The sequence below is a fragment of the Varanus komodoensis genome, unplaced genomic scaffold, assembly GCF_004798865.1.
Source record: "Varanus komodoensis strain SLA01 unplaced genomic scaffold, ASM479886v1 scaffold3, whole genome shotgun sequence".
In the NCBI taxonomy this organism is placed as follows: Eukaryota; Metazoa; Chordata; class Lepidosauria; order Squamata; family Varanidae; genus Varanus; species Varanus komodoensis.
In genome coordinates, this window is record NW_025335761.1 from 15,195,130 (window position 1) to 15,266,948 (window position 71,819).

Here is a 71,819-nt window from a genome sequence, read left to right on the forward strand (position 1 = left end):
TGTGGCAGTCTGCTGTCAAGCAGATACTGTGCTCAGCAACTTTGAGCCAAAGAAACAAAAGACTATTCGTCCGTCCGTCCGTCCGTCCGTCCACCTCCCTCCCTCCCTCCCTCCCTCCCTCTTTCTTTCTTTCTTTCTTTCTTTCTTTCTTTCTTTCTTTCTTTCTTTCTTTCTTTCTTAGCAGATGCTCTGTGCTTTGAGGTACTGTGGGCTGTGAGGCAGATACTTTGGTCAGCAATTCTGAGCCAACAAAACAAAAGAGTATTTGTTGTTCAACTAAAGTAATACTCTGCCTCCAAGTTAAAGTGTTACTGGACTTTACCTGTTCTTGCCATCTTGCAGTGCAAAGGGCAAAGGGCTGAGCAGGTTACCTGGCTTGTGTCCGATTACAATTAAAGGGGCATAATCAAGAAACATGACCTAGCCTTTCTTTTAGATCTTCATCCAAAGTCTGTCAACTCTGGCAGAATTCACTGGTGCTCTTTTAATTAAACGGAAAGCAAACCATAAATCCTTCATAACCAGTATTTTATCAAAGCTATTGAATTAGCAGTACACATATGAACTCCCCTGAAATAACAAATGACTGGCATATCATTTGTAAGCAGCCTGGCCACAAAAGGCTCACAGAAGGCTCACAGCTATAGGAGGAAAATCTGTGGAGAAATAAGATTAAGCTATACATTTTAAAACAGTTGAAATGAAATGTAAACCATTTCTGGAAACTAGAAGAACTGTAAACAAAAGTGTGTGTGTGTGTGTGTGTGTGAGAGAGAGAGAGAGAGAGAGAGAGAGAGCGAGAGAGAGAGAGAGAGAGAGAGACTGACTGACTCTTCCACCCATTCAACATCTAGTATTTTGTTGTTTTGTTTCTATTTTAATTTTGAGATAGCCTCCTAGGGATGAATCAGAAAGCTTAGTGTATGTCCTTTAGAACGCAAAAAATGTATACTGAGGAAATCTGACACAATAAGATAAGGTGTGAGGGTTATGTCCCTCACACCGCACAGGGCTGAGATTGGTAGCTGCGCTGCTTGCACAACCTGAAGAATACATGGCATTTATTCTAATCATGATAGAAATCCTGGGTTAAGTGTCACTAGTCGACAATGATCTCTCAAATCTATACTTTGCAATTTAGGAGAGTGAGATCTCTCATTTCCCATAGTAACTGCCTTTATTGTCCTGAGGGTGTCACACATACTGTCCTCTGCATGGCACTGAGGAATTCTTGCCATTCATCACTTTTATCCCAAATGCAAATGTTTGTTTCAAACATAGCATTATTTCCTTGCTGTTGTGATGGGGATGGTCTCATCTAAAGACTGGGAGAAACCCTGAGGGCTGATTGTTCCTTTGAAGCTCTTCCTTCCTTCTCATTGCAATCCTGTGTCAATGTCACATGTTTCTCAGCTGGGATGTACAGCTTGACAGTGTTGATGTGGATGCCTCCATGTATGGGGCCCAGGGCAATCCCCTCTGCCCCGTGACTTGAATGTGAATTATTCAGGTAGGCATCATGAATAAATATATGCTTCTGTGCAGCTGAGGTTATTTCTGTTGAGTTCAATGAGATTAACTCCTTTATGAGCTATGGTGCTAGCTATTTAAAATGTTCTCATAGATTGACTTGTAAGAGCAGCTTCACTGGCTTTGCCATCCCCATCTGCTGTTTGGGGCTGCCCAGGAAAAGGAAGCCGAAGTTTGCTGTTCTTCCCACCAGCAGGCACAGCTAACCAAGAAGACTGCTTGCTTTAGCCAGGTTGCTGAAACTCTTTCCTCTTTTTGCTGTGTCTACCTGTCATTTCAGGTGGAATTGTTTGCAGGATTCTCCCAGGTCTCCTTGGGAGGAGGCCCTGAAGAATGCCCGCCACCACAATTGCAGGGTGATTGCAGTGGCAGGCAGTGGGAGATAACCTGAGATGGAGCAGAATGTGGCTCAGAATGTGTTGAGCCCAGCAGCACGGAGCCTCTGGCAGCTGCTTGGGCACCCCAGGGCAGCTATCATCCCCGTTCCATTCCCCTCAGTGCTTCGGGGATGATGGCAGGAGGGCAGAGGAAGGAAGAAGCATGGGCTCTGGGACAAACAAGCCACACTAATTAAGTCTCAACAAAAAGTGGTTTGTGTTGGGCACAGCTCGCCAGTGTACGGCTGCTGATAAAAAGTGAACTCCCTGTTGAGCATACTTAGGGAAAGCACTGAAAAATTAAACTGCCAAAATTATATCACCCTTCTAAAAATGCATGGTGCAGCCTCACTTGGAATACTGTGTACAGTTTTGGTCACCACACCTTTTATGTTATTGAGCTGAAAAGGGGCAGAAAAGGGCAAGCTCAAAAGGACTAGAGAACTTCCATATGTGGGAAGGTTGTAATATCAGGAACTATTTCACTCAGAAAAAAAGTGAATTGGGGAAGACAAGGTGGATTATGCAAGGTATAGAGAAAGTGGATTGGGAGATATTGTTCCCCTTTCTCTTACTGCTAGAAACCAGAACCACAATAGGTAGAGCCGTGCTGAATCAGGCCAAGGCAGCACTCCATACACGCGGTGGCAGACCAGCTGCCCACTGAATTGCTCAAGCAAGACGGGTACAAGATCTCCTCCTGCCCAGCTCCTCAGCAACTGGAGAATGCAGACATGTCACTTCTAGTGAAGGAGCAGCACATAGCCTGCAGGGCTAGTAGTCACTGATAGCCTCCAACCTCATGCATTTGTCCAATCTCTTTTTAAAGCCATCCAGATTGGCAGCTGTCACCACTTCCTGGGGCAGAAAATTCCATAGTTTGGTTATACACTGTATGAAGAAGTACTTCCTTTTATCTGTCCTAAAACACCCACCAATCAGCTTCATGGGATGACCCTGGGTTCGAGTGTTATGGGACAGGGAGAAAAATGTCTCCCTCTCTATTTTCTCCCCACTTCTATCATGTCTCCCCTTACTCACCTTTTTCCTAAACTGAACAGTCCCAATTGCTGTAGCCATTCCTCATGGGATTGTTGCCCCAATCCCTTGACCAGTTCTACTGCCCTTCTCCGTACTTTTCCCAACTCAGTAGTGGCCTTTTTCAGGCAAGGCGACCAGAACAGAACAAAATGTTCTAAGTGTGGTGGGACCAAGGATTTGTATAAGGGGAATAAGATCTTGGCAGTTCTATTTTCTATTTTGTTCCTAATTATGCCTAACATGAAATTTGCCTTTTTACAACAGCTGTGAACTGGGTCTGCATTTTCATTGAGCTATTACTACCCCAAGATCCCTTTCTTGCTCAGTGACTTCTAGCTCAGATTCCATCAACACATACTTGAAGATGGGGTTTTTTGCCCCAACATTCATGACTTTACACTTGCTTATACTAAATTGCATTTGCCATTTGATGGCCATTCTCCCAGCTTGGAGCGATCTCTTTGGAGCTCCTCACAATCCCTTTTGGTTTTAACTATCCTAAATAGTTTAGTGTCATCAGCAAACTTGGCTACTTCACTGCTTACTCCTACATCCAGATTATTTATGAATAGGCTGAAAAGTATTGATTCCAATACAGAACTTTGCAGGTCTTCACTGCTGTCATCTCTCCATGGGGGGAAGTTGATGTTTATCTGTTCTTTAACCAGTTAGTGATCCACAAGAGGACCTCCCCTTCTCGTGCTTTTATTCCATAACTGCTTAGTTTGCACGTGAGCCTTTGGTGAGGGACTTTCTCAAAAGCCCTTTGGAAATCCAAGTAAACAATGTCACCTGTATTGCCCCTGTCAGGGTGCTTATTGACACTTTCAAAGAGCTCCAATAGGTTAGTGAGACAAAACTTCCCTTTGTGAAGTCATGCTAATTTTTTTTCAGCAGGGCCTGTCCCTCTATGCACTTACTGATTCTATCTGTAATAACACTTCCAACCAATTTACCCAGAGCAGATGTTAAGCTAACTGGCCTGTAATTCCCTGGATCCCCACTGGAAACGCTGGATTTCATGTTTGACTTCTTTGCAAGCTCTAGGACTAGGTGATTTGCTTTCAGTTTCTCAATAGGGTTGAGAACTTCATCTTTGGTCACTATTATCTGCCCTAATTCCTCCAGCTCCCTTCCAGAATACACAAGCTCAGGGATGCAGAGTATCTGCTGTGAAGACTATTGAAAAGAGTCAATTCATTCAGCTTCTCTGCAATCTCCTCATCCCCTCTTAATGATCCTTTTGTTCCATTATTGTCACATGTCCCGATTGCTGATAATTCATGGAGGAGAAGGCTATCAGTGGCTACTAGTTCTGCTGACCATATGCCACCTTCAGTGTGTCAGAGACGTTCTGCCTATATATATCAGTTGCTGGGGAACATGGGCAGGAGGGAGCTGTTGCACTCGAATCCTGCTTGTGGATGGGCAGCTAGTTGGCCTTATGTGAATGGAGTGATGGATTAGAGGGACTTTTGGTCTAATCTAGCAGGTCTTTTATGTTTTTCTGTAAATGAGTGGTATAAATATTTCAAATCAATATTGAACTTAAAGGCATTTTCACTTGTAGCAATTTTGAAAAGTTTCTTCCTAACCAATATAGCACTGCCTGAGGGGCTGTGTTCAGCAGTTCTTCCCAAGGTTTGCTCCCTTAGGGTCTCTTGAAAAGCAGATGCACAGCATTCCCCCACTGCACTTCCATCCATGGGGGAAGGCTGTTTTAGTCCCAGGAGGGAACCAGTGTGTCTCTCAGGAGAGCATGCTTGAGAGGTTGCTATGCAGCTTGGTGAGAAGCAGCCTTCCCTTCCTTATTGTGCTGGGCCTGAAAAGGCACTCTCAGGCGTAGTGCTTGGGTAAAGGTGTGATTAATGTAGTGATTCTACCACCAGGAGCATTGGAACATATAGTCCTCTCTTTTAAACCCATCCTCTTATAATGATGGTCATTATAATGATGGGCAGTTTGTTTCTAGAAGTATGAAAAATTATTCAGTATTGTAAGTGGGGGAAAGTGAGACTGAGAGATAGTGACTTTCCTAAAATCAGGCATGATTTCATGTTTGAGCAAAGTTCTGAACTTTGGTCTCTAAGTTCAATGCTAAATTTTTCAGCCGCTCATTCAATCTCCAAAGGGTGCTTCACTTTTTTATGCATTTTGGTCAATTCACAGGGATCTTATTGGTTATAAATCTAGAAGCTGCTGGTTCAGCTCTTACAACACGTCATTTTGTCAGGACACCCAGTGACCTGGTTAATCTCTGGCTTTTCAGTTCTGACTTCTGCTTGTAAATGATTTATCAACTGGCATGGATCCCTGTTTGCTTAAGGAGGCGTATAGTGACCTCAGGCATGCCCTGTGCACAAAGATGCAAACTCTGTCATTGATTCTAAGCTTTGGTGTAACACGCAAAAGACCACCTCATGGCAAGGGCTAGAAGTGCAAGTGGGCATACAGATCTGTGGGCATCATGCTGTGAAGCCAGTAACAGGGATGCTGTGAAGACAGCAGAGGGAGTTACTGTATGACACTGGTGCTTGGCAGAATTACATTCATCAGTGATAACATCTCAGATTAGTGTGTTGACTGATATTTTTGACGCATATCAAATGTGAGCAGAAATTTATGTCGATAATCAGTGCCAGCCCTCCCATAAGGTGGGGTGAATCTCCCCCTTCAAGCAATAGAATAGGAGTGCTGGTGAATTGTATGTGTGTACACACACACACCAGGAAGGCCACCCCTTGCCATGACTGCCAGTGCTCTGGAGAGCCCTGAAAAGGACCCCTCAGAGCAAAGCATTGTGGTGGAGTGGTGGAGGCACAGGCAGAGTGGGAGGAGCGGAAACAGAATGGCAGGGGAGCAGCAGGTGTCATCGCACTTCAGGTGGCAGGACACTTTCTGTCACTCTCAAGGGCAATCCTGCAAGATGGGGGGGGGGGGGGGGGTTGGATGAAAGAGGGTTAATGGGTCAGAACAACTGTGAGTGCTCCTTGATAGTGTGTGGCAAATTTGCCAGACATTTCTGTTACTGTGGAGATTATAAGTGATGCAGTAATTCGTTAGAGACTTAAATCTGAATGCACTCCGCTTCTGCCAACACAGACCACAGATAAGGATGAGGCGGTCTATGCGTGTGAGAAGAAGAGCGGACTGCAGTTTGACTGAGACAGAGAGAGAAAATGGCAGGAAGCTGACATTTTGTGGTCTTTATAAGCTGGCAGTATCAAGGATGCCTTTGGAGAACTAGTGTAGGATGATAGATTTTCCAGCCCCTTGCTGTACTTAGATTGTAAATATACTCAGATATTGCAAAATGCCATAAGCCTTCCATTACCTGTGGAGGAAAGTTATATCTCAATATGGAGTGTCCATTGCAATAATGACCCTCAAGGCCTTTTCTTTGGTTGCCTTGAGTGGACTAACTCACAGAGGTCACCACATGACTACAGTGAAGTTCTGTGAGCTCTAGGAAAGTTCTGGTAGGCTGGATACTGCCCAGAGCCCATTTAATAGTGGCCTCACTGCAGAGTAAGGTTATAAGAACATAGTGTATTGTTTTCATTTAAAGAGAGTCAGGCAAAATGTAGGTAATAGCTGTCTTACAGTAATAAGATCTGATATTTCTCTACTGTCATAAATATGCCTTTGTGATTACATTTGTGGCTAGAGCTAAAGTTTGCCTTGGACAGAACTGCAGATTCCAAGAAATTGCAGCAAATACTCTTTGTGTACTGATCTGAAATATTAGCAATCCGTTGTCCTGGGGACTGGATGAAACATGAAGTTCCTGTGATTCCTGCCCTGTGCGTTTATATAAGGTAGAATTTTATGCTTTATGGCAAGTACCACTGAATGTTGGTAGCAAAATTGGATGAAGTCCATGGTGATAAACAGTTTTCTGAAGAAAGAGCTTTTTGAAGATTTTATGAAGGCAGGTTTTTTTTTTAATTTCATTTTTATACTGCCCAATAGCCAAGGCTCTCTGGGCAGTTAACAGAAGTTAAAGACATACAAAAAGCCAGCACTTAACATGAGACAATAAAAGTACAGCAATTGTAACTGAATCAGCACAGATGTTTAACAGCAGAACAGTTACTAGCAAGAAAGAGAAGGCAATAGCACTGCAACAAGAAATAAAGCTGTGAGATAATTGAGTTCACTGAAACAGTTCCTTTGGAAATATTCCGTGCTAAGATCACTAGTTTCCAGTTACTGGAATTGCATAAAAGTATCCTCCATGGGCTGCAAAAAGTTATTTCAGCATCAATAAATAATCTACTTCAAGTTAAAGGTAGATAATCCATTTATTTCTTTAATGCTATCAATTATTGTTGTTTATTTAAATGTTACTTGTGTGTATTTAATAATAGGCAGAGTCAGATCAGCAGTTCAATTCTCAGGTGGGTCATGGTGGAAAAAGTGTTCATCAGCCAAACAATGCTTTGTCTCCAGATATTATTAACATGCTGCAATTCCTATTAGGTGGAATCAGACAGATTGTTAATATGTCCACTTTCCATTGGCAGAGGTTTTACCCCCAATTATCATAATTTCTATATCCATGTTCCAATTGGATTTCAGTCTGGCAAAGTCCTGGCTGCTGTCATGATCTTTAGGTGCCACTGTAATAGAAACAGACAAGTAACTTATGCAAGGGTCCTTATTATACACCTGTTGTGATTTTTTCTTTCTGGAATGATGGATCAAGCAAGTTATGATTAAGAATAAAGACTTTGCCTTTTCATCAAGGACACCCTTCATCCCATTGACAAAAGGCATTCATGCTTTCAATAGCATCTGCTGACTGTACATAGGAGGTACGAGCTTGTTGGCGGTGTGAAATTGTTTCTCAAACATTCTAATGCCACTCATCATCACTCATTGCATAGAATTCCCCACCTAATGCAGGGGCGGGGAACTGAATGACTCCTCACCTGGCCCTCCTCAGCTGGATGACGTCGGGAGTGTGGCCACTTCCTTGTTGCCACCTGGTTCCTGATGAGCTGCAGCCAGCACTTCAGCCGTGGGCTGGCTTTCCCCTCTAGGGAGAGTTTGTACACAGCAAAGCTGTTCCGGTGGCTACCTCAGCCAGAACCATTTTCCTGCTTCGCCCACACTGTGCCCTCACCAATGGGGATGGGCAGAGTACTCAGCATCCCACATCTCCTCCAGGTTGGGGGGATGAGTGAAGTGAATCCCCACTGCTGTTACCTCCAGTAAGTGATCCGACCACCGTTGTACCTGCCCAGCCACCTGAGGCAGCGCCGGAGGAGCGGAGTGAATGCGGCCTGTGCGGGCAGCCAGTGCCTTTGTGGGCCAGATTCTGCCTACAGACCAGAAGTTTCTCATTCATGTTCTGATGAAATACTGTAAATCTGACAGCACTCTAAAAGTGTGCTCCTCATTTATGCTGCTTGTTCCCAATTCTGACTTTATTTAACCTGCTCAGGAGTGCTAGATGGATCAGTTTGACCCTCTATCAGTATTTCTCTTTGATTCGCATTTGGTTTGCTTTGTTAGTATTTATAGGCCTACAGGGAGCAGTTTTGTATCACTTCCCCAGCAATTTTTTCTTACCAGTTTTGAGTGAAAAAAATACTGATATCATTGCTTCTAATGATAATATGTTTGTACGGAAATGTTATGTAATCAGAATATCATTAAGGACCATAGTCTGACAATTGTACAATTTCAATAGCTGATATATACTGAAGAAAATTCTCTCTTGTTCCACAAAGAGAAAAATGCATACAATCTCACCAATTTTATAACCAGACTTGCAATTTGAGAAGGTTTCAGTTGTTTATGTTGTTTCTTGGCAGACTTGGGTATCTAACCCTCATTGTTAGATGAAAATACTCAAATTTGTATACGCGCAGCAAAGATTTACAACCAGAGATTTGAAGAAATAAAAATAGCATTACTCCTTCCTGAGGAAAGGCAAGCCAGTTTTGTAAGTGCAATAAACAGCACACTCATGATGCTTTTACACTTGAGCCATTAAGAAGCTTCAGGTAGTTTATTGTTTTACTCTAATAAACAACTGTCATCATTGGTTATCATGGTCTTTTTAGCTAGGCTTCAGATGGAGCCAGTGCTTGAAAAAGGGAAAAGCCATTTTTAAAGAATCAGGATAGACACACAAGAATACAGCCAGGCAGTTTCAAATTCAGGGCATAGCTTGCAGAATCAAGACAACATGAGGTTAGAATTGTGTTTGAACAAATCAACTATGGCAGAAGGAGTGAAAAAGCTTCTGGGAAAGGCTCAGAGCTGATCTCTTGAGGAAGTCCCCCTGTGGTTTGAACATTAGAGAACTAAATACATAGAGAGCTTCTTCAACATCTAGTCTGAGGATGAACACGAGTATAAGGATGCAAAACTGAAGAAAGCAACAAGGTTCCAGTCACCCCAATGTCTTGCATGTGTAATTTGTTAAGAAACCTTAAGAATTTCAGGCAAACAAGAGCTTTATTACATGTTCAAATATAGGTATGTCTCTGAAAAGTCAAGGCTGCTACCAAGATCCCAAGATTGTTGCTGCTGCTTTGACAGCTGTTCGAAGGAGCTTTATTTGGAAATACCTGACTAGGTTTGTCCTGAATAAAGCATTTCAGGGGACAGCTCTCAGGTCTAGTGTGCAAAAAAGAGTGTGTGCCAGACCAAGAGGAAGATACCCAGGTGAGGTGGTCCCTCAAAGAAGCCTTCTGTACATGCCTGACCCCAACATCATGGGGCAAGGGACCGCAAATGGGATGACTGCAGCCCGTGCGTATTCTCCATTGGCTTTTCCTTGTGTCGGCATATGGGTAGAATTGGGGAACTGGCACAACTTCAGTTTTATCCAGTCTGCCCTTTGTGTGCGTCAGGCATATGGCTGCATCCATGTCCATTTATGGGCACACTCTCTGCTCTTCCCCATTCTGCACCAAGACGTTTTCTCTGAATTAGCTGTTTCAGTGCACTGCAGTTCGCATTTTTATTTGCATGTAGAGCCCCGTGGCATTTTTTTTAATGGGGCCTAACCTCTGCCAAGCACTAGAGCATTACACTGGGAGTTTTTTTGAGGGGCGGGAAGTGGAGAGACTTCAGGAGGAGTTAATTACTAACTTCCTTCCCCTCCCCTCCCCTTAATTCTGATTGTTGGGCCATCAATTTTTGCTGGTTTCATTGTGCAAACAAACGTTTCCTCAACAACAGGATCAGTTCATTCACTTTTCTCCCTTTTTGCTATTACATAATCAAGCATAGGATATATTAGTTTATTCCTTACAAAATATTTGAGGTTTTGTCAATGGGATGGTATAGAAAAGAACTGAAATAACAATAAAAACAGTTAATCAAAGTAATAAACAGAAGCAGCTCCCTGCAACCACTTAATTTATTCTTTTTTAATGCTTGAATTAAAAATTAGATAGTCATCTCTCAAACATCACAATGGTGTCAATTTTTCAGTTGTTCCTAAGGGCCAAATTACCCTTGTAGGGCCTCCCTTGAAATGCAGATAGCCTCAGAGGTGAATGTTCAGTCTGTTTCTAATCAACAAAATATCCCTCTATTGTGATTTGATGGGGTTAATTAACCTGTGGGTATGCTAGTGTATGCAACTGAGAATTGAATAGGTGAGCTGTGGGGATTAGCTTTTCCCAGTTGTGTCTCCCTCAGTGCTTGGTTCTGCATGAGAATGGACTAAAAGGTCAGAGGGGGAGCATGGGAGTTGTAGGCCAAAATATCTAGAAAGCCACAAGTTGTCCACCTACTGAAGTAGTGTGATTTCTGAAGAAACTTTGGTTGCCTCTAGAAAGTCTTAATCATAGGCCTGTGGCAAATGTCCCTCTTTTTGTTTAAACATGTGGTGGTGGGCCATATCCAGGCCATTTTGGATGAGACTGTTTTTCTGTGCCTATTTCAGTCAGAGTTCAACCTTGTTTAGCATCAGAGCTTAGAACTTGCTGGGTTGCCTTATGAGATGACCTCTGTCAGGGACTTTGTTGGGGGACTTAGTAGTTGGTGCAACTCCATGAGTGGTACTGTCCAGTTGTGTTGAATGAGTTTCAGCTGCTGGAGCCCAATAATAATGTAAACAACACAACACAACAATGTTGTGGTGCCCCTCCTACCTGGGTGGCTGGGTCCAGAACATGACACAGGGAAGCTGTTGCTCTGCCCCACAGCAGTTGTGCTATGTGTTCCTCGAAGCTCTATTTTATCACTCATGCTTTTCAACATCTACATAAAACTCTAGGAAAGTTATCCAGGGACATAAGCTGAAGTATCAGCAATACAGGTGACACCCAACTCCATCTCTCCATCACTGTTTTTCTTTAATACAGGCAGTGCATTTGATGGTCTTGACCAATATTTGGACATGATGAAGACCAATAGACTGAGGTTCAGTTCTGACAAGATGGAAATACTATTTGGAGATAGTTCATCTGTCTGGCATTCAGACTGTTCTACAGTGAGCTGCACTTTCTCAAGGGGTCAGAGACACAGGTGGCCTCTCTGGGGCAGAGAACCTTTTATCAGGCTGGCATACCAGTTAGGACCCTGCCTGCACCAAGATAGGCTTGTTACAGTTAGTCACAAGCTGTGACCCTCCGAAAATTCACTTAGTCCAAAACAGAGTGGCCAGATTATAAAATGGGACTGACTGACACAATTATGAGGATCGTGTTCTACCTTCTGCATTAGTTCCCAGTCCATTTCTGGGCCTGCCTCAAAGAGCTGGCTCCAACCTTTAAAACCTTAGAAGGCTTGGGGCCAGGTTAACTAGCGTCACCAGCCAAGGCCATGTTCCATTTGCCGCCACCAAAGGAAGCCAGCTATGTGACCACAAGAGAAAGGGCATTTTTTAGTGGTGGTTCCTCATCTGTGAATTGCCCTCCCCAGATAGCCTTGCCTAACATCTGCATTATGGTCTTTATGGTGCCAGAGGAAGATCTATTTATTCTCTCGTGCATTTTAAGAACAATTTTAGTGGTTTTAGACTTCAGCATTGTTTTGTTTGTTTTACATTTATTGTACTGTACTGTACTGCATTATTTTCCAGGTGGTTTTACTTTGGGTTTAGTATGGGCTGTTTCATGTTGATGCCCAGTGGCTGATTTTACTTAGTGGTATTATATCTTGTGCTATTTTATTATTGTTTATTGTATTTTTATATCTTTTAAAAATGTATTTCTGTGTTGTCCAGGGAACTTTGATTATTGGGTGATCTGAAAGTGTCTGGGTTGGGTGTGGGCAGAATTGCTTTGTGGCTGCATTTCTCATATTTGGCAGTTGTTTCTAGAAGGTGCTGGAAAAATTGTACTCAGTCCTGTGGAATTTTCACTCCAGGCTCCCACAAAGCTCCATCTTATCCCACATGTGTTTTAATGTTTACATGAAAATATTGGGTGAGGCAATTTGGGGTTTGGAGTCCATCGTCCCTTGTGTGATGATGTCACACAGCTCCATTTCTCCTGCTCTTCAGAGCCAGGTGTTTCTTTGGGGATGACAAATTGGTGCCTAGCTGCAGCAAAAATCTGGACAGATGAAAGGAAACAGTTTGTGAGGCTCAGTCCAGATATGATATTAATAGGTGGTTCTCTGTTACAGATGAGCAAGAATTGATGTGTTGTGGATGGGCTGTGCTCCTCCAAAGGACCAAGTAGGTAGCTGGGGGTTACATGCCCATAGTTCTTTGATTCATCACTGTCATCAGAAAAGGGATTTGAACCTCAGGTCTGGAGACCAAATCTCACCTCCTGGTGTTCCCCAGGTGGCCAAGGTCTCTTCCTCTAGCCTTGCCTTCTTTCACCAAACCATAGCTTGCTTGGTGGTTTCTTGGCATTTGTGAAGTTTTGTCTGTGCACTTTACAAGTTCTGTATATTGAAATGTGAGAAGCAGCAGCTCTTGCTGGAGTGGATTCTGATTGCATCACTCCATATTTTCAAGGAGTGGTGTGTTTGCTGATGAGTCTTTACAGTCAACTAACCATTGCAAGACCCTCCCCTAGGACACATCATTGCATTGTGCCTATCTGAGCACCATCAATACCACACTAAAATTCCATGTTGGCCCCAAATAGCCTGCACTACTTTGTCCCCATGGTTCTAATTTGATGCCACATACCCTTCCAACCCAATGTGGATATACACAAGGCCTTAGCTTTACTTGGTGGATTGTTAATATTTTTAAATTTAAGCAGAGACATGTGTCTGAGCATGCTACAAAACTATGTCTAGAACAGGATAGAAAGTAGATCTTTGCGTATTTTGATCTTCAGCTTCCAGCAATCTTGACCATTGGCCATGTTGGCAGGGCCTTCTGAGAGTTTATGTATTTGGTTTGTACTGCCTGTCTACCAAGAAAAATAGCACTCAAGATAGCATGCAGTCATAAGAAGCTCAAATCATCTGAAAACCTCCCTTCTGCCAACCCCTATCTCAGAAAATGCCAACACTCTTCAGCTTTCCCCTTCCCCCAAAATTTGACCAACTTGAATTGGCATAAAGAGTAGTTCTTCATGGATGTATCTGTAGCCAGTTTTTTAAATCCCACTCCAGTTCCCCACCCCGAAAGCATAAGGCTGAAAAAGCCTGTTCCTCATTAATTATGACTGCCTGTAGGTGAACTACTGAACTGTACAATTTGTGTTCTATTTTTAAAGGGTTTTTTTAAAGGTGGTTTTTATTTGGGGTGGGGGGGGTGCCACACTGGTTGATCTTTCAGTTGCAGCATGAGTCCCATCTAGTGGTTCTAATGTGCCTTTAGATTTCTGTACAGAATGGAGAGAGAGACGGAGTTTGTGTATGGGAACAGGTGGGTGTGAGTGATGGACAATATGGGGTGCAGAGTGTGTGTTGTGGGCATCAGGGCAGGAAGATGGGTGGCGAGTCTGTGAAGGTATGTGAGTAAACCATGCATAGGAAACAGGCTTTTGCAAGCATTTCTAAGGATTGTAGCTCTTTATTTGCCTCTTGCTCCGTTACAGCAAATATACCTTCGAAAAATGTGAGCACAGGTTGAGTTTATTTCTGTGACCTGAAGAAGGAGCCTAGAGTAGGAGAGAAACCCTGTTCATGGGAGGACATTTGTACTGTTTGGAAAATGAGGAGAAAGCCATTTTGCCCCTGTTGGAACAGCTTGAGGGAGACACAAAGGCTGCAGGCAGAATTGGGAAAGCCATTGCCCCCTCTTCCTTCAGTAAAGAGCCTTTGCTGGACTGCAGCCTCTGGGTTAGTGGTAGTTGGTCTTGGCAAGCACCCCTTATTCCCCTGCTCCCTGCACAACAAATCTGCCCTTATTTCCCCAATTCTACACTTTACTTTTACCTTTACTCCCAGGGCTTTTCCAGCCCCTCGGCCCCAGTTCTTCTGAAGCTTTAATTTATAAAGCACATTCATTTATTAATTTATTTAAAAGTTTTCTAGACTGTCCCCTACCAAAGTCTCAGGACAGTTTAACAATAGAACTGTGTAAAATAAAACACAGCGTCCTAAAAAATTGCACTAACAATATCAAATGGTGTGTTGGGCTGTGTTCTGAGTCCTACAGCTTCATTTTAAGGAGAGGAAAACAAAAACACCGTAAGGTTATCTTGAATATTGCTATGGGTGATAGTGGGTGGAAGGTAGTAGCCTTTCTTAAAATCAGAAACTGGGATCATCATCTGCAGGGTTCCAGATTTTGTGCCATGTGGTCTCACTGGATCCAACTCTTCTGTGTTCATGAAAGGATCTACTTACCATGGATCGTCTCAAGAGCCACTCTCTGTGGGAACAATTCACAAGGACTTCCTCTCCTTCCACAATTTGTTGCACTGTAAGATGTTGAAATCTAGATGCTGCAGCTCTGTTATACATAATCTGGGCCAAAAATCAGAATTGTTTGTCATGGAAAGATCAAGGGTGTCCCCTAGTGGTATGATGAGTTCAACTCGGTTCCTTTCAGTAGAAAAGCTGAAAATGGTTGCTGGTAAATCTATCACTCTGTTGTAGTGAACAGTTTTGACTTTAACCAGCACACTACAATAGCTGTGATACTGCTTGAAGAGAAGCAGAAGCTCTACACAGATTTACCTTCTCCCCCCACAGCCCCAAAAAAGCATTAGGACTCAACACTTACAGTTCTGTGAGATGAGGTTGAGGCAGATTTTACAACAGCATATTGGAAATAGGCCTCAACTCTGGAAAGTTATCCAAATAAAGAATTCATGTTGGCATGAAAACTCCAGCTTGTAGTTGCATGATTAGAATGCAAAATGGAACTACCCTGTTCTTCAACTATTAATTCTGTTCCACCTCACAGTCCAGGAGGTTCTAGAGATACGTTTGGGCAACAATTACGAAGCACTTCTCCAAAAGTTAATTAAGCCAGAGAATCCTGTGCAGCATAGATGTGCTTTCTGTCTGCTAATATATCAGCAGAGTTATCCCAACAGCTTTTATTGGGATTTCCTGTGGCAGTCAGTGGTAGAGCTGGTAAGTGTGAACATATCCTTCAGAAATCACAGTCAGTTGCCTGACTGGTTAATATGGTGTTCTGTGGACAGTAGCAATTGCTCTGTGCTGTATTTGCAAGGAGGAATTTTACTCATCCCACTGAGAATTTACCAAAACAAACAAACAAAAAAGGATGCATACCTTTTTGAGTGTCGCATTCCTCCAATTTCAGCATGAGAAAAGGTATGCATGGAAACATTACCTAAAGCTTTTGCACGGGGTTTGAAAAAGCCCAAAAGAGGGCTTCATCTAAATGGCCGCCATTATTAGACTGCTGCCAAATAGTGACAAATGACTATGGAAGGCTCAACTAGCCAAATTTGGCTTTTCTGCCACCATTTATCACTGAAAATTTTGCTACTGCTGAATTCGGCAGCACAGTGGTGGTAGCAGAAGTGCACACATGGACAGGCGATCCAGGAATAAAAAATTACTCTGACCCCCCCCCCCCCCCCCGATGTTGCCCATGCCTAAACTAGAGCTCTACCTCCCGACCAGATGCCTCCAGGAAATCCGCAAGTACATAAAGGGAATAATAGCCCCTTCTTAGGCGTTGGCACTTAAAAGCATATTGCCTCTGAACTAAGGGTACGAATGTAAGGATATAAAGAACCAAGCTGCATTTGAGTCCAGCATTCTACAAGCAGGCTGAGTGCAACAGCATCCCCCACCCCACCCAAGTTCCCCAATAAGCCGTGTGCACCAATGTCTAAATTGGTGGCCATCACTACATCCAGAGTATGACTTCTTTCAGAAATGAGTATTGCCTAAATGACAGGATGTGGTGAGCAAAGGGGAGCAAAAGCTGGCACAATGGGGATGACTCTAGTGGGTGGGTGCTCTAAATGTAAGTTGTTCAATGTGTTCTGGCTGGTGATAATTCTCCCTGAAGAAGCAGTTTAGTTAGCTTGGGGGTTCTCCTTGAGACATCTTTGCCACTTGAGGTTTGGATGGTCTGTGGCATAGAATAGCTTGTACCAGCTTCAGCTGGTGGCTCAGCTGTGCCTCTGTTTGCACAAGGGATAGCTTGGTTTCTGCAATCTGTGATTTGGTAATCTCTAAATTAGATTACTTCAATGCACTCTTAGTTGAGCTGCCTTGAAGACTGTTCAGAAGCTGCTGCTTGTGTAGGAATGCAACAAGAATAACTAGAGCCAGAACACCTGAACATATAACAATAGAAGCTTCCTTGCATTCAGTCTGTATGCTTCAAAGCACAATTCAAGGTGTTGCTTTTAACCCATAAAGTCCTATAAAACTTGAGATCATAGTACTTGATGAAATGCTTCCCTCAACTTCAATCTACCCATCCCCTGCAACCACATCTGGAGCCCTGAAAGAGAACCTTCTCTAATCTCTCTACTGAGTCCAGGCAGGCCCCAACATTATCATCTTTTTGGTGTCAGGTTAAACGTGACACCAAGCATTCAATGACATATGATGGGCTATGTCTGCTGTTTTATTTTGGTCTAGCTTTACTGAAATTATTTTAGATCTTTAAACTACTTTATATTTTGTATATTGGAATTTTAGACTGTATTTTTATATTTTATTGTACTTTGAGAAATTCTTGAGAACTACCCAGACAGCTTTGGCTATTGGCTGGCACAGAAATAAAATGGTTTTCCAAAAATTAGTATTAAAGATAATACTCTTCTGGATCAACTGTGGGGTTAGCAGTGATTCCACTTCTTTCTGCAGGATATGTTCCAAATAGCACTTGAAGGGACTGTATGGCAGTCTCCTGAAACTCTTGCTGTGAGGTGTCTCAATGTACTCTCTCATTTCCAGGGCCTATTTAATACCTGTTTGAGGCGTTTGTGATCATTAGGGGATTTGAGACAAGATACTATCAGTATGTTGATGACAGCTCTATTACTCCATTAATTTGAATTGTATTCCTACACTTCAGTGCAGAAGTCAATAAGATGAAGACATTGTGGCCAAGTTCTGGGACATTGTGACAAAATTCTTACAAGGTCTGGATATTTCCAGCACTGTTCCAACACTTGGAGTGCCCCTGGAACCACTGCTCTCACTAGAGGTTCCAGCTTAGATTAGTACATCACCTGTGCTTGTTCCTAGAAAAGGCTAAAATAGTCACTGTGATCTACACATTAGTAACCTTTAGATTGGATTACTATGATGTGGGGCTGCCCTTATAGCTAGTTCAAAAGATGAATTCAACCAAGTAAACTTATCCAGGAACATCATGGGCCTTGGGCTTGGAATATTCTCCAAATCTTTCACCATTTCTCAGTCTAAAGTGTTGGACTTACACAAAACCACTGGAGAAAAGTAACTCCCCTGTTTGTGATGTATTTGGACAATGACTAACAAAATAAGTTTTAATTATGTATCAATTTTATTGCAAATAAAAATTGTTCCTAATGAAGAAAAAACTGCAAACTTAGTTTTAATGAGCAACACAGAAAGACTGCTGAAGCTGCAGTAAGCAAGGGAGAAACATTTATTATATTTACTGTATCACATCAATACATTTAAACATTTTAGATTCAATTACAAGTATTTCAACCAGATTTCTTCATTTTAGGGTATGTGGAAGGCAGATAGCTTAGTGATCACAACACTAAGGATTAACCAAGTACTATCTACTAACAAAAACTAAATTAAGGAAATGCCCACTTCAGTATTAATAAATTTGCATCACATTAAGCTTTTACTCAAAATTCGAAAATAACCCTTCCCTACTGAATTTGAATCCACAGATCAAATTCCATCTACACCCCTTATTTAGTGTGTCACTTTGGTAGCCACACAGAATAATGTACTCATTACGATAGTAAAAACTTGAAAGTTCAGTAAAAGTGGTGTTTTTAATTTTTAAAGGGTGTCCGCTGTAAAATGAGGCCTTCTTAGAAAAGAGAATAAATATTGTCCTAATCTAAATTGAAGTCTTCCTTCTGACTGAGTCATTCATAACAGGTACTAAATTACAACAAATTTTGTACCCAGATGGAACTCAAAGATACGTGCTATACAGCAAGAGCTTATTGTCAACCAGCATACAGAATTTGTTTAACAAGATAACAAATTAAACCTCTTCCCTGTTTGTTATATTTTCATGTACTATTCATTTAGAATAAGCAAAACTATTAATTCACAATTGAGAGACTCTCCTGTGAAACACTAAAGAATGGCTGTGTATGGGGAATGCAATATGGAGCTTCTCAAAACTGTAGTAAAATAACTAGCTGAACTCAGCCATGTTGGTTTTCTCAATGCTACACAGCAGATAATCTATGTGCAAACAAGAAGTGCAGTAAAAGGACCCTGGAAAGTAGTACCAGAGTCCATGCCTTAAGTTCACCATATTCAGCAGCAAAGACAAAACTCCAACAAGAGTGCCTGTTTCGTCAGCAAGGCTCCAGTAAACAGTACATCTGGGTAATTATAATTTGCCAATTGAAAATTGTTTTATTGTTGGTTACAATTTACCTAACTCTATTAAGGGTGGAATGAGGGAAGTTTACATCCACTCTTCAGTGATCTATGCTCACCTGATGAATTTTCTTCCTCCCTCCTTACTTTCAATTTGTTCAAGCTTGTAGAAAATTTGACTTAGAAATGAAATATTTATACATGTCTCAAAATATCTTAACTGCGGCTTTCAGCAGAGCTTGACCTAGAACGAGACCTCTTCTTGGGTGGAGGGGGAGATGGAGAGGAATTATGTGTGCCAGGGTGGTGGTTTTTCTCAGAGCCTTTCCTTTCAGGTGTGCGACTTCGAGAGCTCCTCTTTTCAGGTGTACGGCTTCGAGAACGAGACCTGCTGCTTGACTTGGAAGATCTTGCAGATCTAGACTTGCTACGAGACCTCGAATAACTCCGTGAACGGGATCTGCTCCTAGTAAGTATTGAACAATTCAGCTAAACATCACAAAGCCCAATATATGACAATCCATATCTAGCATTCATATTTTGCTTGCATCCCATCTTGCATATTTCTACTGTGAAGGCTATCAAGATCCTATATTCTCTTGAAATAGGCAGTGTTAGTGTCTGAACTGATTATTTTAGCTTAGCTTTTTCTAGTACTTTCTAATATATCTATAGGAAATCTTGAAAACAAAGTTCTCTCTCTGGCTCCCTACCTCTGCTTTGCTGTACTTACTGCTTTGCAGTGTGCCAAACTTTGGAGCCAACACGAAATTGGAACAAACATATAGAATCATTAGTTTGCAATCTTAGGCTTCTCTTTTCTGGTCCATTTCAAAACATGAGCTACAGATTGATGTGGTGTGTATATACACAAGCGCATCCTGGTTTCCCTACTGACCCATCACTTTTCATAATTTAATCAGAGATTCTTGAAGTTTGCATGAGCTTTTGGTGAGAGCTGTATAACAGTATACAGAGCACAGACACTGGGAAGGGTTATTCAAAAGCCTGGCAGGATGGACGGAAATTGCCTTCACAACCATTTGTATCTTGGATTACAAATACTAACTGTAGCAAATGGTATTTCAAATCTGGGCCTTCTGTAACATATGCCTTATGCTGGCATTAGCTATTTAGCTACCTAGCCTGAGCTCCTGCAGTATATTATATCACACAGGAGTACAAACCTGTACTTTGAGCAAACTATTCTTTCTTCTGCTGCCTGCACAGTCTCTCTCTTCAGCTACTAATTAGATGGTCTCACTTTCTATTTGACCATCCTTTCATGAAGCAGTCAGCATGTGTCTATCTAAGTGAAGCATTCCTATACCATTTAAAATGCATGCTATAGTGATCTCTGAAACAGCAAAAGAGTTTGCAAACATTTTTAACAGCTGCAGTATACTAGCAGTACCAGCATGCTCTATAATATTAAGGTTTCCATCAGCATCAGGCAGAACATATGGGGTCATGTAAACTGTTTTCAACAGGATTCCATAAAGCACTGGCAACTGCCTCTTCCCTCTCTGGCAAGTGTTTTATGTACCTCTCCTACACATCTATCCAAAGGGTCCCATTTCATTTTTGCTGATGCTTCCTGCAAGAAGCTCAGCATGAGCAAAAGAAACCATTCATCCTTTCCTGCACAGGCAATTTAAATAAGAATGTAATGAAATGGAAGTAACAAAATGAGTTGCCAAAATTATCATGAAATAATAAATGTTTGACACTATTCCTTTCTAGAGTGTGTGGGCAGAATGCCTTTGTCAGCTGCTAATATGAAGCAGACCATGGTAGGGCAGGAACCAACAGCTGGTGATAATTATTGGCCAAATTAATTACAAAATCCAGGAAAGTCTAGATGTACTTAAGCATATGATATGCAGAAGCTTTTCACCACCCCCCTGCTCAACACTGGGCCACACCGCAGAAAGTCTCAGGGATGCTGCCGCCACTGAGTGATGAAGGACTGAGCCCTGCTCCTCCCCCTGCTGCAGCAGCTTCCGCCTTCACTTTCTACCTGTGCACTCACCACTGGGGGGGGGGGGTGAGGGATGGTGGGTGGGGTGGCACCAGAGTCCCTTATCTTGGGGCCTTGGGCCAGTGACTGAAGGAGGGCGGCCAAAGGGTATGAAGCCATTTGGAGCCATTCAGGGTTGGGTTGGGTTGGGCCAGGGATTATGGTAGTTTGGGATGGGGGGAAGGCTGGCCAGGGCAGTTGTTTTGTGTATTTATTGGTGGGACTCTTTTCTCTCTCTAAGTGGAGTCAGAGGCATTTTTTGCATTGGGGCTCCTGTTTAATACACAGCTTCCTATTTCCTAGTATTTTAACTTGGTATGGGAGTTCCTGGGGAGCGATGGGGTGCCCGGGAAGGTATGGCACTGGGGCTTTAACAGGTTGTTGCAGAAGAAGGGGGGCAGGTTAGTATCTGTCCCCTCTTCTGGTTCTTCCCCCAGGCAGTGACATCAACTGACCCTCAGGCTTGGTGCTGCTGCTGTTGAACGCCAGGTCAGTCCAAAACACATCGTCCTTCATCCATGATTTAATCGAGGATGAGGGGGCCGACCTGGTATATATTACAGAGACCTAGTCAGGGGAAGCAGGGGTCATGGCACTCACCCAGCCGTGCCCACCTGGCTATCTGATACAACCCCAACCTTGCCTTGAGGGAAGGGGAGGGGGCGTCACCCTAATTCACAGAGATACAATCTCCTTCACGGAGCTTCCTGTCCCTTTGAGGCCAGGTCTTCAGTGTATACACTTGATGTTGGGTGATCCAAGACAGATTGGGGATTTCGTTGGCATATTGTGCACCCTTCTACCCAAAAGACCCTGTCTGAACTGACAGAGATCATTTTGGACCTGGTGTTGAGGACCCCCCAGGATGTTGTGGGGGGGGGTGTCCTGGGGGACTTCAATCTCCATGCCGAGACTGTTCTGACCAGGGCAGCTCAAGACTTCATGGCCACCATGACAACCATGGGGCTGTCTCAACATGCCACTGGCCCAACACACAAACGAGGCCACAATTCGAACCTGGTCTTTTTGATGGGGCAGGAAGATGGTGATCTGGAAGTGAAGGATTTGATGTTAATCTCTTTGTCGTGGTCAGATCACTTTCTTGTGAGGTTTAAACTTGAGGCCAGCTTTCCCCTCTGAAAGGGTGCTGACCCTATTAAAATGGTACACCCCCCAAAGTCTTATGGATCCTGATGGATTCCGGAGGGCATTGGGGGAATTTCCAGTTGATAAGACTGGTGCTCCTGTTGGTACCCTGGTTGATCTGTGGAATGGAGAACTGACCCAGGCGACTGACATGATTGCTCCTAAGCATCCACTCCCACCAAGCAGATCCTGTGTGGTGCCTTGGTATACACCCAAGTTGTGGGCAGTGAAGCAGGCTGGAAGACGATTAAGAGCATAGGTGGAGGAAATATCATACTGAATCTGACCGAACACAACTGAGGGATCATTACTGAGCCTATACTGTGGCGGTGAGGGTGGTGAAGGAATTGTTCTCCACTTCCATTGCATCCTCACAGTGCTGTCCAGCTAAGCTTTTCCAGGTGGTGAGGGGCCTGTTACATTCTGGGCCAAAAAATTACCCGATCACACCATCGGTGGCTTGCTGTGACTTTGCCCAACACTTTAAGGATAAAATTGCTCAGATTCGTCATGAGCTGGACTCCACGGTTGATGTTGTACCTGAATGGGAGGTGTCCAGAGCACCATCTGGTCTATCTTTGTTGGATGAGTTTCAGTTGTTGCAGCCTGAGGATGTGGACAAGATGCTTGGACTTCTCCGCCCTACCACTTGTTTACTTGACCCTTGCCCTTCATGGCTACTCATCAAAGCCAAGGATGGGATATATACTTGGGTCCAGGAGGTAGTTGACGCCTCTCTGAGAAGATGGTTATCAGGCCCATCCTGAAGAGGGTGAACCTGGCCCCAGAGATAGCCACCAATTACAGACTGGTGGCTAACATCCTGTTCTTGGGCAAGGCGCTCAAGTGGATGGTGGTCAGTTTCCTCCAAGAGAGCTTGGAGTTGCCCAGCCATCTGGAGCCATTTCAGTCTAGTTTCAGGCCTGCTTATGGGATGGAAACTGCCTTGATCAGCCTGTATGATGTGACCTGTGCAGGGACAGGAGGAGTGCGTCCCTGTTGGTTCTCCTGCACCTCTTAACAGTTTTCAATACCATCGACCATGGTATCCTTCTGGACAGGATGGCTGGGTTGGGGGTTGAAGGCACTGCTTTGCAGTGGTTCCACTCCTACTTGGCTGATCAATTCCAGAAGGTGGTGCTGGGGGATTGTGGCTCTGCACCATGGAAGCTTTGCCATGGAGATCTGCAGGGTTCCATTTTATCCCCCATGCTCTTTAAAACCACTGGGACAGTACACTGGGAGAGTACACTGATGACACTCAGCTCTACTGCACTTTTACATCTAATTCAGGTAAGGCAGTGGATGTCCTGAACTGGTGCCTGGCCAGGGTGACGGACTGGATGAGGTCCAATAAACTGAGACTTAATCCAGACAAGGCAGAGGTCCTGCTGGTAGGCAGTTCACCCTCTCAGGTAGGTGATTCCAACCCTGTTCTGGATGGGGTTGTAATCCCCCTAAAGGACAGGGTGCACAGTTTGGGAGTACTCCTCAATTTGGAGCTGTTCCTGGAATCCCAGGTGATGGCTGTGGCAAGGAGCACTTTCCTTCAGCTTCAGCTGATTTATCAACTGCCTATCTGGATGAGCAGTGCCTGGCTACTGTGACCCATGCACTGGTAACTTTCCAAATGGAGTACTGTAATATGTTCTATGTGGGGATGCCCTTGAAGATGGTCCGAATACTTCAATGGGTTCTGAATATTGCTGCCAGGTTAACAGGGACTGACAGGTGTGAACCTATAATGCTGGTCCTTTACCACCTACACTGGCTACCAGTTGAAGTCCACACCCAATTTAAGGTGCTGGTGATGACCTATAAAGCCCTAAATGGCTTAGGACCTGGTTACCTGAAGGCGCACCTCCTTCCATATGTGCCTGCCTGTCTCTTAAGATCTGGGTCAGAGGCCCTTCTTCAGGATCCTGCCTTGAAGGAGATTAGGAGGGTGGTTACCCAAAGAAAGGCCTTCTCTATGGTGGCACCCCAGTTGTGGAATACACTCCCCAAAGAGGTTTGCCTGGCACTGTCACTTTCTTTTCAGCACCAGACTAAAACCTTTTTATTTTCCCAATATTTTGTTATTTTAATATGGGTTTTATTGTCAGAAATCGATTAGGATGCTGTGTTTTATTTTTTGTCTTACTGTTAAACTGAGACTTCAGGAAGGGACAGCCTAAAAAGTTTTAAATAAATAAGCAAGCAAGCAAGCTTTTAATCATAATTATTCAGAAACAGACAGATCTATTATACTGTTGATCTGTTCAGAAGATCTGAGGTTGCAATATATCCTGAATATCCAAAAAGGAGGACTGTTTTTCCAGTGATCCCTTTTTACTGTCTGTCAGAAGTTTTACATGGCAACATACCTACGCCTTTTGCGATCTTCAATTAGTTTAATTCTGCGCCCATTCAACTCACTGCCATCCAACTTGTCTAATGCACTCTTCATGTCACTGGATGATGCAAACTCCACAACACTGTAGTAAAATTGCCATATAAATTGATGACATAACAGGAAAGAAACATTTTAGGTTGACTACACTTTTATAAATTATAGTTTATAATCCAACCCTATTTGGATTAACAATGATCCTACTCTCCTGGAGTGAAGCAGTTAAGAGAAGACTGTGGACCTGGGAGATTCAGATTGTAGTTCCCACTCAGCCAGGAAGCTTCATCACAGCAATGCAAGAAATACATTAATAAATACTGATGCCACATTCTCAAATCCCAGAGGTAATTTAACCTTTCAGAGCACAAAAAACATGTTCCTTGTTCCTTCTGTAAAACTTCCACATGTTCACTCTTCTATTTATAGCCAAAAACATTTGGCATGGTCAACTAGGGAATCTATCTGGAGAAAGAGGTGCACAGGAGTAGACAATTTTCCTTCTGCTCATTCTGTGTATTATGTAACAACAGGCTGCAACTTTATCATGATATCTGCAGCTAAATATGCTTGGAATGAAAACATGAACTCAATGGCTGGGGACCAAAGTACAATGCAAATAGTTCTTTGAACATAAAGGGACTTAGGAATTCTGATTTTGAACAGAATGCCTCTATGCCATATGACAAATTACTGAATTTGAAAGGACTGTTGATTTTTTTAAAGCATTAAATGTCTATTTAAAGCTCCCCCCACAATTTATCTAAGCATAGCTATTTGGATTTAGGTCTTTCACTGCACTAGATACAAAAGCTGGTCTTACCCTTCATTTGGATTGTTTCTATGAGCATCTACAAAGGTCACTTCTCCAGCCTTTCTCATGAAATCTTTCAAATCCTGCAGTAAAAGTTAACAGTTCAGCTTAGAAAATGAAGCTAGAACTCAACATATTGTGTTAAATATGCCTCCTTGTTATAGCTAAAATTATAATAAAATCCCATATATTACAACTAGAATGAGCAAAATTAATCTAACTACAAAGATTAGATATGGAAATAACATCACTTAATGGCTTTCCACATATATTTTAACTATCACACATAACGGTACTATTAAATGCAAGCATTTGATCAAAACTGGTCCCAGTTCACTCGCATATTAAAAGTTTGCCTGCAAACATTCTTTCTGTTTTCTACATAAACACAAATGTCTTTATTAAGTTAATGCTAAGATTCTGCCACAAGCTATCAAAAGGCAGTAGCAAGCACTTTTCTGGCTTCTGTAAGTCTGTGGCACAACCTCAGTGTTATTTTAACAGAGACTTGCATTTAATGTAATTGAGACTATGTTGCAACACTATACAACTTAAGTGTTAAATATGCTTTAAAAGAAGCTGTCTATGAATTATGCCTTAGCCTTTACAAAGTGCCCAAAATAATAGCTGACATTTTATAGCCACAGGCTACTTACCACAACATACCACAAGTGGTCAGATGACATAAGCAGGTACCTTAAGCAAACAGTCGCTTGTCCAATAATTGCCTAGCAGACCAAGAGGAACTCCCTTTACATGGGAGGGGCAGAGGAATGGATCATAGCAATGTGCTTCAGAGGGGTATACCAGAGACCCTGAAAGCACTGGACACAGTCTCCGGAAGCAGCTCTAGAACCTGAGGTTGACCTGTGCTAGCCAATCGAGCTGTGGGCCAACCAAGATCTACATCGCCAAGATAGGTTTCATGGGTACCAAAGGGACAACTCAGAACAGGCCAAGCCCTAGAAATTCAGCCACTAGGAACCCCAAACTCTTGGGTTCTTTCTCCTCCACACAAGAGAAACGAGGGCTAACCCAAAGCAAGGCTGTTAAAAGAGGTTTAAAATGAACTTGGTTAGAGATATATTTGTGAAAAAATACAAACAAAAAGCCTAAAACTGAACTACAGACTACAGGATGCCTCAATTTATTTAGTGCCTAGTTTAGTTTCTATAAACTAGCATGTGAATCAAATACAGTCTTGACTATGTGAACCTCTACCCTAACATGAATCAAGCTTAAGAGCAGACATTTCTTCATGGAAGGATTCAGTTCTACAACATACTGAGCACTCTAGTTCCAATTCTGCAAGACGTGTGTGTGTATGCGTGCGCGCATGAGCATGCATAAATTTATAAGACCTACTGGAAATGAAGTTTCTAATCACAATCAAGACTTAAGTACTTAGCATCTATAGGACTGAATCTTCCCAATACAACGCTTACAACATAATACAAAACAATGTTAGAAATATTTCAAATTGATTTTATGCACAGTACGTAAGAGACAAACCAAGAAAAAATGTTTATCAAGTATAATTTAGCAATTTTAGCTCTGATAATACAAGAAAATGGGCATACAAGGACACATATCCAGTTTAAAATTATGGCAATGTATTTGCTTTACATTCTAAGTTAAATGTTAAACATTATGCATATCAAGAGGGAAAATGTGAGCAAAAGTTCACAGCTATTTTTTTTTTCATCAGAACTCAGAAGAATCATAGAAAGTTGAAATCTCTGTGTATCAACCCCCATTCGGAAAAAAAGCAACATTTCTGGCTGTCTAATTCTAGGTGTATGGAGAACTTGCAATGGGTAGGAGAAAATTAATCTGTAATAAATATGTAGTACTAGTGTTCTGGATCTTAAAAGGCATATTGATAGGTAATTCAGACAACTTTAAATACCAGAATGTACTAGCTTTAAAAGGCAGATATATGTTCTCTCATTTTTAAGCTTGTTTAATATACACTAAAATCATGAGATGCTGATTAGTGGGTTTGGCACACTAGGGTACAATCCAGAGAATTTAAAAGCTTAACTACAGCCTTGCCTCAGTCATCTGTGCTGTTCCTCTCTCAGATGCAGGCTGGCTCTCACTCTTTCTGATAAGCTAAAAGGGCTAGTGACTTCTCTGGAATAAACGCAACTCACGTCACATGAGCAGCTAATTTTATTCATGTATATATTGCTAAAATAAATGAAATAATCACAAACTGATTCCAAGGGGGTTTGAAAACTGTTGGCCTATTTTCCAAATTGTACCCCAGGGCTATGATCTTGCAGCTAGTTGTGTATGCTCAGCCTTAAACTAAAATGATGGGTTTAAGTCTTATGATTTCAAATTATGGTCATTTATTTCATTCAATCAAGATATGTACCAAGAGACAAAGGCTTGAACAGATGCTATATTTACTTATATGAAATGGGAAATGATGCATCAGAAACTTCTGTGGTTTCTGCTAAGATTCTTCTGTTTCAAAACACATGGAAATGACTAAGTTGGGCATACTTTATGTGTTTATGCGCTACTTGAAGTAAAATGGGTATGGATAAAGTGTGACAAACATTTCTGACAGCATAAGGCAGGCATTAATATTTGTAAAGCTCTCCTGAGAGTAAAACCATCATCACCTTATTCCAAGCATAATACCAATTCTAAGCACTAAATAAGATAAAGTAATATGTGCAATTATTTAGTGTTTCTCATACAAATGGTAATCTCGCTTATATCAAGAGCATAGATGACTTTTCCATATAACAGCCAGTAGTTTGTATCATGGCATCAAAACAGATTTGAACAGAAGCTATTTATTTTGCTACTAAAAACACTCTGAGGTTATCGTTATTTTTATGTTCCTTATAATTAAAAGAAGTTGCTCTAAGGCTGGATTCACCATGCAAAAGCAATAGATTAGGCACAGAACCACACTGTTGAATGCAACAAGCTGCTGGATCAAGCAACCTAGCAAATGGTTCCATCTTTTTAAAAATACACTTCTGCAGAGTTCGGAAAAGCTTACAATGCCCAGAGAAAATTTCCATGCAAGAACACAAAATCCTGAAATTGTATTGGGAAGATTGTGGGATACAGATCTGACTGAATTGTCAGAACAGTGAAAGGCAGAATATAATTAACCTGGCTAGCACAATATTAATGGAAGAATAACACTAGTAACTAAATGGAACCTCCATATGAAGCAGCAGCATAACTTTGTATACCAGGTATTAGTCTAGGTTATCCCTAGATGTGATTCAGTTATATTCTTCTGTTCTTAAACAACTGGACTCCTCTTTCCCAGGACACATTCTTACCAAAGGCCAGCCCACCTGGTTGTAAGTGAATGTTACATTATCTGGACTGCAGGTCGTTTACTCCATCTTCTTCATAGTTCTAACTCTGATCAGTTGCAATCTGTAAGTTTTTAAGCCATTCTGGCAGGGTCATACATATCCTGTGCCTGTGCTTTGTAAACCAAGGCAAATGCATTTTTCTAGCTATTTAATGTCATGTTTTTCTAAAATGCAAAGAGGAAACAGTAACACTGAATATAACCTCTGTAGAAAAGTCCCATGTAGAAAAGTCCCTAAAAGGAAGGAGGATAGTCATGTGGCTGAAAAAACTGGCACCCAATTCCTCTTAAATTGTATATTGATATGCATGCTACTTTGAGCAATTTCTTAAAGGCAGCAATTAAATTTGTTAATCCTGGAGAGGCCCAGTAGTATTATTATATTAAATGCATGTATTTTGTTCTAAAATGGATTGACAATGTTTGTATTTTCACATATAGCAGAATTCTGGAAATACATCTGCCAAGCTTCCCTTTGTCCCTCATATGAGCTTCTCAGCCCAGGGCAAGGTGATCATATTCCCTTTCAAGGGTCACCATGCCAGCCAATGAAGGCTTGTTTTTTGTTTTTTAACATTTTCCTCACCATAATAGTATGGCCTGTCTGTAGGTTCAACCAAAATTGTTTATTATCATGTTAGGCAGGTTCATGTAGTTACTCTTTAGACAATTCACTTATTCATGAATTTTTCCCAACCTGTTCCTACTCTTTCCTCCTCTCTTCAGGTGCCAGGGAGAATCCTGCCAGTAGAACATATGCTTATAGCATAGTTATTAACAGGGCATTTCCCATGTTGAAACTGACAGCAATTAAAATAAAATTGAGGTTAGGCAAAAATGACAACTGATAATCATGTCATGATGGTACTGATCAAAATGAAGGTTAGAATGGATGATCATTTAAACACAATAGGACATGAATGTTATTAAAGGCTAGGGTTACAAAGAACTCAGGAATGCCGAAAAGATTTCTAAATTTTTGTTTTCTAGAGACTTAGCCTTCAATGTGCATCACAGAATCATAGTATAGTAGAGTTGGAAGGGGCCATTACACACAGAAAATGTTGGTAAAGTACTTAGCTGCAATAATGTGTCAATATGTCTATTATGACTTGAATATAAAACTGAATTCAGCTTCTTTTTCAGTCTCCTCCTTTGTGCAAAGTATTACATGGGTATATTATTATAAAAACAAAGACTACCAGAATTTTGTTATCAGTTCTGTTAGACATGACAAATAGGCTACTTGATTAAGCCTTCTATGTAACCCATACATTTTAACATTACTGACTCAATGAAACCTCTGTTTTTGTTTCAGATTCATGACTGGGTCAATATTTAGGTGTGTGCAACAAGGTCTTCCCAACATCCTCCCATCAGTCCATGAAACTTCTAAAAATGTAACACTAAACAAGGAGCTAAGGACTATTCTCTTCCATCCCTGTTGCTTAAGTCTAATCTGGACTCAACTCTTAGCATTCAAGGCCTTAACTAGCTTCACTGGATGAGAAAGGAAACTGATCTATATTAAAGACAGCAACTAAAAGGAAAAGTTTACAAATACTTTAAAGCACTGCTGGGGTCCACAGCAATCCCATCAGCTTAACAGGCAATGACCTTGACGGCATCAAAAAGGCAAACAAGTCTGTGGCATGAGCTTTCAGGCTTATGTTTTTATTATCCCATACAGTGAAAGAAAAGCATAGTTTCCATGCTAATATATATATATATATGCCTAATTTGTGCACAAGTTCAAAATTAAAATATACATTAGTGGACTCTGGGGGATGGTGGAGGACAGGAAGGCCTGGAGGAATGTTGTCCATGGGGTCGCGATGGGTTGGACACGACTTCGCGACTAAGAACAACAGTTACTCAATATGTCATAATTCTGTTTCAGAATTTAGATACATAAGGTATTAAATTCCTTGCATAAGAAATACAAGCTTTAACCATTCCGTTCATTCTCTTGAAGCCAGATACAAACTGGAAACAAATTGCAGACCTTTTAATTAAATGGTTAGGCTTTTAAAACTGGTTTTTCACCACTCTTATTAGATGAAGATTATAGTTGTCCAAGAAACACTAATCAGCTGCTGAATATTAAAATGTGCTTAAACATTTATTCATTGCTATGTGAATTAAAAAACTAAGTCTTTGTTTTAATAACTATGTTCTAACTTGCTTTAACTGTAATCTTAAAATTGTATGCTACTTTCTTCAGGAAACAAAACATGCTTTGAGTAAGCAAATCTTATTTAACATCAAGTGCAACTCACCTGCCAGCTAACACGAGAAGAAAGATTTTCAACTATAAGTCTGTGTTCGGTACGAAGGGGTGGACCATACTGGCTACAAGAAAAAATGTTTTCCGATTATTGTACATTTATACCTACTACAGAAAAATCAACTGCATTCTGCTCTGATAGACTGTTTCATGAACTCAGCAAGTCAGCACATCTTCATAGAAATTTAGCTGCTCTCTATTTAATTGAAGACAAAGATGTCAGGCAAGTTGTTTGCTGTTTACAGTAAAAAGGCAAATTGAATATACATACAAATGACAAGCTATGGGCTCAAAAACTACAGGCCAGTTTACACAGATGTGTTCATCAGCTGATGACCTCCATGTCACACAAAACTTCCATAAATGAAGGTACCATCTAACATTATTTTCCAATGGAGTTCATATACTTAGCAGACTCACATCAAGTGATGAACATGCATGTGTGAATCAGCCCTATGAGGGTATGACCATGGAGAGTACAAGCTTACTGAAGTAGTATGGTACTTCAATAGGGTGTAGTGAACTGAAGCACTGTCTAGCTCATTTTGTATTAAGACATTTGTGCTACCTACAAGATCTGTCTTATTTACTGTCATTAAAGCCATGTATGATATAAAGTGATAGTATAAACAACTGTGAACTGTACATAGGTTTCTTCAAGCTAGGTGCCAAAATCCACTTCAAATGGTGGCTCTTTCATAACACGTAAAATGTGACAATCAACATATGCTCCTTTAGGACACTGAAACAGAGGCAACTCCATTTCATTTGCATACCTCTAAATGCCCCACATTTTCAGAATATCCAGATCTTCAGAGCATTTAAACAGAAGTTCCAGAATCCCCCAACTGGCAGGCCGAGTCCCACTTTTCACTACTGGAAATAGCAGTCTCTTCTTGTCTGGCACCATGTGCCTGATGTCATGAACGTGACTACCATGCCAGATGCCCATGAACGTCAGTCACATATCCTACTTTAAAAGTTCACTTTTAGCCTGGACCTTGGATCATTCTTACTGCAGCAACATCACTGCACTAAAAAAAAGAGAATCTCAACAGCATGCTTCAATATGCAAATTTGTTCCCATTGTTCTTTTAACATGAGGATGGTAAGAAGGCTGCCTCTGAATGAAATGCAGAAACACTATTTCTAAGCAACATTGTCATATATTCATTACAAGTGTCTAAATAATATAATGTACTGATTACTACAAACAGCAGCTTGTGGTAGAGAAATAGACATTTAAGCAAAAGAAATACTTTGGGCCGTATCCAATCCCATCCATGGATTAGCAAGACCCAACACTGATGTAATAGGAAACTAGCAGTTGCTGAGGCAAGCCAAAGCCATGGAAATGTTTGCTTCCAGAATGGACACCATCAGAGCTTGCAAAAGGGGGCTCTGCTGAAGCGTCCCATTCCAGAAACAAGCATCTCTACTCATTCACAGCGTTGCTTTAAGAAGTGCAAGCTGCCATGGAATAAGCAGAGCTGCAGCAGTGCTACTGCATATTACCCTTTCAAAAGTATATCCTTCCAAAGATACCCTCAGATAGCTTTATTGTAGATTCTGCTAAATTTGGGTTACTGTTGAAAACTAGCACTCTTCTCTAATCCACTGTTCTCCCACCAAAATTGAAGCCAGTTTGACAGGCCATTCATATAAAGCCCAGAAAATCAGGGAGAGGAAACCTGGTGCCTTGTAACTGTTTTGGCCTACCATCCCAAGCCAGAATGACCATGCTGAATTATGGAAGCTGTAATCCAAGACAGCTGGAGGACACCAAGCTACCTAGAAGGTTTGCACAGGACCAAAGCCTGAAGTTTATCCTCTACTAAATCAAGCAATGAGAAAATTTGGCTGCTGACATGAGAATGGATACAACTTGTGCTTCACAATCAGTATTAATGGGCATAAAAAGGTGTCAAGTGCTACCAATAAAACCCTTCAGCCTGTTATACGTTGGTAATTAATGACTTCACCAGCAAACTTCTTTCTCTGCTTTAAAAATGTTAATTGAAGCTCAGTGTCTTCAATGAACTAACTGTTAGGACAAGATTCTCTGCAATTATCCAAGCATGGAGCTACCCTACCCAAAATTAAACATTTAGGGAGGGCTATAAAAATCCCAGCTGACTGGTTGTATAAACACCTCAAAAACCCCATGCAGTTATTTAGGAATAGGAAATAGTTAGCAGTCCTGACTGCATGCAATATTCTGACATGTATTCTAATATAGCATATTCCAACAGCAAGGTAACACTAAACAGAACAGATTTCTTACCTAGATCCGCCCCCGTAGGACTGGTAATAATTGAACCGCTGTGGGTATCTGCCCCTACCCCCTCTTCGGGCTCTTGCATGTTCAATTGTAACCCTGTTATACAAAAAATACATCACTTATCTAGTACTTCAGTCTTTTTATATTCAAAATGAGCACAAAGAATAGGCATCTTCTTCCAGATTATGCAAATAAACAAAAGAATGTGATTGGGGTACTTCAAAATAAATTCCAAAACTAACATATTCAGATCAGTGTAGACAAAATAATCTTTCATTTTGCCTATTTTTTAATTTCTTTGTTTTTAGACACTCGTGTTATAAACAACTTAAAACTATCCTAAAGGATACCATGAATGAGAGATTATGCCCCTTAAGATCTGCGGGAGAGGCTCTGCTCCGGAAGCCCTCTTTAAAGGAGATAAAAAGAACATCTACCTGGAGCAGGGCCTTCTCTGCGGTGGCGCCCAGATTATGGAATGCGCTCTGTGGAGAGGTGCACCTGATGCAGAGTTTATATTCCTTTCAGTGCCAGGTTAAAACCTTTTTATTTAATCGCTATTTTAAAAACTAATATTTTATAGCTGAATAGTCGTTCTTTTTTCAGGGGGGGGTTTTTTGTTCATAAAATTTGTATGCCGTCCAATTACTAACGTCTCTGGACAGCTAACAGCATAAATAAATTGATGACCCACTCTGGCTGCAATTAATAAAATACAATAATAAAATCTGATATTAAAACTTATTAAAATATTGAATAAAAAGGTCTTAACCTGGCACCAAAAAATCTTTTATTGAATTTGTTATTTATAAAGATCATTTATTGTTTTTAATTGTATGTATTGTAAGCCATCCCAAGATGTCAAGGTATGTGGTGATAGCATACAAAAGTTTTAAATAAATAAATTGATATATTTAAGAGGCTGAACAAAAAGGATAGCTAGAAAGCCAAGCCAGTATTTTGCTTGTGACCAACCCCCTCCACCAAGTCCTCTACCATGTACTGAGGGCTTGAGGGAAAGATATGGTCATTTCCCATTTGTTCCAGGAAACAGAGAAGATAAGAAACAGTGGAAAAGAAACTCCTGGTACATCTTATCCAAACTACTGCACAAGTGAAGGAAGATTCCACCTCTCTCTGAAACTCTCTTTGGTAGGATGTATTAGGGAGAGGTGGGATTCTCTCATTCATGACTGAGCATGAAAAAGTCTTTGTGCTGTTTGGGTTCTCAAATCAGCACAAAGCTCAATGAGAGAAGGCTTACTCTACTTCCCTTGCACCTGAGTACACTGTTTCTTACATTCTCCAAACCGCAATACAAGTGAGGCCAAACTGCAGTACAGAGAAAATCAGAAGCTGGAAAAAAGTAAAATGAAATGTCTTCTCTCTTTCTCTCCCTTGACAAAATGGAACACACAACCTTTGTCTCAATAAAGTACATACATAGGCATTACCTTTCATTGCAAAGTTCTTTACCATTCAGTTCATAAACTGCATCATCTGCATCTCTATGATCCTCAAATTCCTAGAAAAGGAAAAGAAAAAATGAGTCATACAGTCAGATCTTTAAAGAGCGAATTATTTCCACACCAGGGAACTTCTTCCAAATTCCTTTACTCCCAATAGTCCCAGACTAGAGGCACATCTAGTCCTTGACCTAAGCACCAGCTGAGCTCATCCAACCAGCCGCTCAGATAAGGCTGGATAAGACTTACTGATAAACAGCCCCGAGACTTTGGTAAGGGACAGTTTTAAAAAGTTTTAAATACAATAAGGACCCAGCTTTGCTGAGCACAAACTCTCCCCAAATGGTGAGGCCACATTCACGGAAGCCACACCAATCTGCAATGAAAGACTTGGTATCACCAGACCTAGGAACTCCTGGAACAAAGGAATGGTGCTCAGCAGTAAATGAATGTCATGAAATCAAACTAAATGAACAATGTTACTATCCAGAAGTGACTTATGATATATTCATATCAGCTTTCAGAAGAAAACAGCCCCTATTTTATGCTACCTACAATCACATAATATGCTGGTCTGCTCCTTACAAAGCAGGTATTTTGCAGTCTAAGCTTCCCTTCCCACTCACATATGGTTTACAACACTCCATAAGTTTGGGGGCTATTCTAGATAGCAACCAAACCTTTCATAGCTACATGTTCATTAACATAGTCTGAGTACGATCACTAACAAACAGCAATTGTACACAATATTTCATCCAGTATATAATTCCTCACACTACACTTAAAACTCTCATTAAAATAATGACAGCATCACAGCCTGGTCCTTGGCGTTTTAAGCAGAAAACTGGAGTTTAAAAACATGCTATTACAGTTCCCTTTATTGCAAAAGTTTTTAATTCCTTTCTGGCCCAGTTGCACTGAACTGAGTAGCTACAGTGTTGTAGTAAGTGATCAGTATCATTCTGTATGCCATGACAGTCTACTCCTTGCCCAAACAAAGCAAATAAATATGCTGGAGAAACAGATTTAAGTAAAAAAGGCCCATCAGATTCTTCATGTCATGTTCCCACAAGTAACCCTGCTTCTCTTGCCATGGGACAGAAGCACCTTCCTGCAATACTGTTGCAGTATTCAGGAGGTCAGGGACCGCCAACAATGGTAATAGCTGCTGCCATGCTATTCGTATCAGTTCTTGCTTGCTACATGCTACTTTTTTAGCCTAAGTATCTCCATTGATTGAAGTGAAAGAAAAGCAAGTATCTGTTCCATCTATAGTGGTCTGCTGGGAAGTGACTGTAGATGGATTGATTCAATACAACTTTATGACACAGTTTTCTGGCTGTGAATTGGAAGTAGCAATTTTCAACTAAACAGGCTTTAAAAGGTATCAAGTCACATTTTAAGAACATAAAAACACCCATGCCACCTTGGACCAAGGGTCCGTCTTCTCCAGCATTCTGTTCACATGGTGACCAACCTGCAGCTTATATGAAACCCACAAGAAGGATAAGAGCAACAGGACCCTTCACAGAAAATGGCGTACACAGGCATACTGCCTCTCATACTGGAGGTAGCAGAGTCAACATGATAAGTGGCCACTGGTAGCCCTATAATTCATGTATTTGCTTAATCCCCTTTTGAAGCCATCCAAAGTTGCAGCTATTACTACATCCTGTGGAAGTGAATTGCTTATTTTAACTGTGAACTGTATGAAGTGCTTCCTTTTATCTGTTTGGAATCCCCCACTAATCAGCTTCTAGGGATGGCACCTGGTTCTAGTATTAAATGAAAAGGAGAACAGTGACTCCATACCCACCTTTCTCTGCACTATGCATAATTTCATACACCCCATCATGCCTTCCTTTTCTCACTTTTTTCCAAGTTCAACAATCTCACCTCCTGGAACCTTTCCTCATAGTTGTTCCAGCCCCCTGATCATTTTAGCTGCCCCTTTCTGCACTGTTCCAACTCTACAAAAGCCATATTTAAGTGCAGTGACAAACATGGACAGAGTCTCCATTAGGATGAGGGGTCAGCATATAAATGCATAAGCAAACAAACACGGTATTCCAAGTGAGGTCAAGCAATAGATCTGTGGAAGTGCAATATACTAGTAGTTTTATTTTCAATTCTTTTCTTAATTATGCCTAACAAAGAATTTGCTTTTTTCACAGCACCTGCATACTGATTGATGTTTTCAATCAGCTATCACAACTGCAAGTTCTCTTTTGTGGTCAGCCATATGTTGTGGTCAGATCCCATCAAAATATACTTGAAGCTGAGATATTGGGGGGGGGGGGGGAGTGGGGCAGGGTCAATGTATCATCACTCTACTTTCCTAGAGTGAATAACATTTGCCATTCTGAAGTCCATCCTTCCATTCTATAAAGATCCTTTCAAAGTGCCATACAGTCCTTTTTTGTTTTTGACTACTCTGAATAATTTGGTATCTTGAGCAAGCTTGGTCTCTTCAATGATCATTCTTTATTCCAGACTGTTTATGAATAAGTTGAAAAGCACTGGTTCCAATATATATCCCTGTGGGACCCCACTGTTCACACCCCTCCATTGGGAGCATTTACTATTTATTCCTGTGGTCTGCTCTCTATTCTTTAAGCAATTATAAATGTCTAAGAGAGACTTCTTCTCTTATTCTATAACTGCTAATGATATTCCATAACTTCACTGATATGAATCCTTCCTAAAATGCCTTTACAGATGATTAGAAAGCAATACAAGAACAAAATGCTGCTTATAGTAGAGCAATGTTTTTATATAAGCCCCTCCTAAAACAAAATGTACACACACGTTAATGTGATATTTTGTTATTTTCTGGAGTTATGCCTAACAATTGTAACAAAGTAATAATTGTTTCTCCCTGTGTGTAGCCTATATAAATTCTGAAAGCTAAATGTGAGAGCATCAACCTTCCACTGTGTAGCAGAAAGGGGAAGCAAATAAGCTCCATTCAAATTTTATGTAACCTTGGAGCTGGCATGTGAGACTGACACTCTCCTCTGAAAGAAGCAGCTATGACTGATACTTCTTTGCTCTGAAGAGTACATGCTGGATTGCTTTCAGGGACAGAAGGAAAAGTCACATATGCCTTATCAAAAATGGAGCACTGTTTGGTAGCATATGGATCAACTGGATAGACTAGCCTTCTCTTTTTGTCTAGCTGTAATTATGGATTGGGGAATGGAAAAAAAAAACCAACATTCAATCATCTAACACAGCTTGATTAGTCCTTCAGGTTAAAAGTATGTTCTTAAGCTTTTTACTTTAAACAAAGTAAAAAACCACAGACCAAAGAAACTCCAGTAGTAAAAGAATCATATCACACAAGACTGGTTGCTTCACTCTATTAAGAAGGCCGCCACACTTCCTATTTCTCTTTATTTTCCAGACTTAAAAAGCCTTTGGATACTTACCAACCTGAGTATTCAGCTTTAAGTCCAAGAGAGAGAACAGATACTGCTGCCATTAGAGTTACATAATAGAGGAGCAGTACAGTATAAATGATAATTTCCTTGTTTGTCTCATCAATATCTTTTGGGAGTGGAAGCAGAAGAGGTAAAAACAAATATCTCTCCTCTAAGGAGTGAGACATGCTGGGGTGGAAGGGGAGTACGGATGAGCAAATTAACGCGGAAACCATCCACTGTCATAATTATTTGTAAAGCTGAGTTTACTCAACCAAAAAAAAGGAAGGAAGAAAAGAAACATTTTACCATATAATTTCAAATTGTCCCTCCTCAGAATTCTGGCTTCTAACAGCAAAAGTCAATATTTTATAGAAAAAGCTAGGCAGTTAAGGAAAAGGTTGATCCATTAAACCTATTTCCTACAGTCTGTACATTATAATGTACTGATTTGTCTACAGTCTTCTAGATGAGGAAAGGAAAACATCTTTTAAAATAGATGCACTTACCACAAAACCAAAGCCATTTTTCAGATTAATTTCACGTATACGGCCATATCCCTTGAAAAATTTCTCCACATCTCGTTCCCGAGCATGAGGACTTAGACGTCCAACAAAAACACGACAACCACTCATTTTAGTCTATGCTGTAAAACAAATGTTAATTGCTCTCATTAATATTTTTATTACATTTATACCAAAACCCTGCCAGGTCCAGAAATCTTAAATACAAATTAGTCAGCTGAGGAGAATGTATTCATGATGCTCTTCTACTATGCTTGCAACAAACTGCATGATCATACAGAAGCAAACAACCGAGTGGGTCTACATTTATGAAGAATGCACCCAATGAACTCTCAAGGAAGGCAGTCAAACAATTCTGTCACAACTAATAATTAAATAGATGTTTTTCCTTGAATCAACTTCTACTGGAATGGGAAAGGAAAGCCTTTCAAGAGGCACGGATCTCTTGGTTTGTAACTCCAAGGCCGGCACGCTCCTCCAGCAAGAGGTGGCGGCTCAGTAAAAAACGAGGACACCTTTCATGTTCACGACCATCCGAAATCATAACAGAACCACCAGGAGGTGCCCTCCCCCTGCAGCGTGTAGAAAACTTGCAGAAAGACTAAGCAAATATGTTTCGCAAGCAAATGCATTTCCTTCTCCATTACCTTTCCAGTGGGATGGGGTGAAGCGCGGAGCGCGGAGCCTGCAAGGTCTGGCCTGGATAACCTGGAGGGAGGCAAAAGCAGTGTGGGGGCAGGAGGCAGGAGGGGAAAGGGAGGGGGAAGCGAGACTGTTAGCGGCAAGAGGACTGGAGCCGAAGAAGATGCAGCTATGGGGGAAAGGGGAGGCGAATCTCCCCCATGAGCAGCCAAGCAGGGACGAAGGAACAGCGCGCAGGGCCCAACGAAGGCTGCGCGTCGGCCTCACCGCCTGGCTGCGCTCCGCTTGCCGCAGAGGATAAACCTGGCCGCTCTTGCTGCTGGTGCTTCACCGCCTCGCTTTTGCACTCCCTCTAACTCCGCCCAGGGCCTCTCCCGAAAGGAGACGGTCACTCACCGGCGCTGCTGGCGTGAAACTAATCGCGTTGCTCCCGTGCGCGCCGCAACTCACTTAGGTCCGCCAGAGAAAATGGCGGCGCTACTTCCTCCAGGAGGAGCGGCAGCAAAGGCGGCTGCGGCTGCGCAGTCCTTTCCTTCCAACCAACTTGCGGACTACAACTCCCAGAGCTCTGAGCGCGCCCAAACGTCTTCCTAGCCCCGCCCAGGTAAGGGGAGGACTTCCTTCCTCGGGAATAAGAAGGCTGGTGTAGGAGTAGGGGAAGTAGGAGGTGGTTGTCTAGATCGAATTGGAAGAAAGGCATGATGGGAAGTGTTGTTATATTTGAGAACGAGTGTTACTCCTGAACGCAGATCATGTTGTTTCAATGAGGACGTACATATGAAACGTGTTTTGTTCCAGATTAGTTAATCCAGGATACCGACTAGCCCTTCCTTTTGTATTTATGAAAGCTAGTATTACCATCCTTCGATACAATTACGTGTTTTCAAACAATAGCATATATTAGCCTTTCCCAAACTGGTGATCTAGACATGTTTAGCATGGCCACTGGTCAAGAGCGCTCGAACTTGTCCGAAATCATATGTTGCTCTTTCTTACTGAGACTTTCAGAAGCTTTTGACACCATTGACCATGGTATCCTCCTGGATCAGCTTTATGAGTATTAGAGGCACTATTCTTTGGTGGTGCTGGTCTTATCTGTAGGTTCCTTCCCAGAAATACTTTAGAAGAATGATAATCGCCCCCTTGCAGTTAGGCTGTGGGTTGCTACAGGGCATCATTTTTGTTGTCAGGACTACTATTTTTAATAGGGAGCTGTTGTGGGGGGGGCAGATTTCAAGAGAGGTGCCATCAATACATTAATGACATCCAGCTCTGTATCATCTGTATCATTAGGAGGTTGTACAAGCACCAGTAACTGGGTGCAGTGGTGGCTTGAATGGCAGTCAATAAAAGTAGTCCGAATCCCAGCAAGAATGAAGCTCTGTGATTGACAGTTGTGTCTGGAAAATGGATCAGCTGCCTATTTTGGCCGTGGCTTGTTAAGAAACAGCTTGCACAGGTATGCTGGTGGAATACTTTTGTCAGAGTCTCCTTACCAATGGTGAGAATGAATACCAGGACCCACAGGGAAGGCTGAATCGCCTTTAACCCCAGCATTTTTATTGGTGAAATCACTCAGGCCCCCTGAAGTTTACTTACGACAGCATGCTACTGGGTAGTGGTCTTCACCACCAGCTACAAAATCACAGCCCATGTACGGACATTTTTATAACTTTCCAGTCACATTAAGTGGACTCTGGGGGATGGTGGAGGACAGGAAGGCCTGGAGGAATGTTGTCCATGGGGTCGCGATGGGTTGGACATGACTTCATGACTAGCAACAAGTCACTTGCAGAGTATTAAGTCTCTAGATAGTGTTAACATAATAGCATCTTGATGCCAGATGTGGTGTAGTGGTTGAGAGCATGGGACTGGGACTCAGAGGATCTGGGTTCTAGTCCCCGCTCAGCCATGGAGCCAACTGGGTGACATTGGGCCAGTCACAAACTCTCAGCCCAACCTACTTCACAGGGTTGTTGTTGTGGGGATAAGATGGAGGAGGAGATGTAAGCTGCCTTCAGCCCTTTGTAGGAAAAAGGCAGGATATAAATCGCAATATAAATATAAATAAATGTCTTCATATAGAAAATAATACTCTAAACCAATCAGAAATGCCCATGATAGTAGAATAGAAAATTTCCCTGACTGATCCTTATTGACAAGTAAATTCAGTTTGGATCAGCCTCTGTGTCTGTTTAAACATGCAAATTTGTCTGATTGAGGAACCATTCAGGAAAACTGATTTGACAGCTATACTGCCTTACTTCTGTTGAACTAGGTGATTAAATGGGTCCATACAGAAACAAATGGACACCTTTGTCTCAGCTCTCTGCAGCTGATGGGAACACCCGGTATTTCCCCACTAATAGTGCTAGCCTACAGCAGATTCTCAGTCCAGCTAAGAATTCCATCTTCTTAAAATAACTGAAATGCTAAACATTAACCTGGCTTGAAAATCTGCTGCTTTCTGAGAAAGGGGTGTAGGTCTGATTTTATAACACAAAGGCTTTTTCTACCAGAATTTATTCTGGATTTCCCTAACACTAAAGGAACGTCTATAGTTCATTCAGACAAGCAGGACTTACATGCACAATGTAGGTAGCCCTTGAAGGTACTATGGAGATGGAGTCTGTAAAGAAGGCTTTTATAATCTATAAGTTACATACACATTTTTGGGGGAGGGTGGGGGATCATGTAGGCAGTTTGCTAGAGGCACATGAGTGTAAAACAAAAAGGGTTGAATGGATTAAGACAAAAGACACAAAAAGAACAAGTTTCAGGACAGGCATACATTAGCACATCTAAAGTGTGTGTGGGGATGTGCAACATGGTTTCCCAATGAGATCAGGATCCCACCTTAAGTTTAAAGCTGTTCTTACAGTGTCAGGCTTTCGGCAGCCATATCATGATAGTGCTTTCACTCATTTTGTCCTGAGAGGACACATTCTCCCTAAAGAAGTGCGAAGTCTGGAGTGCTCGCTGATTCAGCACCAGAGGCTGGAGCCCTGATTTTTCATGTGGCATCCCAAATTTCAAGGAGGCCATTTGTCTCATTCCCTTACTGTAGATGGGCCCTTGCTGAAATAAAGACAGAGGAGCCCTTCATAATCTCTCTTGCATCTGATCCACCTGGATTAGCAGACTTTTCTCCACACGTGCCTCTCCTCCTGTTACCACCCACTTCTTGACCCTTTCTGCTTGAGATATTTCCCCCCCAAACTGAGATGCATCCCTTTTCCCTGTCCATACATCCCATTTCACAAGTAGGGGTGAGCTCTCTGTTATCAGAATCTTTCTTCATTTCAGAAGTACAACTCAAAGCAAGAGGGGAGTCAAATTATTTATGCTATTGGTTTTTAAAAATTATTTTTCTTGTGACATTTATATCCTGTCTTTTGTCGTCTTGTAAGGAACCTAAGGTCATGCACATGGTCTTCCAATTAATTCTTACAGCTGTAATCCTCACCGCCAACTTGAAGGTCAGTGACTGGTCCAAAGCACCAAGTGAGTTTCATGATCAAGTTGGGTCTTGAACCTGGATCTCCGGAGCCCCACTCCAGCACTGTTACATAATTTGTAGCCAAAAATTCTTTGTAGTCTACTGTGACTCTTCCAGAGATCTGCAGAATTACCCACTATCTACTGCTGGTATAAACTTTGTGTGTTTGCCAGGTCAAAGCTGAGAACAACATGTGCCTAATTATGTATTTAAAAGCACACTTGGCACACAGCCTTATGAACTTCTCCACATCAGTAAACTGATATGCAATATAGACTTGATCAGAAGGCTATGCAATGTTTTGTTTTAAAAGGAGCACTTTAGATCTCTATTTGGTCTGTGAAACTTGACCTTCCAAAAAGAGTGTATTCTGCATATTGAGTGCTTTTGAGCTGGTTTTCTCCAGAATACTGTAAGCTATGAGGCAGGCTCACACTGGACAAATTATGCAAGTGACTTTACACAGGCATGTGAAGTAACCATAAAGGTCACCTGAGTCACATGGGCCCTGCCATAGACTATCGATACACACAATGGAGTGGAAAGAGGTATTTATATTGTTGCCATCTAGTGGCCAAAAGGCAGCTTTGTCTCTTTAGAGAAACTGAAACCAGGCATTCTCTGGTGCTGGGCTTCTGGGTGTGGTTCTAAGACTGATGCTTCGAGAAGATCCAAGAGATACACCCAGTTATTGTTTCATCCAACTGCATAGTCCACAGGTAACTGCAATGAGCAATGTGTGACCGTGTGACTTTCTTTGGCATGTAAGTTCTGTCATCCCTCAGCAAAACTTCTGGAGGGCCACAAGTAGCCCACCCTGGTAAGGCCAACCACTGGGAAGCAGCTCCTTCATGACCATGGTAACATTAAGCAGCTCTGACAACATTTTGCTGTGTAAAGCTGGTGCACAGCAATTCTGGCAGCAGGGGCTGACTCCAATGTTACCTGCTGGTCCTCCCACCAGCATCTGTGCAGCCGGGTGCTTTGGGAATTGCTGATTATGCAGCATTGTTTTTCTATGCCCAGGTTAGTAACAGAGCACCTACTGTGCATGCTGGAGGTCTCAGGTTCATTCTCCGGCATATCCAGGTACAGCTGAGAAGCAGTCTTGTCTGAAACCAGAAGATAGCTGCCGCAGTATCATTGTAGGCCAGGAATAAGTTGCTTTCCAGATGTTGGACTGCCAACCCCATCATCCCTAACCATGGCTTACCCTGACTAGGGTTTGTGGGAATTGCAGTCCACCAATATCTGGAGGGCCACACATCCCATCTGTTGTTGACAATATTGATCAATACTCTTGCCTTGTTTTATGGCACTTTCTCATGGAACCAGGCCTTCCTGTCCAGTCTGGAGAGTAATGGCCAATATGGTACCTGCTTCTCTCTTCCCTGCCATTGAAATGCTGTCCTGTAATGGGTTCCAGGCTGACAGAGACTATGTATTCCAAGGGTCTTAAGAGGGGGCAAGCCATGCTCTTCTGAAGAGAGGTGCACGTACAACTTTTATTCAAAACTGGCGTAATTGGCATCCATTTATTTATATAGGGAAGTAAAGAACTGAGTAAATCGGGATTTTGGGGTAATGAGTGTAGTCAGGGCAGAATCTGGTCAGGTTGGGATGGAAGCAGGAAAGAAACGCTGGAGATGGGGCAGAGTCAGGCACTTGGACTTTACTCATGTATCTGTGGACAGAGTTGTAAGTGGAAATAAACCCTTAACTCTGGTCTGTGTCTCCTTATTTGACTGGCCACGCCTCATCTTTTCGTAAACTGTCTGGGCTTCTTGCACCCTGAACCTCACCATCAGCCTACCAATATGGGGCACTACCACGCTGAGGAAGAAACAAGCTGACAGGAGAGCAGTTCTCTACTCTGGTTTTACCTACATAGTGGTGACAACACTAAAGGCACAGCTTCACCGAATCCACCCTGGAGATAACATCTCTGTGCACATCTTAGGTGGATAAACCAACTGAAATGCGCACGCTGCCTTAAGTGTACAGGTGGGCTCAAAAACAACCATTGGTCAGCTGAGATTCTTCTAGGTACAGCCAAAAGCACCAGCATATTTTTGCTTAAAACTCTTATTGCTAGTAGCTAAGCCTGAGGAAAAGAATTTCTCCTTTTTGGAATGAGGAAAAATGTGCTAAAACCAGATAGCCACCAATTGGTCCATAGCTGGGGAGAAAGGGGTAGGGTCTAGAAGAAGAGGGCATGGCAACCTGAGGAATCCTGGAAAACTCAACTGTAATGGCAGGAGAGCTAAATTTGGCCCGCAGTTCAACCTCTCAAGTATAGATAAGGCAGGAAAGAGGTGTCAATGTCAGTTTTGCCTTTTTCAGCTAAGTAGGAGTTTTGAGTGCCCAAAGAAATATCTTACCACGAGCAGAAATGGATAGAAGTGTTCAAGGAGCACATTTCTCACAGGTGTTTTTAAAATGTACCATTAATCTTCCCTGGAAGGAAAATAATTTTGTTTTATTGTTCCTTTATTAATTGTATACAATATTATAAGGACCTTTCAGTTAAATAATAAACCAACAGTACTACAAAAAATAAACTAAATGGAGTAAGGGTACTTGAAGACGAGTTCTTGTGGGCAACATGGTGCTATTTGGGAAACACAAGGAAAACATAGATGTCCCATGTGATTTTTCAGGTTACTGCTAAATAGGAATCTTGTTCTTGGAACAACAATTAAATTATAGTACTGCAGTGAGAATCCCTATCGCCTACACAGGCTCAAACGCTCTTGGGGGAAAACGGGCACTGGAGAAAAGCTCTGGTTCCCTCTGATATCTTTCCCATCCTTTTGTTTGTAAAGAGATATTTAACAGTGCTCCTGGTGTTAGTGTTTTATGACACTTCCTTTCCTAAAATCCCCAGGATTCTTCTTACTATTATTTGGAGATCTTCCACCCCCCTCCCCCCGCAGCCCTCCACTGTTCAATATTATATTTCTATGACTATAGTTGTGGAGAAACATGTGGATATAAGAGCAAAACATATACAAAAGCTGAAAAGAAGCCCAAGGCAAACAAAAAACACAGTTTATTGTATTTGTAAACAATTCTTTTAAACCCCATTTTGTACAATGTGGTGGGGAGCAGGTTCAGTATGGTATCTTCCAATGCCTAGGGCTGAAGATAATAGGATAGCTGAGAAAGTTAGATAAGATTTTTAAAATCAAGGCTGCAGTTCTATGCACACTTGCCTAGGAAAAAGCCTCAGTGAATGCAGTGGGGTTTATTTTTGAATAAACTTGCATGAGAACAGGGTGTAAGTCAACTAAGACAGCACAATTAATTATTAACTATACTTTTGCTGGAAAAAATAAAAGTGGTAATTTCCAGAGGTTATTTTATTGTAACATATTTGGTCCAAGAGGGTATTTTGTTATGGCCAGTTTATCTTCATGTGAAACAGTAAGACCAACACAGTAAACATCAATACAATTCAAAGAAAGAGGGTAGGGGGTGGAGGAAAGTACTTTGGTGTCTTGTGTTTAAGAAAACTGATAAAAACATGGACATCAAAATAATATACAAAACCCCCCAAAGTATTAATTGTATTTTGAAAAGTGCTGGAAAATCTTTATGGTAATAGCGAAATAGAATTACACAACTAGACAAAGGAATGACGGCTAGGTTGGTTATCACAAGAATCTTTTTAATATCATCTGTGACAAGCAATATCCAAGATGCCAACTCTCAAGCGCCGTTATTTGGAAACCAAACAACTTTCAGCAACAACACATAGTAGACATATTGTAATTTTAATTAAATATGAAAACATGAGCCGTGTATATTATTTTTCCCTAAAAAAACACAGCAATTTCAAAAAAGTTTTATTGTAAAATATTTTCATGAAATGAGTGAACCAGCAATACATGCTCTCGCATGCCTCCCCCTCTAAAAATAAATGCAATAAAGAAATAGAGACAAGATGAAAAAGTTGACTTGTGATAGAGGAAGTAGGACTGAACTTCAGTATATATGGATGGGATGCAACATCGAACCCCATTTCCTATGTCTGACCAACAAGAATAAGGAAAAAAAATGCTGCACGCTTTTCGTGTAATACTTTTAAAAATTTTCTATTTAGGCTTCAATCTTGGAGAAAAATACTTTTTTTCTATAATAAAATACATTTGCTTAAATGTAGCTCCCCCCACCCCAGAAAATAATTTTATAAACCATCATTTTTCAGGGGTAAGAGAGACTGTTTCATTCCAACATCCTTCCCTTTGCCTCCCTCCCCCCACATGGAATCTGTTCTCTGAAGTGGCACAGAAAGGGGGTGGGGGAGGCAGATCAGAGCCCGCTTTGCAGACAGACAGAAAAGTGCACCAGGATGAAAGAGGGTAAGGGTGTGTGGTGGATAGACAGGTGATAGTTAAAGGTCACTTTCGCCATAGAGAGCTGTAGAGAAAGACATGTAGTCCAGGGCACCTGGTACAGAATCCAGCCCAGTGTAAGGTGCCATTCTAGCAATGCAATATTCAGCTTGATCGGGAGGCAGTTCCCGTCTTAATTCGTCCACAGTGATATAATTCTGCAAGAAAACACAGGGATTATCCTTTTTCAGTTTAACCGGATGCGACAGACAGTTGTATTAATATGCATGGCACTTGTCTGCTTGTCTGTATCACAGCTTGATTTGTTAAAATTTGCTTAAGCCCTCCTATGTCTACAGGGGTGCAGAATCTTTTATAATCTGTAGCACATAATCCATCAGCCACTGGGAGGCTACGTTCCTTGCCCATCAGGAAGATCACAATCAGAGGGAGGCCAACCTGGCCCTGTACAGCAATCAGAGAAGGGACTACTGGAGGTGCTTGTTTCCACATTCCTATGCTAGACAGACCATTTGTTAAAACTTTGAAGGTAACAACTGGTTCCTAAGTGATGCTTTTTTCCCTCCTCCTTTCCAAACCTGTTTCCTTTTATATCTTCTAGCTGGTGAGAGTGAAGGCAGGGACAGAATAGGTTTACACAATCAAACCAAGCCATGTAGGATTAAATAAGCCACTGTGGCTTGTTTGATAATGCAAACTGGCTCCTTATTAATACTTGTAAGGGATCCTTTACTGGCTGAGTGGATTAGAAATACTAGAGAGAAACAAATCACTGCAGCTGGATACTTTAAATATTTGACCTTCATTGCTTTAAGAACATGAAAAATACAGCTATGAAACTGATAGGAAAGCCATTGGGTTCCAGTTAATACTTCACATTGGATGGAGGTATCAAACTATATTGCTGTGTTTTTACCACATGTATCAAATAGATTATTTATTTATTTAGTTAGTTAGTTAGTTAGTTAGTAAACTTATATTCCGCCCCATTCGCCAAAGCCTCGGGGTGGCTTACAACCATAAATAAATATCATCAATACAATTAAATATAAAATTGGAGAAATCCTGGCCAAAGTTATTAAAATCAATAAATAATATTAACAATTAAAATAAAGTTTAAATAAAAAGGTCTTGGCCTGGCGCCGAAAAGCAAATAACGACAGTGCCAGGCAGACCTCTCTGGGGAGTGCATTCCACAGGTGGGGCGCCACCACAAAGAAGGCCCTCCTCCGGGTACTCACCCTCCTAATGTCCTTCACGGAGGGCTCCGGAGAAGGTCCCCTGCCACCAGTCTCAAGGGGTGGGAGGGCACGTATGGACATAAGCACTGCTTTAGGTTTTAGTTGCATCTATTTACCAACAGTGCAGTATAGTCAACTATATCGACCAATGAAGAACTTAAAATGTTCATATAGTGCATCGAAATGTTGAGAGTGCTTCACGTGCATTATCTAGTTCCATCCTTACAAGAGCTAAACTAAGTCAGGATTGTTATTCCCATATTGCAGAAAGGGCAACTGACACTGAAAAAAGTGTGACTTGCCAAAGACTACCTAGTGGGCAGATTCATACACTGTGCTAGCCCATCCTGGCAATAAGCCTCAGCTAGTTAACTGCTTTGAGAGCAAGCCACAGTGCAGACAGCAGACGCAGGTAGCTCAACTTCTCCCTGTTCTTCAGTCTTCCAGCCGTGTTTCCCTGATAAAAAGCACCCATTGTCCTTTCAAAACACCTTTTTGACAGGCAATGGGTGTTCTGACTGGGCAATGGGTTCCTGAAAAGAGGGTGAGAGGTACTCTTCCAAGCAGCTGGAGTCCCAGAAAAGAAGAGCCACTATGCATCACCTTGAGTCTTTCAGGGCAAAACAGAAAATTATGAGGCTTTTCCTGTGAAAGAGTATAAACCCCACCATCCTCCTCTTGTAAGTAAGCATCACTTGTACCTTTGCTTTCTCTAGACACCTCACCTTCTGACAAGTGTCAGGGCAAAGTAAACATGGAAAAAAACAATTTGGCTCATCTCTGGGCCAATGCTTGGGACAACACAGCAATCTACCATAGGCAAAACAAAGCCTAGAATAAATAATCATGGTTAAACTGGGCTGAGTTTGGACAAAATAACAACCAGCTGTGGCTACTTACCCAAACCAACTCAAAGAGTGTACAGTAGAGGCAAAATTCAAACCAGGGCTTTCTCAATTCAACACTTAGACTCTTCACCACTGTGCTGCATCAGCTCTCATGAATAATTCCATCCCCTTGCTCTGAAGGCTAAACCAATCCCTATAAGGATTTTTGCCACACTTTGCCCAATCTGACAGTGATTTGGAGGAGGGAGTAGGTGGATTGTCAGAATCTACAGCAGGTTTTGCAGGCCCTTGTAGCCATAGCATCAATGCAGCAATCGATGAACTCAATGTGTTTGAGATACCTGCCCAGACCTAGCCCTCGGCACTTTTGCCGCAACTGCTGAAGATGCCAGGAGCCTCTATGACAGCAGAATGGATGCATCGTATGTCACGGATGCATCACAAATAAAGGGATTCATAGGCAGGGCAAGTGCCAGTCTTGGATGCCTCTGCACATAAACATTTCACTCAGTTGTTCAGATTCACAGCAGTGTGAGTAGCCTTGCATTTATTTATTTATTTGACTCCTACCCCCACCTGTCTACCAGAGATGGCACATAAGGCCGTTCTTACCCATGAATACAGCAGGCACGGAGGCATTCAGGGCCTCCATTAGGGCTCCAGTTCCACCAAACATGCTTCCTGCTCCCCATCAAAGTAAGGGCGAGATATTGGCAGATGGAAGAAGTCTATATAAATCTGACTGCTAATACAAATGTTCAAATATTTAATTACTTCACAGAATTTGCTCTGTGGGGGTTCTGCAAGATTAGGGAGCCCCCACAGATTTGATTTGCCTGAATGACCACCATGATCTTGTAAAAACATTCCTAAAGCCACTTTCCTCTCTCTCTGTTTCCAACAACCTGAAATCAATGTTCTATTTTCTTCTAAGGCTGCATGCACCCCATTCAAGTCAACTCACTTTATCTCCAGCCAGGATCTTGAAGGAGGCCATGACTTGGTCAGCTGTATCAGTGTCTGCTGTTTCTCGGGACATGAAGTCAATGAAGGCCTGGAATGTCACTACTCCAATACGGTTGGGATCTACAATGCTCATGATTCGAGCAAACTCTGCTTCACCCTGGGCAGTAAGAGTAACATATCAATCCACTGGCAGCAGGAAAGGATCAAATATAATGTATTTACACCAGCAAACTATTCCCTAGGGCATTGTCATGAGCCAAGGTTCCTCTTTCAAACAGTCACCAGCCACAGACTGTTTTCCCTGCAAACCTTCTTTATTGCTCCTAAATACAAATCACACAGAACGGATCTCTGGGCATGCACAGAGCAGTTTGTTGAACCCATTCTTGTGTTTACCTCCAGGAACTCTCCTTATGAACATGCTGGGGCCCCATTCCCTCAGGAGGGGCTCTCTAAAGGCAAGCACACCTCCTCTCCACACATTACTACTCATTCAGTTGGGCCTCCCACCCCTGCTGATGACCGTTATGGTGTCTATAGGAGGTGGGGCTGGTCTGCATCTGAGAATTCCTCATCCTCCAAGGCCGCTCCCACTGGCTCAGCAAAGTGCGTGGCTCTGAGACAACCACTTCCACTTTCTGCATCTCAGAATCTTGACATAGCCCATCTTCCCCAATCTCACTGAAATGTGTTTTACTTTCTGATTCCAAATTGTCTGGAATACAGCCATCGGTCTCTGGGAAGGACTGTCCAAGACTGCCATCCTTCTTTCTCCCAACAAGCATCCTTCCCCAACCTAACACCCTCCAGATGTGTTGGATGACAACTCCTATCATTCCCACTGGCCTGCTGCTGGGCATGATAGGAGTTAAAAGCACAAGAATAAATTGGAATCACTGCAATGCCTCTGAAGGGAAGGGTGGGGACAGCAGCGTGTGGTGTAAGGAAGTCAAACCCCAAATGTTTGTCAGTGGTATTCTCAGCATTGTCCCCAAAACAGAGGCTGTCTCTGATCATGACAGGAGAGCCGTAAATGGAAGTCAAAGGCATCTATATTGCAGGTGCAGGTATTCTCAAGCATAGACCAATGCTGACACCATTCCTGCTATTTTGATCCTAATGGCTCAACCGTAAGGTTTTAGCAATTAATGCTCTTATAAAATAAATGTGAGCCGAAGCTGAAACCAAAAATGACCAGGGTGGGTTGTGGTAATGTATTGATTCCAAATACATTATTCCCCTCTGGCATCTCTCTTCCTGACCAAGAAAGTTGCAGACGTATGTACAAAGGTGCTTTGCTTCGCTTCGCTTTCACAGAACGATGCTTGTCACCAGGAGACAAAAATGACTGCAAGGAAGCAGAGAGTGGGCCAGTCCACTCAACACATCTTTCTGCTGTGAGTTAATTTATCTGCGACAACCTGCAGCACCATTATAAATATGCAACCCCCATGTAGGGGTAGCTGTGTGTTATCATGTTGTAGGAACCCTGCCAGCAGGGGTTATTTAAGGACTGAACAATTCTTGCATAACTCTAAAACATGTCATGAACCGGCTGAGCATGTGAAATTTAGCCCTCCTTCCCTCTCTTTCCACCTTCCAACAACTGTGTGTAGAACTCTCCAGAGCATTCTGTGACCTCACAGTAGCCAAGCAATGTCAGGTGTTGCCCTCTTCCCCTTTCTCCAACTTTCAATCCTCTCAGCAGATGCTCTACTCCATTATCTTCCCTCCTTCCTGCAGCTTCTTTTTTCTCCACTATCCTTATCTAGGCCTATGGCTGGCTGACCACATCTGTTGTTTTTGGCACTCCCAACTATCTTTTCTTTTTATCTAAATCATTCACAAGAAAGGGAAGGCATGCAAAGTTGGAGGAGGTGTGTTGCTCTTCCCTGCTGCGCCACTGAAAATATTCACAAGATGCTCATGGCTTTTGCATTAACACCAGACCTAGTTTCAGAATTAATATGGTGCTTATTTGTTTGATGTTTTTCTGATTTTGCAATGGGATTTTATTGCAAACAAATCCACCTGTTTTTATGGATTTGTGTAAGCTACCTTGACTGCCATTATTGGCAAAAATGAACACAATTAACTTTAAGAATTAAATCTGACAGTGTAAATGCTAGGAAAATGAAATATTCCTACAGTAGAATCACAGCCTTGAAAGGAAGTTGTATACATCGCACAGATTAGTAAAAAAAATGCCAAAAAGATGGACCATGGGAAAAGGCCATTGTATAGTTTTGTTTTATTAGCTAAATTATAAGGATAGTCATGTAGCTCCCCAGAGGAATTGATTCAGAAATCAATTCCTGTGTCTTCTTCCAAAATATACTTCACATCAAATGAATCCAATTTGTAAACATGTATGTCATTGATTCCCTTCCATGTACAACTGCAAAATAATGATTTTAAACTACACAGCTTTTAATGTGTGAAAATCATGGGGCTGATATAACTTTACCTTACTAGATGTATGCCTTTCCCTTTTTAAGGGCCTAATATACCACTGTAAATAGAAGTGATAGATAGATTACCATATTGTAACCAATGGAGATAAGGTAGGTGCGGAAATCTTCGCTATCCATCATGCCAGTCTTCTTCTACAAAGCGTAATTCAAGGATGGAGAAATAAAAGAGAGATAGATATGGAAAGCAGTCCAAGAAGAGATGAAATCATGGAAGATGTGACAAAGAATGAATTTGCATGAAAGAGGATCAGAAGGCAAGGGTATAGAACAATGAAACAAACATTTAAATGGTTTGAGAAAGAGATGGTTACATTTCACAGAAAGACGAAAACAAAAATATAGGCAAGAACAAAATGGTATGGAGATATAAAAAATTAAAAATGGATGAGGGAAACCAAGGCAGAAAGAGTTTAGGGAATTGGGCAAGTGGGATGTTCAACAGAGAACAAAATGTACAGATTTTAAAAAGCAAAAAGAAAGCAAAGAATGGGATTGTGATAAAACACACAATGGTACAAGGAAATATGTGCAACAAAATATAAGAATATTGACAACAGATGGATTGAAACAAAAAAGAGAGGGAAGAAATACATTATTTCCTTATCGTTCAATATCCAGGCGTTCCCCTCTAGCATTCTGTACCTGTGCATCGTTTCCAATATCGTAACCCAAGCTGATGAGGCAGGCTTTGAATTCCTCAGGGCCAAGTGTGCCGGAGTGGTCCTGGTTACGCAGTGAGCCAGGCAGCAGGACATGCAGTGCCAGTGGGGGAGTGGTGGTATGAGACGAGGGAAAGAACCAAAGGAGGAAATGGCAAGGGAAGGTGGAATAAAGTGAGGTGTACCATGCAGTGAATGAGGAAAGATATGGGGTGGGGAGTGGAGAATGCCATGCAGACAGAGACAGGGGATAAAAAGTGCACAAAGTTAGATATTACACTGACAACTCAGATTGTGCTAATGCTTTTAAAAAGGCACTTTTCTCACAAAACATGGCAAGGTCCAACCAAATGTTTGCAGATCAACTACTGCTAGCAGCGAGCTTTGAAAACCACATTCCTTCAGGCCCCCCTCCTCTAATAAGTCATTTATATATTCTTCAGTCAGTTTAGCATTGCCACATGGCTCAAATGGCAGAGACGCATTTGAAAAATCCTGCTACCAAAGCAAGAATAAAATCAATTGAGATTAAAATAAACTGCACTTTCTTGTGAAGCAATGGATTTGCAAGATGGCGTTGGATGTAGTTTATAAATAACCACATCTCAGTCACATGCAGTCATTTAAAGTCAAAAGTTTATATATGCAACAGAACTATAACTGCTGCTTGAAGCTCTCAACACTGAAAAGTATGCTGCCGCCTTTAACTTAGGGACACCCCCACAGACGCAATACAAGAGTAGTTTGTCCCTGGTCACTTCTAAATGGCAAAAAAGGGCAAAAATGCATAGTGAATATAAGCTACATTAAAATGCAGGTGAGACAGAAGGCTCAGCACAGCACACTTAAAAGTTGCACACTGTTAGCTCCTGAACTGAATTCAGTTTGTACAGCCAGTCCGGGTCGCCAGTTCTTTTCCCTTGAATGGTAGCTGAATACAGTATCATGAGTGGCTTGAGCTGGGGGCTGTTCCATGTAAAGTAGAAGCGCAGAATCTCAGAACCAAATCTGGCCCTCAGGAGTTTGCCAAGTGGCCACACCCCTTTTGCCTTTAGTCCCACCCCTATTTACTTTTGGTCCGGGTATTACTAATTCCACCCTTACCCTGTCAAAGTGATTGAAGGAGGCACGGAATTCATTCATCTGTTCCTGGCTGATTCCTTTGGCATCTCGGGTCAGAATCTGGTTTTCTACTTCATTGATAGTTCTAGCAATAGTTGTGAGGAGCTGCTCCCAACCCACTCGGATGTGCTGAAGGAGAAAAGGGAAGATGTTTTTTCAGGCACCTAAAGCTGAGATGTAGCATTTGAAGTCTAATTCAAATTCAGTCCAAGTAATTCTATATTTGAAATATATTACAAGTTACATTAAATATATTACAAGTTACAAGCAGAGGGCATAGCTCTCAGCTTTTTTTACACACAGGTAAGCACAGGGTTAATGCACTTGAAACATGCTCTCTGGAAGAGACCTTTGTGAATACCCTGAACTGACCAGAAGACCAACAAGTAGGCCCCGGATCAAATCAAGCCAGAGTTTTCTTTAGAAGAAAAAATGACAAAACTGAGACTTTTGTACTTTGGGGATATCATAAGAAGGCAAGACTCTTTGAAGAAGACAATCATACTAGGGAAAGTCAAAAGCAGCAGAAGAAAAGACCAAATATGAGATGGATTGACCCCATCAAGGACTGAATTTGGAAGAGCTGAAGGGCTGTCATTGATAAGACATTTTGGAAGGCTTTCATTCAAAGGTTCCCATAAGTTGGAGACAACTTGATGGCACATATCGACAAAAGCACGGGGTCACCTAATCCAGACAGGAACTATAACCTTTGGGGAAAAAAGGTGTAATTCTCCCTTCACACTAGTAAATCCATCCTACCCCCAGCTAGCAATTAGAGGCTGTGAAAAAAACAACCATCCCTCCCTCCCATTGGGGTCTTTTGGGGGCTTTGTGGCTGGGGGCAATTTGTATGTATGAGGAAGGATTACATCTCCCTTTCCATGGCTGAGGTACTGATCTATACTGGGGGCACTCTTACTTTAGAGTAATAACAAGCAAGACTATGAGTTTGAAGTAACGTCAGCCTGTTCCTTCAACAGTGAAAATAAGCAACTGTTTCTATAAAAAAAGGCCTCTTGTTAAGGACTTAATGGCCAGCACAGCCTCTCTACTGCATGGCCACAAGAGCATGGCCTCCACAGGCTGGTCTGTGACTCTCTGTAGGCTTTTGCCTCAGGCGTTTATCCCATAAAGCATTGGGCATGCCACATCAAATCCAAATGGTGTTCCCCCTTAACAACAGCCAAGACTTAATTTTCATCTCGGTTGCAAAGTATGGGCCTCAGGCTAAGAGGGATCATTCTCAAACTTGGTAGCAGAACACTGACAAGGTGCTCTGGCTGGGCGTCCCACTGGCCTGCACTACAGCAGAGGTGAGAAGTGCTACATGTGAATATCTGTACACCATGGCACAGCAAGCCAGTGTTGCGGATTTGTCACCCTTCTACAAGTGTTGATCAAGAGCAGGGTTGAATGGCATGAGAAAGCTCCTGGTAGCCAAAGTTTGGTGCTAGCCCTTCGTTCGCATGACGTGCTGCATTCCCACAGACTTCCCAATGCCTTTACCTCCATGGTATAGTTGGTGTGCTTATTGTCAAAGATGAGTGCCTCCTGAATCTGCTGGTGATCTCCCTCTAGCTGATCAATCTTTGGCTTGTAGTTGACGATGCTCTTCTCATACTGCCGCAGGTGATTGAGCTGGTCCTCCAGAGTCCCGTGCATCTCTATGGAGATGCGGCCAATCTCCTACATGAGCCCAAAGGAAATGGGCAGATGAGTGACAAGTTCCAACATGCACACTATTTGCCTGCAAGTGTTTCCTAAATGGGCTAAAATGCTTTAACCACAGGCCTTGTAATCCCGAGAGAACAGAGCCCTGCTTGGAGGCTATTCAGAGGAGCAGTAAACAGAGCTTGGTTAGACTCTTGTTGTTGGCATAAATCCCTCTAGCTCCACTGAGTTAAATATTTTAACAACAGCTGAAGGCACGTCTCGCTGTGTTAGCTTCCAGAACATATTTTTGTTTCCTTTTTAGTACAATTGATTCCATCATCCAAATTAGGGCTGAATTCAGTGAGTACACATTACAGAACTGGTAAACCTGGTACCACCTGAATTAGCTGCATATTTTTTGAAACCTGTCTACACCATGATTAGCAGAGTCTCCTCTTGTACGCACCCACACTGAAGATGCACTTCAAAAACAGACTCCGAGGCACAGCTGCCTTTGCATCATGAGCATGTGTGGTGTGCAGCTGCAGCTAGTTTTTTTTAAAGTCAATCTGCAGTTCATTCAAATGGAATATATATTGAACATGTACACTCTAAAAATGTAAAGCACAAAGGGGTTGTAAGACACATGTCAATAATCCTCAGTCACACTTCTCAAACACACACCAGGGATCTAAGCAACATGCAGCCAATCACAAGCATGCATTCCTGCACCCACAGATGCAGACTTGCCACTCCCTACCTAGAAACCATTGAATTCTAAATTTATCCATTTAAAATTTCCACAGTGGGTGGCTGTCGTCACACAAAACACAATTTTAATTGTTTTATTTTTGTTGGTGGTGCAGTGGCAAAGTCCCAAGTTGACATCATTTTGGTCTGAATCGGGTCTTAAAATTGGATAATAGCAGAGCCAAAAGCACCTGCACCTGAATGTCTGATGCTAGGTTATATGGTAGATACTAAGATGTGAAGATTAAGAATTAATTGCAACAGTCATTCAATTGCAGCAAAAAGATATCTAACCAAAATATAGCAGGAGATTGTTGTCCAAGCCATTACAAATTATTAGGAACATTATGGAATGTAGCCATAATTGATGAGACTAACACATAATTCAGGATGAATGGACCCTGCTGTCAACTCCTGATAACAATGGATGCTGATCCACTACAGAGAACAGAGCCGCCCTTCATGGGTCAATTAACCCCTGAAGAGCTGTGCTGCATGCTGATTGCCATTATGAATATGCATTTACAGTGTATCTCGTTATTAAATATGATACATCTTATGCACATGGATGTGGCCAACAGGGATTAACTCGAATAAGCCATGGTCTGTTGGAAGGTTATGTAAGAGTTCTTTAATCCTCGTATAATCCCAGTCAGGGATTGCATATTCATGAAGGTAACGGGGCACACTGTAGCGCCTTGAGGGTTAATTAACCCACAAGAGTCTTATATCAGTGTCTAATATCACCTTGGCTTCAGTACAGATGGGAAAGCTATACTGATGGTGTACACATTAGTCAACTTTTTTCAGATGCACTCCATTAACTCTGTGACAATATTTTATTATAAGAAGTCTCAAGGAAGTGGTGCTTCAAAATGGAATTTAGCCAAAATCAAATATAAATTGGGTCAAGTTTGAGGTGCTGGCAACAGAGTATCTCAAACAAAATATGAATGCAGCACCTACCAACTTTATGGAAAGAGAATGAAAGAGAGAGGTTAAACAACAGGGGTACTTCCAGACTAGAGTGGCCTTTCCATTCCCACCTTCTGCTGAGACATTCCTCTTGTGTTGTAAGCTGGAAGTGAGACCACAGCAGCAATTCCATCTTGCACCCGATAAAGCACTTCATCTTCACACAGGAAGAGTTGTGCTGGTCCAGTCAGCCCAAAGCCCATCTAGCTGGCGCTCTGTGTCCACAGCAACTAACCAGCTGTCTATGGGAAGCCCTCCAACAGGACACGTGCAAGAGAGCCCTCCCGCTCATGCTCCCCAGCAACTCTTCTGAAGGGGCATGCTGCCAAGATAACATACAGCCTCTGTGACTAGTAGCTACAGATAGCCTTATTCTTCATGAATCTCTCTAATCCTCAATTAAAGCTTTTCTTTCCACAGTCCGGTCCAGGATGATGCCAGCTCTCTCATGCTCCCCACCCCCTTTTCCTTTCCCGATGCACTTGTTGGAGGTGACAGTTTAGGGACTGCATTGTTTATTCAGCAATTCAGCAGTAAATACCTAGTGCAGAAGCAGTCCAGGATTCCCCTCTTTTTTGCTTTTGCATGTACTCTTTCACTGTTTTTTGGATGCATGAAACAACAATGCATAATAGGAGACCCTTCCATGGAAAAACATCAACTCCTGTATCAACAAGACTTTACCTCCATCTTGGTTTGGATCCAGGGCCCGATTACATTGGCTTGAGCTCCAAACTGCTTGCGGAGTCTCTCATTGTGCTGCTGGCGTGCGTGTTCTTCCATCAGGGCCTGATCCCTCCTGGGAACAAGCTGTCTCACCTTTGGCAAAAAGACAGAAGCACCAGCAATGTTAAGCATTAACAAGCACAATGCATTCTGTAGCTGGTGAAGCAGTTTTATACATAGTTAATTGAAAATGAAATCTGGCACTCTTCTGCACAAGCATCCACTACAACTGGATTTTTCACCTGAACTGGATTGAAATCCATAAAGACTAATCAAACCTGTACATTTATTAGCCAATGAGGCAACACTAGAAAATTCAACAGGTCAAACGAAGGTATGATTTAATTTTTATTTAATTTAATTAAAACATTTATATTCCGTCCTTTGCAGCAGCCTCAGATGATGGATCACACAGATGGGATCCAAACAACTCTGTACTTGAAGAACTTATTTTTGCTCTGCAGGAGCTCTAGTGACATGATTTGCCAGGCCTCTTAATAAATACTTCTGGTTTACATAGGACAAGAATAAAATTAAACACAGAATTAGATTTATCATCTATACCGTCCTTCCCCAAGCTGGTGCACTCCAGGTGTGTTGGATGCTGTGTGGGGAATGCTGAGAATCGTCCAACATATCTGGAAGGCAGGTATGTTAAGGAAGGCTACTCTGTACTGTGGATTGCTTGGCTGAGAATAATTGGCAAACATGCCTCCAAGAGAATTTGCACAGTGGCTACAATCCTGTGTTTCCTTCAGAGGAAGGCCTACTGAACTTAGCAAGCTTTGCTGCTGAGTAAACACGCATGGGATCGAGCTGCTAAGAGCTTGCCAGAAAGCCAAAATGTCCTTACGTCTTCCCACCTACAGGAATAATCAGGAAAGCAACTCACATGGTCCCATTTGCCGTTGATTTCCTGTGGTGTGATGGTGGTGTAGGGGTTGGTTCCTGCCATATTGACATGATAGGTCTGCACTATTTTGGACACTTCGTTGTGGATTCCCAGGATGGCCTGTCGCTCCTTGTCAGCATCTGGCAGGGTGGCTTTGAACTGTTCGTGGGCTGTGGTCAGTCCCTGAGTGAAGGAGAGTAAGTCAAAAAGAAAGGTGACCCTTTTGGCAATGATGTATCAGAAAGACCAGGATAGTATGAAAATGCTGTGCCTGAAGCAGAAAAGTAGAGCAACTTAAGGAGTGCACTGTATGGCATGGAAAGAGCTGCTTCCATAGGCTGGAATTTTAGAGCTTTGTGCAGCTGGGCTAGGGCAGTGGAAATTGAACTGAGCAGCAAAGGCAGCTTTCTAGAAATCACTGTTGCAGAACCTGCTAGAAACATTTTAAGACAAGACTGCAAACCCTTTTTAAAAACATTCCTGGAGACTGGCTTTTATGTCAGTTAAGGGTGAGGATGAAGAATGCATTCGTTTTGAAATAGTGATGGAGATTTCTCCGTTTAAACCAAACGCGCACAACTGCTCATGTGATGAAAGTAATCCTACCATATATTCATCCTAGGAAAATTTTATTTATTTATTTAAAACATTTCTATGCCGCCCCCATCACAACAAAGCCTCGGGGCGGCTCACAAAAATACATAAAAACATACCTAAATAATAATATAATAATTTAAAAGAAAAAAAAACATTTAAAAACCCCTGGTGCATTCTCGGCTAACTTTAAAATCCTAATTAATTCAATAATTTAGCAATTCAAATAAGTTTTAAATAAAAAGGTCTTAGCCTGGCGCCGAAAAACAAACAACGAGGGCGCCAGGCAGACCTCTCTGGGGAGCGCATTCCATAGATGGGGCGCCACTGCAGAGAAAGCCCTCCTCTGGGTACTCACCCTCCTAATATCATTCACGGAGGGTTCCCGGAGAAGGGCATCCGTTGCTGATCTCAAGGGGCGGGAGGGCATATATGGGCGCAAGCGTTCCTTTAGATATCCAGGTCCCAAGTCATTTAGGGCTTTATAGGTCATAACCAAAACCTTGAATTGGGCCCGGACTTCAATCGGAAGCCAGTGGAGCTGACGGAGAACTGGGGTTATATGAGAACAACGCCCAGTCCCCGTCAGCAACCTGGCAGCTCTATTCTGAACCAACTGAAGTATCTGGACCATCTTCAAGGGTAGCCCCACGTAGAGCGCGTTACAGAAATCTAATCGGTAAGTTACCAGCGCGTGTGTCACTGTCGCCTGGAATCCTGCATGCCAAACTTGCAAGCTGAGCCTCTCAAGCCCAAGTTGGCCCACAACACACGTACTGTGGCCTCTTCTGAAGAGTAATGCTCCTAAAAGGCACAGCTCTGCTTGTGCCACTGAGCCTGCAGCAGATCTGCAGCCAGCCAGCCATTAAAAGGCAAGCGTACGTTAAATCTGGGGCGCAGAACCTCAGGCCCAGGGGCCAAATCTGGTTTTCCAGGGGCCCAATGAAATCCAGAGGGAACCCCAGAAAGACCCTGTCCCTTTCCATCCCCCTTTCCTCATCCACTGCCCATTGGTTGGAGCATGCTGGGAGTTGTGGGAAATATTTCTTTCAAACATGCGCAGGATTACACCCTTCGTGTGACATTCCTGAAGTTCGTTGATTTCCTTTAATGAATTACTTCTCTGTGTGGGTACATTAGGGATGGAGCAGGGACTGATGCTGGCTGGGAACTTAGCAAATGGAGAAGGAAGGCTTTTTCCTGCTGAAAACTCCCCCCTCATGTCTATTTGGTTAGGCAAGCACATTCCCAGTGGCATGAATGGGAATTTCTTTGATGCACTAGTGGAAGTGGGGGACAGGCTTGAGGGTGGGGGGGACAACCAGGGAGGGTAGAAAAGTCCCCTCTCCACTGCAATCCCAGTAACAATCTGCCCTCTCCCGTGGCTGAAACTGAATTCAAATTATACACCAGATGAAGTTGCATGTTACACATTATGCATAATGTGCAGTTCAACCTGAGTCAAAGGTAAGGACAAAGCACAATGTTGATCTTCAAAGAATGGGAGATCATTAGGAACAGATCTCCACTATTTAATTCCCATTTACTGAACTAATATGTGGGCCAGAACATGGTGATCCCTTAGACCAAACTCTTCTCCAGATTTTGTGAAGCAGTTCTCAACTCAAAACTGCATAGCAAAAGCGGCTTCGGGGATTTATATATGGAAGTATGTCTGAAAGTTGCATATGAAAGTCCATGCAATTGTGTTCAGTGACACTTTTTTTAAGTCTTCAGAAAAGTGTAGGTGCTTGCTTTGCTACAGCTTGATTCTGATCAAACTCCTACAGGAAGTATTAGACTCTGTTGAGGTTGAATACCCCGAACATCATACCAGCTGCAGCCACAAGGCAAAGCCTGCTGGTCCAGTGCAAGAGCAAATCATCCATACCTGGATTTCTTCAATGGTATGGACTATGAAGGTGTCCTGAAGATCCTCCATGGCTCCCTCCATCCAGTTATTGAAAGGAGCGGCTCGTTTGGCATATTCCAGATACAGCTGGTCAATTGTCTCCAGCAATTTTTCTGTTCTCTGAAATTCCCCAGAAAAAGAGGAAGCCAGACAAGAACATAGGCATCACATCCTGAACTTTGCTTTGTAATCTTTAAAACACAACCTTATTTCCTCTCTTCATGTCCTAGCTGTTCTTTATCCTAGTGTTTTCATTAAAAGATACTGTAATTAAGAGACCCAGAGAAAGGGCGTTCAAGATAATGAAATGCATAGTTCCAGATAGTTCACAGGGTATTAAAAAACAGAAAAATAAGAATTGGAAATTGCAATCAGAAATTGCAATCAGAATTGCAATCAGACAACAAAGACACAAATAATCAGAGTTTGAATAATTCTGATTCTGTAGGGCATCTTAATAAGCTGGCCCAGTGCAGGGGGAAGAGCATCAGCCTACAGCTTAAGAGACCAGTGTTGAAATGCCTACTCAGCCACAAAGTTCAGTGGACCAATCACCACCACCCAGCCTAGTCTACTTTACAGGGTTGTTATGAAGATTAAAAGAGGAGAACTGGGTGCACCACCAAGTTCCATTAGGGAAGGGTAGGATATAAATGGAATAAATAATCAGCAATGTGAATCATGATAAAAATATTGTGATAAGTTTTTATATCTAATTTCTGGAACATAGTTCATTCTTATTTATATCATGTAGACATTAACATCGTTCAATAGAAATTCCCAGCTTAACATAAAAGCTGCCTTGGATTCCTTGTGAGAGGTATATGTAATATAAATATAACCATCATTATCATCATAGAAAAAAATACCCAAACTATGAAAATACAAGTAAAACAGAACTGAAGAGTCACAAATCATGAAGCCCAAACCTAAGTGTTTTTAAAAGCCTGAAAAAATAAAAAGGGGTTTGCTTGGCATCAACCAAAGCCAATGCAGTAGGTGCCAAAAGGCATTCTTCAGGCAAAGTATTCCATAATTGGGGTTCCACCACTGTAAAAGCCCTCCCACCTTACTTTAGATGACGAGGGCACTTTCATGAGATCCTCAACAGAAGATCTAAGTGTACAGGTAGGCATATACAAAGACAGGAGTCCTTTCAGCTACCTTGGTCCTCAGTGACAAAGACCTTTAAAGACCAAAACCAGCACTTTAATTGGGCCTAGAAATGCACCTGGCACATCTTGCTCCCATGTTCTGAACTGGCTGCAACTGTTCAACACTCTTTAAAGACTGTCTCACAGAGGCCCTGTTACAGCCACCTAACCTCCAAGCTACCAGAACAGGAATTGTTGAGACTAAGCAGCATGCTTAATAATTTTTTAAAAACTGCATTGATTCCCATTCTCAGTCTCCAACAACAGGATTACCAGGATACTCAGGAAGAAGTAACATTCGTGTTTTAGAATGTACAAGCATCTTTTACCTCCAGTGCTTCTCGTCGTTTCTGGGTTAGAGCCCCAAGGTTATCCCATTGGTCACAGATTTTCTGGCACCTGGCATTGACACTTGGCGAATCATAATAATCCAGCTCACTAACAAAAAAGGGGGGACAGCTTTATTAGACACACAGTGATAAAATTTGGGTTCTCTTAATACAAAAAAGCACTCCTGCAAATACAGAATCGATTGCATTGAAAAGGCCCTAAAAAGAACCTTCCTGCAGCAGATCACAAGTCAACCTAGCCCACCCCATTCTGCTTCCAGCAGAAGCCAACTGAAACCTGTTCCACCATCTGTGCTTCTCCCCCACTCCACCAAGTGGTATTTAGTGGTGAACTGGCTCTGAATCTGGTGGCTCCATTTAGCCATTAAGGCTTACAGCTGTCAACAGACTTGGCCTCCATGAATTTTCAGCTAGTGCATATTACCATATCCTGCAACAGCAAATTCCATAAATTAACTCCTTTGTGAAGAATTACTTTCTTTTGTCAGTCCTGAACCTTCTGCCAATGGAAAGGATCCAGTGGTGTCCAACTGCCAGTGCTATTTATGCTGCACCATTGAAAACCAACACATGTGCAACCTTGGCAGCATTTGCTGGCATAACTGAGTTCCTTCCCGGTGTCACTGGATGAATCCAAATTTTAGTATTTTGAGGTGGAGAGATATATTTCTCTACCTACTTGCCCCACCCCATGCTTAGTTTTATTGGCCTCTAGCATGTCCACTGTATGTCATCCATAAACTTCGGAAAACATCTATTTGAGTTTGTAAACATGAACATTAACCCTAACAGATGAGTATTTATGTGAATCCATGGTCATCTATTTAGCTTCCACATAGCCTGAGGTCCCTGATCCTGCCTAATCTTGGAAGCTAAGCATGGTTAAATCTGGTTAAAATCCAGATGGGTGACTAAAATACTGTGAACCACCCAGAGAGAGCTTCGGCTATTTTATTTTTATTTATTTTATTTAGAAAATTTCTATGCCGCCCCATTCGCCGAAGCCTCGGGGTGGCTCACAAAGATATCAATTAAAATATAATACAATAAAATATAAACTAGTTAACAATATAAAATAAGTCGCCCTGGCCAAAGAATAAAATAAATAAATAGTATTAACAGTTAAAATGACGTTTGAATAAAAAGGTCTTCGCCTGGCTCCTCACCACTGCTAATAACGACGGCGCCAGGCGGACCTCTCTGGGGAGCGCATTCCATAGATTGGGCGCCACCGCAGAGAAAGCCCTCCTCCAAGTACCTACCCTTCTAATTTCCTTCACGGAGGGTTCCCGGAGAAGGGCCTCTCCCGCAGATCTCAGAGGGCGGGCGGGCATATATGGACGTAAGCACTCCTTCAGGTAACCAGGACCCAAGCCGTTTAGGGCCTTATAGGTCATCACCAACACCTTGAATTGGGCCCGGAGTTCAATGGGAAGCCAGTGAAGCTGTCGGAGGACTGGAGTCATGTGAACATAACGCCCAGTCCCCGTCAGCAGCCTGGCAGCTCTATTTTGAACCAGTTGAAGTATCCGGACCGTCTTCAAGGGTAGCCCCACGTAGAGTGCATTACAGAAGTCAAGGCGGGAAGTCACCAACGCGTGTGTCACTGTCGCCAGGCAGTCGTACTCCAGGTAGGGGCGCAGCTGATGGATCAGCCAAAGCTGAAGGAAAGCGCTCCTCGCCACTGCTGTCACCTGAGCTTCCAATGAAAGCTCTGGGTCGAGGAGCACACCCAAGCTGCGGACCTTGTCCCTAAGAGGGAGTGCAACCCCATTCAGGACTATGTTCAATTCACCCTCTCCAAAGCCTGATCCGCCAGCCAACAGGACCTTAATCTTGTCTGGACTGAGCTTCAGTTTATTGGCCCTCATCCAGCCCATTACCTCGGCCAGGCACTGGTTCAGCACAGCCACCGCCTCACCTGGATTGGTGGAAAATGAGAGGTAGAGCTGGGTATCATCAGCGTACTGATGATTCCGCAGCCCACACCTCCTGATGACCTCTCCCAGTGGTTTCATGTAGATGTTAAACAGCAAAAAGGACAAAATGGACCCCTGCGGTACTCCATGGCATAGCTGCCATGGCGCAGAGCCATAGTCCCCCAGCACCACCTTCTGGAATCGGTCATTGAGATAGGAGCAGAACCACTGCAAAGCAGTGCCTCCAATCCCCAATCCCACTAGCCTATCCAGAAGGATACCATGGTTGATGGTATCGAAAGCCGCTGAGAGGTCTAGAAGAACCAACAGGGATGCACTCCCCCTGTCCTTCTCCCTGCACAGGTCATCGTACAGGGCGACCAAGGCAGATTCAGTACTGTACCCGGGTCTGAAGCTAGACTGAAATAGGTCCAGATAATCAGTTTCATCCAAGAGAGCCTGGAGTTGTCCCGCCACCACCCGCTCCAACACCTTGCCCAGAAACGGGATGTTGGCCACAGGTCTATAATTAGTGGCCATCTCTGGATCCAGTGACGCTTTCTTCAGGACCGGTTGGACTACCGCCTCCTTTAAAGGGGCAGGTACCCGACCCTCCCTCAGAGAAGCGTTAACCACTTCCAAGATCCAGATCCCAATCCCATGCTTGGAGTTATTTATTAACCAAGACAGGCAAGGGTCCAATAGGCAAGTGGTGGGACGTACTCGTCCAAGCACCTTGTCCACATCATCAGGCCGCAATAACTGAAATTCATCCATTAATTTTGGACCAGACGGCAGCATTGGTGTCTTCCCAGAAACCTCTGTGTCACTAGTAGAGTCTAGCTCGTGACGAATCTGAGCAATTTTCTCCCTGAAATGCTTGGCAAAGTCGTCACAGCGGGCCTTCGAGGGTGGAACCAGATGTTTCTTAGGACCTGGACAAACCAGGCCTTGCACCACTCGAAAAAGCTCCACCAGACGGCATTTTGAGGAGGCAATGGAAACAGAAAAGAATTTCTTTTTCGCCGCCCTCACCGCTGCAGCATAGGCCCGATAATGGGCTCTCAAGTGTGTTCGGTCAGATTCATCCCGTGATCTCCTCCACCTACGCTTTAGCCGTCTCCCAGCCTGCTTCATCGCCCGCAGTTCAGGTGTATACCAGGGGGAAGAGTGGGCTCTGCCCGGCAGGAGAGGACGCTTAGGAGCCATGAGTATATACTACTATATGAGTAGTATAGAAATGTAATGTACTAATATTAATCGTCTATGTGTCACAAGCTGTGTAGATCTTATTGCACACTGTCCAGTGCCACAGTCAAGACATCACTGTTGTGCTGTCTGGTAAGTGAAGGTTTTATTCCAAAAGGCACTTCTCTAAACTCTTGTGTCTGAAAGGGAGTAAAATTGCCTCTGCACAGAAAGGGATCACAAATCAGATCAAGCTGTGGAATCTCCACTGATGGCTTATATGCTCAAAAGTGAGGTCCATGCACTACACCGAAGTCCTACTTGAGTTCTTGTGCGATAGCAGCAATCTGTTCCACACGGTCCTGATGAGCAGCAAGATCACTTTCAAACGCCTCGTGCTTCTTCAAAAGGGCCTTGATCTCTGAGAGGGTGGCCGTTTCATAATCCTTCTGCTGCAACATTGCTTCTTTCCCTATAGAGGAGGGCCATGACACATGTAAGTGAGCAAAGGGCCAAAAAGCGATCGGCCTATATAAATATTTGTTCTCCCAATGGACATTTCTATGGTGCAGCCTGTATTATACCAAACAAACATCTTCTATGCTATGAAATGCAGACCTAAATTTATTATGTTGTTGAACAGCTGATCCATTTTAGCTTAAATACTGTTTTTCCCATCCTGCAGGCAACCTGCTTTGTTGACACTGTAAGACAGATGTAGGGGCCTTGACAATTTTGATGGGGAGCTGCCCAGTAATAACCTCATTCTAGTTAGGTATCTGCATTTGACCCAATCTGGTTAAAGGACTATCACTGCTTTACTCCCATATTACTGAACTCTATCTGCCAGGAATGGAGCCTAGTGCAACCACTAGCAGCACCTCTCTTCTGCACCACATGCTGCAGCCACTGGAGCTGCTGCACCTGACCTGGGAAAAGGTTTCCAGCTGGCAAACTTTATTCCATGAGCATTCACAGGCTTGCTTGAGATGAGGCTCGCTTTGCAACCATAACACTTAAAGGATTTGGGACTCAGGCCCACAGGACACAAACAGGCACAAAAGGTACATACCTTGATATATTTTATATGTGCATATGTAGAAATAACTAATAGGATTTGTTTCAATTTCACAGCTGGCAGAGTTAGCCAATTGATGATGAATTTAAATTAAATAAATAAATTTAAATAAAATTCTTCAATTCATTTGCACCCTGCCAAATTGTCATGCGGAAGGTGAGGTTTTGGGGAGTCAGGAGGCTACAGCATGTGGGGATGCAATTCCCATTGAAATAGCCCTCTTCGTGGCAATTAAGCTAAGCAAAAAACACCTTCTGTAGGCACAACTGACACTCAGGGTCTAGGGAGGAGATCTGGGCCTCAGAAAATAGGTTTGGGGTCCAAGCCCCCATGGCTCAAAACCTAGCAATGTCCTTGAGACTGAATACTGAATTACATGACCTCTTGTGGACAATAGCATGTGGCTATCTATTGGAAAGCCTGGAGGAATGTTGTCTGTGGGGTCGCAATGGGTCAGATGCAACTTCACGACTAGCAGCAGCAACAATCTATTGGAAAAATCTAGTCTGCCTATACAGACACCAATTACAACAGATACTATGCTGTCATGTTCCATGCTATGCATATATGTGTATCTCAAATGATGGAGGAGGGTTTTTTTGTTGCTATAACCAAATAACTGAGATTCAGGAGTTCTTGTGGTTTGTACTGCAAACCTCACAGAGATATATTAGCAGATCCCAGTCTACTTTTTGCCTACCCCATAATAAAGTATGCAAAATATATTCATTTAGTACTGTGTATGAGTCACAGAATTCTGTTCTTCTTACCACAGAATTTGAGCTACCTTGGTACAGATTTTCTTTTTAAAATCTTTCAGCCCAGACCACACAAATCCCTGTTAAACCGACACTCTTGAGATGTGCATTACCATCTGTCCAGGATTCATGAATGGAAGCTTTTTGCCGGAACTTCTCAGCCAGGTGATCCAGCCGTTCTAATCTTCGGATCTCATTCAAAAGCCACTCCTCATAGCCCTTCTCGGCCTGCTCTAGTCCACCCCATGCATTATTAATATCCTGTAAAGATGAAGGCAGAAGCACAATGATGTTGAGAAAGGAAGGACAAGTTCAAAAGAAACAAAATTTTTTGAAACATTGTCCTCCTGCAGTTCCCCAAGCAAGTTTGTGACTGGCAGGTACTAATGAAAGAAAGCGTTATGCTGCAAAGAGTCGCAAGCACGTGTATGCGAATAATCTGACAGACAGTACAACTGCAGTAGAGGACAATGGCAAATCAACTGAAATGGCAGGCAAGCCACTGGCCCATTCACAAGCAATTCAGAAAACAAATTCCTGGGTCCAAAGGAGCTCCCCTTTGATCTCCTCTTCATGCCCAAGCTCTGCAGAGCAACCATTAATCCTGTAGTGAGGGTTTAAGCTCTGGATATCTGCACAGTCACAATGCTGGGCTGCTGCAGAACCTGGAAGACTGATAGGCAGGCAATAGTGACAATCCAGCACCACAGCCAGAGGCAAGATTAAGGCTGGGCCAAGCAGTAGGTGACCAAGACAGGTGGACTGATCTGAAGCCTTTTGAAGGCTGAAAAGCTCCTGCTGAACAGTGTGCTTCGTGTTCTGTCCAGTTAGAGATCCACTGTGTGGATATGAGGGGTGAGCTTGGCAAGGGCAGTTTATTTGGGACCAGAGTGCTGATGAAGGAAGGATGTCTAGAGAGAGTTTGCTATTTGAGCAGGTCGGCAAGGAACCATTCTCAGGAGCAGGAGATATAAGCGGCACAATAATTGGGACCATCATTTTCTTTACCTAAGAAACTCTATGCAAGGAGTGGCCACTTTCTCAGAAGACTGGGACCTCCCCATGAACAGAGTCTTAAGCATCCCAATGTAGTACAAACTGGGTTCTAGGCAAGGACAGCTGTAGCAACACCACTTTTACATTATTGTTTTGTGGGCACTGGGAGACTCAAAGGGACATATAATCAACTTGCAAGAACCATGCCATTGCAGACATTTCTTCACAGAGGATTATGATCTGTGTGGAGCACAAATTGTAATGAAGAAGTCCACTGGAACCAAGGTGCTCTATAGCATATGATGCTAGTAGGGCGGAATATCATTGCCTCTTGAAAGTAGTAGCAGCAGTGGAGTGTGTATATTTTAAAAACCATGTACTTTGCCAAATAATTAAGCTTGGAACTCATCTGCTTAACATACTCACTGAGACCATTTTTCCTTCTGAGGGCATGAAGGCCGGCCTATTGCTAAGTCGCAGCTTTGTCTGCAATGTGTTGAAGTTGATTTCCAGCTGGCACTTCTCTTGGACCTTGGGAGGCTTGTGGAGGCGGCGATAATCTCGGAAGTCCTCCAGTTTCTGCTGCATGGCTTGCATGGTGTTCTCTGGTGCCCGATTCTCCAGCCAGGGTATGGTGCGACGGATCCATTCCAGCAACTGGGTATACCAAGGTGGAAAAAATAAGGACAGCTATAAACAAAATATCGTTCCTGATGTGTAAGGCTTAGTTTTTTGTTTTTGTTTTTGGTTAGGCCACTTTGTGCAAAGTTTTATGATAAACTTTGACTTTCAGGCTTGTAATTATTTTTGCCAGGTTTTGTATTTGCACCAGTTTCTATCTTCCTATTTTACACTGACAAGAGAAACTGAAAGACTAAGGGTGCAATTCTCCCAACTTTGTCTGGTAAAGAACTGGTACCTAAAGTAAGCCAAGTGTGTAATTCAGCTTTTAGTGTTCAATAAAACTGAACAGCAGTTTGATGTTTCCACTAATATAAATTACGTTGTGCTAGCAGGTTTCCCTGGGAAGCCCACCATACCAGCAAGCCCTCCTAGCAGTGCATTGGAAGTTGTGTGCACTAGGGTAACATTATTTCCATTCCTGATCGTGTCACACTGGATGCTGATCAGTATTTACAAACTGGACTGTGATTTCATTTATTTCCCAAGTCTATGGGGACAGGTTGGCTCCAAGGATTGCCTTCCACAAGGCCACCTAACGTTCTAGGCCTTATGGCTTTCAAATTAGGATCTGTGTGTGAAAGCAACCTCCCCACACCCACCCACGCATGTTTTTTCAGTCACTACAGATGGCCATTAGCAATTTCTGCATAGCATAGCAATTAAATGTTTGGCTTGCCTGCTGATGATTCCACTATTTGAAGACACCTTCTTACTCACATGCCACAATGCATTTTTAACCATGAATTAATGCCTTCTTCCCTATATTTTCCTTATCTATTTGCATTTGGTTCCTTAGAGTGCTTCTTAAAATTAATAAATAAATACTTTACTTAAGGACTTGGAAGGAGCTTTACTTACACTGCCTTCTAGAATAAATAAAATATTACAGACTCCAATTTAAAAGGAGACATTGAGGCATACTTCAAATTATCAAGGACAAAACACTGAGAAATATGTGTAATTGAGGGAATAGATAGCTTTCCATTTCAACAAAGCCCTGCCATGAAATCAAAAGCAGAAAGACCTACATCACTGGCCAACTTCTCATAGTCTTCCATTAGCTGTTCATTCTCTTGATTAACTGCCAGCACTTTGCAGATTCGATTGGCTGCTGTTTCCGCCTGCCAGAAAACAGAAAGAAAAATATATCATGATTTATTATTCCGCTTCCTTCTGCATGCCTATTGGAAAAGATAAAAGCCCATTCTGAATCTAACATAACTTTACTGGTCCATTTTTTCCTCCACACTGCAACTGCTACAAAGCGTTATAGGTGACTCACTGTATCACTGCCACATCTTGCTTCTCAAGACGGCAGGCACATTATCCTGAGAGTCTGATTTGGATGTGCTTTTCTTTGCTTAAGACATTTTTCACTCTAAACTGAGGGTGCAGACCTAGTGCCCTTCAGATGTTCTTGTGGCCCCAGCTCATATCAGTCCCTGCCAGGATGGTCAATGGTCAGGGATGGTGGGAGTTATGGTCCAACAACATCTGAAGGGCCACATATTTGCCAACCCTGAACTATCAAGCATTTACACACACACCCATGTGTGTTGATATTTATTGCCAGGTGCTGATAAAACACCAGAAGAGCATCATCTGTGTATATCAATGTGTGGCATGAGCCAGAATGCATGTGGGTGGGAAGGAGTTTCCTTCGAAGCAGTAAATTCACATCTAGGTCTGTTCTGAGATCAGCTGATGTAACTAACTGCTCTAAGACCATTTGCCTCTAATCACTGACAGTGCCTATTAGACTTAAAGTTATTTTGCAAACTGAGTTTTTGAGTGCTGCAAAAATCCACTCTAGATAAAAAGTAATCTATCACTGA

General features: G+C 42.3%; 2 protein-coding genes across 8 annotated transcripts in view; both read right to left on the bottom strand.

Annotated features, from left to right (window-relative positions):
- Window positions 1-17,889: 17,889 nt before the first annotated feature.
- Window positions 17,890-39,697, bottom strand: LOC123026471 (serine/arginine-rich splicing factor 5-like). Of its 2 annotated transcripts, XM_044436169.1 has the most exons (9): window positions 39,582-39,697; window positions 39,191-39,251; window positions 38,529-38,665; window positions 34,586-34,656; window positions 33,135-33,227; window positions 30,843-30,915; window positions 25,218-25,291; window positions 24,372-24,482; window positions 17,890-19,305 (listed from the first exon to the last, which is right to left on the bottom strand). In XM_044436169.1, exons 3-9 carry the CDS (start codon window positions 38,652-38,654, stop codon window positions 19,056-19,058), a joined length of 798 nt encoding a protein of 265 aa, XP_044292104.1. In that variant the 5' UTR covers window positions 38,655-38,665; window positions 39,191-39,251; window positions 39,582-39,697; the 3' UTR covers window positions 17,890-19,055. The 2 variants fall into 2 exon arrangements, with proteins under 2 accessions (XP_044292104.1, XP_044292105.1); XM_044436170.1 differs by lacking the exon at window positions 39,191-39,251 and having other exon boundaries at window positions 39,582-39,684.
- Window positions 39,698-45,718: 6,021 nt separating this feature from the next.
- Window positions 45,719-71,819, bottom strand: part of ACTN1 (actinin alpha 1) — a 112,336-nt gene continuing 86,235 nt past the window's right edge. For 2 of the 6 annotated variants that reach the window (XM_044436932.1, XM_044436931.1), the window contains exons 9-21: window positions 71,013-71,105; window positions 69,727-69,957; window positions 68,418-68,565; window positions 66,790-66,940; window positions 63,341-63,449; window positions 61,837-61,977; window positions 59,352-59,534; window positions 58,418-58,552; window positions 55,862-56,041; window positions 54,335-54,481; window positions 52,638-52,703; window positions 50,096-50,254; window positions 45,719-47,239 (exon numbers count right to left, since the gene is read on the bottom strand). In XM_044436932.1, the coding sequence (XP_044292867.1) occupies window positions 47,081-47,239; window positions 50,096-50,254; window positions 52,638-52,703; window positions 54,335-54,481; window positions 55,862-56,041; window positions 58,418-58,552; window positions 59,352-59,534; window positions 61,837-61,977; window positions 63,341-63,449; window positions 66,790-66,940; window positions 68,418-68,565; window positions 69,727-69,957; window positions 71,013-71,105 (1,902 nt within the window). In that variant the 3' untranslated portion in view covers window positions 45,719-47,080. Of the gene's footprint in view, window positions 47,240-50,095; window positions 50,255-52,637; window positions 52,704-53,213; window positions 53,295-54,334; window positions 54,482-55,861; window positions 56,042-58,417; window positions 58,553-59,351; window positions 59,535-61,836; window positions 61,978-63,340; window positions 63,450-66,789; window positions 66,941-68,417; window positions 68,566-69,726; window positions 69,958-71,012; window positions 71,106-71,819 lie in introns of all 6 variants that reach the window. The other 4 variants (XM_044436930.1, XM_044436929.1, XM_044436934.1 and 1 more) reach the window with 3 other exon arrangements.

Bases quoted from the DNA above. Each gene is read 5' to 3' on its own strand.
- LOC123026471 (XM_044436169.1), bottom strand. From the start codon at position 38,654: ATGAGTGGTTGTCGTGTTTTTGTTGGACGTCTAAGTCCTCATGCTCGG. The intron at 30,916-33,134 runs GTAAGAAATCTG...TTTTTCTTGTAG, and splicing joins TCCTACGGGGGCGGATCTAG to CCAGTATGGTCCACCCCTTC. The intron at 25,292-30,842 runs GTGAGTTGCACT...CTTTTACTGCAG, and splicing joins CTTCTCGTGTTAGCTGGCAG to GATTTGAAAGATTTCATGAG.